This window comes from Benincasa hispida, chromosome 9 (assembly GCF_027475165.1).
Source record: "Benincasa hispida cultivar pf3 chromosome 9, pf3_genome.v1.1, whole genome shotgun sequence".
Taxonomy (NCBI): Eukaryota; Viridiplantae; Streptophyta; class Magnoliopsida; order Cucurbitales; family Cucurbitaceae; genus Benincasa; species Benincasa hispida.
In genome coordinates, this window is record NC_143486.1 from 19346563 (window position 1) to 19418651 (window position 72089).

Genomic DNA, 72089 nt, shown 5'->3' on the forward strand with positions numbered 1-72089 from the left:
TATCCTATACAAAGAGTTTATATAAGACTGGACCACGAAATGATTAGTCCCTTTACATAACCTGTTAATAATAAAGACTTACATTCCACTAGAATCCATAGGTGACATGACCTGAATCCTAAGTGAGTTGTGAACTCCTACTCATGAAGGTGGTCCTTTGATTTATATGGCTGAGAGTGGCTAGATTGCCAACTCAACGAGCCGACTATTTTAGGAATTCGTCTGATTAAGGAGCTGGGAACTTAGCTTCACAAGACAGAATTCATTCCTTCCCTGATGCAGGGGTAAGTAGATAAATTGCTCCCTTAAGGGCTGATTCTGGGTCTTCAACATAGTGGTCACACCCTCTCTTAGGAAGAGAGGACTCAGTCATAGTGGGACTATGACTTATTGTTCATTAGAGGAATCAGTGGTACTTAAGAAGTTAGATGTAACTACAGGGGAAAAAGGGTAAATTGACCCAACTGTACTTATGAGCGATTTGAAGGAAATCTAAACAGAGATCTTCATGAGCAGCGGAAGTGGATCGTTCCAAATCCTATTCAGAATGAACACAAACAGTTACAGTCTAACCGAAAACATACAGATTATGCATAAACAGAAATTACAGCATGCTACAAGAAAATACAAGAGATAGAGTATTCATACCTTTGAAGAACTATTCTTCAAGTATCCCTCAACTAGTTTTTAATACGTCCAAAGCAGCACACGAACGCAACGAACAAAGCACAGCCTCTACGAATGAATGAGCGTCGAACCCAATCGAGTCTAACTCAATCCACGAACGAATTTAGAACACCACCACAAGTGTTACCTTGGTATTCTCGGTGTTAGAATCTAGAAGTTGTGGGCTCTGTATGATCTTGGATTGAGGAAGATAGAAGGTATGCGATTGTGTAGACGATCGAGTAAGTGGGAGATATGAAGACTGTCTATCATATAGACGATGTATTCAATCGTTTAAAAGATGAAGCCTATCGTATAGACTTTTACTACTCGATCGTGTAGCAAGGATCAAATGAGCAACTATCGTAGAGTCAACTATTAGTTTGATCATGTATGTTGTCAACACTATCACTCGTAAAAATTCTTTTTACTTGATAGCTATTTTCGTGAGAATTTTTCGAATGAATCAACCCTTTAACTTTGGAAAATAATTTTCCTTTTTATCTCACGATTACCATAAAACTTCCAATAACCTCCCACTCAATTCAGTTATTAGAGAAAAGAATTAATTATCATATAATTAATATATTATAAATAAATATGATAACCAACTTATCATATTATATTTATAACCTATAGCTTTAATATTTCATCATATGAAACATATAAACCATAGTTCTTTTTCTATTTTATGGTATTTAATATAAATCACTCCAATTAATGTAACTAATACATCATATCAATTATATCACATATAATTGAATTTCCTCTTGTTAATTTGAACAATTCAAACTAACCCAAAATTTGATTCTCAACTTGTACCCATTGAGCTGCCAAGGAGACCTCATGGACTTGTAGCTTGAAGCTCCAATAGTACATAATAACTGACTAAAATTTTTAGTCACGAGATCCACCATCGGTTAATTGTTGGTCACTCCACTAAAGACCGACAGCTGCTCTCTTCTCACTACAGATATATTTTTGTGTCCATATAACCAATCAACAGTGTGATGACCCTTCACAAATTGCTCGTAAGTATAACTTAGCTAATTTATCATTTTGCCTCTGTAGTTACATCTAACTCCTTAAGTACCACTGATTTCTCTAATAAAAAATAAGTCATAGTCCTACTATGACTGAGTCCTCTCTTCAAAAGAGAGGGTGTGGCCACTATGTTCAAGACCTAGAATCAGCCCTTAAGGGAGAAATTTATCTACTTACCCCTACTTCGGGGAAGAAGTGAATTTCGTCTTATGTAGCTGAGTTTCTATCTCCCCAATCAGACGAATCCCCAAAAAGGTAGGCTTGTTGAGTTGGCAATCTGGCCACTCTCACCCATATTAATCAAAGGACCGCCCTCATAGGTAAGAGTTCCCAACTCACTCGGGATTAAGGTCATGTCACCTATGGTCATTTTAGTGAAATGTAAGTCTTAATTATCAACGACGTTATATAAAGAGATGAATCATCTCGTGGTTCAGTTTTATACAAACTCTTTGTATAGGACACCTCTGCTCGCATGTCTCCACATGAATTGTCAGAATCAGACCATTTGTAGCACTTTACAACACTTGTAAATATCTACAAAGTGGGTCGTATTCGTAATGTCACCAGGATGAGGTATCCCTCATTTATCCTTATACTACAGACCATTTAGGTTATTACTTAAGGCATGATCCACTTGTATGTCTCATATACATACTTACATTATATGAAATAACCACGGATTTTAGGTTATTGGATTTGAGTAAAAGCTTATAAAATAACACTTATTTTATTAATAACAATGTGTATAAAAAGTTTACAAACTACGAGACCACCGAGAGAATTAGGACATCAATCCCAACACGATTTGTGAAGAGTCATCGCACTGTTGATTGGTTATATGGACACATAAATATATCTGTAGTGCGAAAAGTACAGCTATCGGTCTTTAGTGGAGTGTCCGGCAGTTAACGGATGGTGGATATCGTGATTAAAGTATTTAGTCAATTATTCACGTACCGTTGGAGCTTTAAGCTAAAGGTCCATAAGGTCTCCTTGGTAGCTCAATGAATTCATATTGAGAATCAGATTTTGGGTTAGTTTGGAGTGTTCAAATTAACAAAAGGGAATTTGATTATATATGATATAATTAAATTGATTCAATTATATATGATATAGTTGATATGATGTATTTGATACATTATTAGATTGAAGGAATTAATATAAATACGATTTATATTAAATGCCATAAAATAGAAAAAGAACTATAGTTTATATGTTGCATATGATGCAATATTAACACTATAGGTTATAAATATAATATGATAAGTTAGTTATTGTATTTATTTATAATTTATTAATTATATGATAATTAATATTTATTTTTCTTAATAGTCGCCCTTAGTGGGTGGTTATGCATGGTTTTATGATAACTGTGAGATAAAAAGGAAAAATAGTTTTCCAAATCATTCGGACAAATCATCTCACAGAAATCACTATCGGTTTACTAATCAAGTGACTATGCGATAGCACCAAGTATACTAGACGATAGCTTGAGAGACTACACGATCGAGTATCAAATCTATACGATAGGCTTCTTCTTCTACATGATTGTTTGATCGCATTCTTCTTCTACACGATTTTTTGATCGCTACTCGATCGTTTAGTTCCTCCATCTCTCTATCCAAAATCATACAGAGCCCACAACTCTTGGATTTTCACAACAAGAATACCAAGGTAACCTTGTGGTAGTGTCAAGTTCTGTTCGAGGATTGAAGATCTTCCAGTTGATCGTTGCGTTCGTGCTGTTTGGACGTGTTGGTGACTAATCAAGAGAAATACATGAAGAAAGAGTTCTTCAAAGGTATTGTCACTCGATCCTTTGTATTTGATTTAAAAAGCATGATGTAATTCAGTCTTTAATACATAGTCTCTTCTGTATGATTGTAAATGTTTGAGTTCTTTCATAATAGAGTTTGGAACGATCTGTTTCCGCTCAATGGTCTTCTAGATTTAAAGTTTCTTTACATTGTTCGGTCCATAATTTGTTAACATCCTTAACAATTTTGTGTAAGTGTAATCCTTCATTTTAGGTTCTAGAGTCCCATCCTAATGAGCCAACCTTAGGGAAAATCCGATTAGAACAAGTAACTAAAGCAACCCTATCCATTTTTGGAGATCAAATAAAGCGTCATGCAAAACTGCCATCTTTTGAGGGGACACCCACGATACCTTGAGGCGATGCATGAAACATTATGCAACTTAATGAAAGAGACCGAGGGATATGTTGTCACACGTCCTACTCCCACTTATTATAAACACTCTCTCCATTCACCTTGGTATTGACATATCCAAACGCCACCAGTAGGAGGGCACCCATGGTGCCTCGAAGCCGAAAGTAGATCTTACGGTGTGAACTTTTAAGGAGAAACGTGTAGAGGTTAAAGTGAAGTATCATACACCCCATTTTCCTCCCACTGAGTGTTCTACCTAAGGTTCATTAACTTAGAAAATCCGGGTACTGATTTTATCTAAGTGATTGTTTAAGTTGCTCAAAAACAACTTTTGTCTTTGGTGATTAAACAACTTTGATTCAAGTCTTATTAAACTTTGTAACAAACTTTCATCAAATTCACATGCATGTAACAAATCTATCTAATTCACCTTTCCAGGTAGGTTCCCAGGTAGGGGTGCAACTTTTCCATCGACTTAAGTATCCCAGCCTAGCCAGAACTAGCCTTAGACAAAAGGTCCCTTATAGATATATTTATTACATATTTAATATTTTATTAGGAATTAATTTAATCCTACTAAACCGATTTAAAAGATTAAACTTAGATTTCTAATCTCATTAGAAATGTGGTCTTAGGTCTATCTCAATCAAATTTTTAAACACTTTTAAAAAATGATTAAATCCTAAGGTTTGCATTCAACTCTTTGTTATTGATTTTAATTCTAATTTTATTTATTATAACACTTATAAAAAATGAAATAATTAAAACCAATCATCACATGAATGACATGCATAAGTTAAGTATAACAATTATAATTTAACCTAAGGTAATGTCATGTTTCATGCAATGTTCATTCATTACTAATATATAACTTTTATATAACTAAGTAATGAATTATGCTATAGCATACAGTCCATACAATCATTCAACCTTATATTATAACATTTATAATATAAATGGATATGTTATAATGCATGCATACATATACTATAACTCTTATATTATATGATGCATGAGCATGCTTTATGTAATTTAAATCATGCATACTAATATATTATAACACTTATAATATAAAATGATGCATGAAAATAAATGCATAACCTATGGTGGGTTTTATAACTATATGACATACTTTATGGCATGTAAAATAAACATACATCTCATGTATATTTAAACTAAAGTTGATGGACTAGTATAGACAATCTCAAAAATCAAGAATTAGAGGCTAACTTATTATAAAATTGAGTCCACCGATTCAGAACAAGTGAACTGGGTCCTGAACTGCTCACCTCGAACCACTCCACCAAGAACCCTTGTAGCTGATCGTTTAACAAACTCTTGATCTTCGAGCAGTAAAGCGTCGAGTATAGACGATCATTTATATGCGATCGCATAGCTTTTGACTATGTGATGAGCATGAAAATCTATGTGATCGTGTAGTTAGCATGCGTGTGTCAAGTATCGCATACCATGCGATCGTGTAGCTAATGATTATGCGATGAGCATGATAGTCTACACGATCGTTTAGCATGCAAGCTTGCGTTAAGTATCATATATCGCGTGATCATTTACCCATCGAACGCCTATGCGATCATGCAGCCAACGTAATACAATCGTGTAGCAAACTCTACACAATCGCATAGCATTAGCCATGCGATCGTTCAGCAAATGCTACACGTTCGTGTAGTAAACTCTACACGATCAAATAACAAAATCTAAATGATCATTTAGCTCTATCTACACGATGCGACAACCTCCGTTTCTTCTTCTCCATCGAAATACACTGCAATCCTTCTTCTGAAGCCTCCCGAGCGATTCAAAACTTAAATAAATACAAACTCGATTGAAATTTATTGCCCAAATATGCATGGGCCCTTACAAATTAACTTTGTAAATAAACAGAAAGCCAAAAAACAGAGACTTCTATCCCGTAAACATCCATCAACAAACCATCCACGAACATTTATCATATAAACACAATGCAGATACTAAAACCCACCACTACTGTAAATGAATTCAATACAAAATGGAATTCGGAATCAGAACTGCAAGCTGGCTCTAATACCAATTGAAGGAACTCGTATTGAAGGAGATCCTTGAGCGGAAGCAAATCGTCCAAATTCCATAAATTATTGACAACTAAATTTACAGTAAACATACAAGATATGCATTCACAATAAATTATAACATGCTTGAAATAAGAAAAAGATTTAAGATACATTACCTTTGAAGACCTTTTCTCGTGTAATTTCCTCGAGCAGTCACAAGCCTCAAACTGAAACAACAACCTCTTGAAGACCTTCTTCAAGAATTTCTCGAACCAAACACAGACACAGCCACAACGAGTCTTTGGTATTCTCAGAGTGAGAACCCAGAAGTGGTGGGCTCTGACTATTTTGGTTATGAGGGATTGTTTGAGTTTGAAGGAAGAAGAAGATTGAAGCACATAGAACTATTTTGCAAAATCTCAATCGTTTAGCAATTCATAGTGTTCAGACGTAGAGGAAGAAGAGAAACTGTTTTCTTTTATTCCTTTTGCCACAAAATTAAATAACCACCCACTGAGGTAGTTGGAGAGAAAAGATGGAAGTTATTATTCAAAATAATAAAATAATATAAATAAATATGATAACTAACTTATCATATTATATTTATATTAAACTATAAGTTATATCAAATATAACATATAACATATAGTTTTAATATTGTATCATATACAATATAAACTATATTTTCTTTTCTCTATTTTATGACATTTAATATAAATCATATTTATATTAAATTTAACAACTATGAATCACATTCATAGAAAATATATTTGAATCTCATTCAAATATTTATTTCCTCCAATTAAACTATAATGTATCAAATATATTATAACAATTATATCATATATAATTGAATCAATTTAATTATATCATATATAATTAAATCCCGCTTATTAATTTAAACAATTCAAATTAACCCAAAAACTGATTCTCAACTAAATCCTTTTGAGCTACCAAGGGGATATTATGGACCTGTAGCTTGAAAAAAGACGAAAGCTACGGAAAGAAGGACAAGAGGTCGATCCGTCCGGGTTTCTATTCTCTTTCTAGTATGGTTCCTCTATAAGAACACTGAACGCCCCTGCTCGGACAGTAACTGATCAAAAAGCCTCTGCGTCAGATCGTCTTCCTAGCAAAATGACATTCCCTTACTGAACGGAAGGAATGGTTCCCCTACTCGCTTGCTCTTAGATATACGGTTTATGCCGGAAAGGTACAAAGTTGGACAGCTATCTTGAATAAAAGAGGGGAAGCGGTATTGATTGGATTGACGAATTAAGGACGTCAGTCATGCTATCCAACAGTACGTGAATAATTAATTAAACTCTTTAATTACATTATCCACTATCCATTAACTGTCGAACACTTCACTAAAGACCGACAGTTGTACTCTTTGCGCTTCAAATATATTTATGTATCCATTGGATATAACCAATTAACAGTACGGTGACCCTTCACAAATTGCTCGTAATTATAGTTGGGCTAAATTACTGTTTTGCCCTTGTAGTTACATCTAACTCTTTAAGTACCACTGATCCTTCTAATGAACATTACATCATAGTCCAACTATGACTAAACCTCTCTCGGGCCAAGAGAGGGTGTGGTGCCACATTGTTCAAGACCTGGAATCAATCCTTGAGAGAGCAATTTATCTACTTACCTCTACTTTAGGGAATGAGTGAATTTCATCTTGTGTAATTGTATTCCCAGCTACCCAATCAGACAAATCCCTAAAATGGTAGGCTTGTTGAGGCGATCTGGCCACTCTCACCCATACAAATCAAAGGACCACCCTCATAGACAGAAGTTCACAACTCACTTAGGATTAAGGTCATGTTACCTATGGTCATCCTGGTGAAATGAAAGTCTCTATTATGAACGGTATTATATAATGAGACTAAACATTTCGTGGTCCGGTCTTATACAAACTCTTTTGTATAGAATATCTCCACTCGCATGTCTAATACATGAATGATTAAGATCAGATCATTTATAGCATTTTACAACAATTGTAACACCTACAAAGTAGGTCATACTCATAGTGTCACAAGGATAAGTTACCTAGCATTATTCATATACTACAGACCATTTAGGTTATCACTTAAATATGATCCACCTGTATATTTCCACATACATGTTTAAGTTACAACGATAACCTTAGATGTTAGTTTATTGGTTTGTGGTTAATGCAACTAAAATATCACATATTTTATAGACAAAGTGAATAAACTATCATATATTTTATTAATCACATAAGAGTTTGTTCATACAATGTTTACAAACTATAGGACCCTACGAGATTTAGGGCATCAACCCCAATAGTAACAACTAAGTACCATCATACCTTAGGTACTACTGCCCAGATACCTTCACAATATCCTTCAATATCAGGTTAAAATCATCATAAAATTCATACTTTGAACTAAACATGATTTGGGTGCTTAAACAACATAAATCATATGTTTAAACATCTTTACTAGTAAGTATAAAACTTCCAACACATGCTTCTTGAAAATTAAGTATGGAAATACTTAAACCATGCTTTCATAAACTTCTTTAAACTAGCATGTGTTAATAGGCTTCATGAAATCTAGTTTGCTTGGAAATTATTTAACATTCTTTACACATAAACAAGCATGAGTCTAAACATTTAAGTAAAGCACGTGTTATTAAAACATTGGAAAGACATATAGTTTTGTCACTCACAACCTTGGGCATTCCTCATAGGGTTGATAAGTATTTCCTATTGGCGTTAACCCTGTGGAAATTATAATCATGTTTCGCCATTGCCTTTATTCCTTATTTGAGAATAACTCACCTAAATAAGCTTAACATTTAACTTATAGCATCCTTTTAAAGCTCAACGCATACCTTTTTATGCGTTCAACACTTAGAATTTTCTTGAGTTAAGTTTTTAAGTTATGTGGCCACAAGACCATCCATGCGCCCATCGCATGCCTCATGCGCTTGTCCAGCTGCATGCCAACACACCTCCAGTGCAACCACACGCAATGCCTCACACGTCTACTCGCACAACCCCGCTCGCGTTGCCACATAGCCTATCACCCATACAGCACCCTCTTGCGCTCACGGCTTCAGCATGCGTCGCACAGTCCAACGCATCTCAATGCATCCTTGCACCCAACCCAGTGCATCTCTTGCACACAACTTAGCTCTCCGCACGCACATTCACCTGCCTCACCGTCTGGCCTTCCAAGCTGTTTGTTTGCTCAACCTAAGCAGCTGCCTGCTTATTCAAACCAAAATTTCAGAATCACCTTTGAGCCCGAATAACTTATTTTTCAATCCTTTTCTTGGAAAATTTTCTTCGACAAACTTGTTTAAAAACATCTTTTGCTTACCTTAAAATTTGAGCTCTAAATTCCTCTGGGTTTGGTTGGAATCCTTCAATCTTTTCCATTGCCCCGGATTCATCAGAGAGTTTGACCTTCTAGAGATTTTCTTCAGATTCCAACTTGAATTCATATGAGATTCCGTCTGACATCCCTTGTGCTTCAACTACACTAAACACGCATTCGAATGACTCTAGAATCACCTCAATAGCACGATTATATTGCTCAAACCGAGTTCCTAAACGGAGGCCTACTTTTTTTACTAAACAATGCATGCCTCTTTTAAATCTTAGACTGCCAACTCCATCACTAAGTGGGATTAGTTTCCTTAATCTCGATAGCTGGCCCACTAGAGTGGGTGACTAAACTGTAGTCATTGTTTATCCAACGCAAGACTCACTATCAACTTACCATCGCATGGCACATCCATCGCACATCCCCTTAGCCAACGCATAGCCTCAAGATATCTTGCCCATCGCTTGGTCAAGTGTCATCGCCTGACTTCCTTGCTTGTGGCCTTTGTCCAAATATAGCGTAGACACATCTATGCGTCTAAGGCTATCGGCCAACGCATCGCAACTCTTTAGCGCTCAACCACCAGTCAGCGCATACCTTGGTGTCCTTTGCGTGCATCACCTAGGCTGATATTCATCGCTTGGCTCAGCCTGCCCATGCAACACGTCCGGCCACTGCATGCTGCCTCACCTTACCAACACATTGCCAATGCGCGCAATGCCTATGGCCAACACTTAGTCGTTTCTTCCTTGTATTGCGCCCAACAAGCACCCAATTAACCTCATTGGGACATAGCTTGATTAGCACATTGCCCATGCTTCAACACATGGCTTCACTCTCAGTCACACTTAGCCTCATGGCCAATGCCTTTCATGTGCCTAAATAACCTCATGAGCATGACTACCGTACATTAGGCCACATCCTTTAACGCATAGGCTATCAACGCATGGCACTTTCAGCCTCCACACTTAGCCAAACATCCTCACCTAATGTCTCCATGCCAAAGCTACCTGAGAGCTTTGTTTCTCCTTACTTAGAACTCTTCCTTCTTCTTTATCATCCTCAGCTTTTCTCTACAACATTACATTAACTTATACTTAAATTTAATTAACATACTAATTATCATACTTAAGAAGAAAAATAGAGTTCGGAGTTTACAGTCGAGAACTTTATATCAAAATTCCTAAAACTACTCACATCAAAATGTGATAGATAAATACACATAAAAGTTTGAGATGAATATATAATTTAAAATATATTCAATATCATGGTTAATGTTTGTTTGAAAATAGACGAGAGATTTCTATTAAATAATAAATAAATAAAAAAAAACAAAACAAAACAAAATAGAGATATAATTTTAATAGTCACTTTATACTAACAAATTACTAATCTACCTAATTCCAAATCATAATTCAAATTAAAAGTAACTCTAATTCAATTAACGTAATCTAATTGAAATAGGATAATTCTAACTATATCTAATTCAAACCAACAAACAATATGGTACCTTAGGCACAATAAAAACTTGAATTTGGGTAGTGTAAAATGAATGTTAAAAAGGAGGGAAAGTGGGAGGAACATGGGAGGAGGTCAAGTACATAGCTACATTATTAAATATTATATGATAAGATTAATGTTGCTAGGGTTTTGAAAATTTCGATTAGATTGAATGATAAGATTACGTCATGTATAGCAGTGCATGGGACGACATGTGTTTTAGTGTCGTTTTGTAATTGGATGCGTGAGTTGAGATGTCGGCCACCTTTGGTTTTCGCGTTTTGTTTGGTGCGATTGATTTAGGGTTTTTCACAATTTGGACCATGTGTGCAATATAATGCGTCTCGCATGATACATTTTTACATAATTGTTTCATGTTATTAATATTATCCCTAATTGCAATTTTTTTCGTTCCAAGTAATCTCTACTTAAAAACTAGGATAAATGACATGTACTCTCATTTTGTTCGATATTCCATCTCGTAATTGTTGTACAAAAAATACCTAACTACTCCTAGACTTTTTACTTAATGAGTATGCTATGTAAATTAGATCATGATTTGGTTCATGTTACATATTACATAGTCATCACTATTTCTATTATCTTTGCTTCATAGATGAATTACATGAAGTTAAGTATGTGTATTGACATAAAATACATAGGTTGATTAAGATTGGATTTTGGAGTTGATAGATATTAGAAGTAGTTGCAAACATAGCAACCAAGTCTATAATATTCATAGATATAGTACAATGCAAAAGAATTTGTAAATATAGTAAAATTTTAATTTTGTTTTCAAATTTATCAGAGATAAACCATATAGCTAGTAGGAGTCTATAAGTGATAAACCATATCATTGGTAGGAGTCTATCATTGATAGATTTTGTTATATATGCAATTATTTAAAAATGTTATTATTATACACTTAATTATTATCCCTAAAGGTGCTATCCAATACAATTACCCTAGATATTAGGTAGATCAGTTAGTATCAAATTTAAACATAATGTTGCTGAAAGAAAGTTAAGTTTTTAATTACAATGCCTCAAGAAAATGTGTCATGGTAGAAACAATTAACAAGCAAAAAAAAAAACAAATAGAAAAAACAATGCAAATTTATGTAGGTTAACTGACGATGTATTAACTATTTCTACAGATAGAAAGAAAAACTGATTTATTATTTAGGGGAGCAATATAGTATAATTTATATATACATATATGCAAGACCTTCCAACAAAAGGGAAAAATGAGCTAACTAAAGATTAAGGTTGAATAGACAAAGTCCAAAATGGATACTTTTCAAACTAGAATTAAACATATAAAAGTTTAGATGGCAAATCAAACTTACACTCTATTTTGTGTTTTGACTAAGAATCAAAGCTAAAAACATTACAAAAGTTGATGATTTAGTTAATTGTAATGATTATTCTTTTAGCATATGGAAAATTGAATCAGAAAAAAGAAAAGCTAAAATGAAATGAATAAGGTTGATTATTAACCTAATTTTGTTTGAGAACTAAGTTTGTACATACATGACTTTATTTTTTCTTACAATGGTAGTTATAATTGATCTTTTGTCACTTCACTTTCGTAATAGTCACCCCCACTCAAAGGATGTTACTATATATAGTGAATACTTTATGGAACTTGAAAATGAAGCAATAATATTATTGTAAGACGTTTGAAATAATTGCACGAAATTAGGTCACTTCAAGAAAGAAAGAAAGAAAGGAATTGTAGTAGCCATGGGCAAAATTAGAGGAGGAAGGGAGACAAGGAAGCAATGTCATGATGGTGTCAAATCCATCATTCCATTCACACATTGATTAGAATAATTTGTGCAGTGAGGACTCAAATTATTTGAGTGGGCTGCCTTGCTCTGGCCCATTACCACTAATACGAGGGTAACAAAAATTAATCACTCAACCAACTCCATCTACTATTTTCGTTCGCTATTTTTATGTAAACTTTCGTACATACATTTTAATAAATTATTGCTTTTTATTCGAAATTTTATTGAAATAATCAATCAAACCGAGTGAAATTGATATATACCTTCAAATTTGGATAAACAAGGTAGGTTTTGTTTAGTAACTATTTCGTTTTTTTGTTAAGAAAGTGTGTTTGTTGTCTCATAGTTTATTTAGATGGTTTTAATATTTTCTATATAAATATTTGAATTTTTAATCTTTTTTTTTTAGTTTTTAAAATTTAGCTTTGATGTTGATAACTCTTTTAAAATCTAGACAACAAAACATGTAAATCAATCAATGGAAGTAATGTTGATAGACTCAATTTCATAAATTAAAAATTAGAAATCAAATAGTTACCAAACGAGACTATATTATTTGAAGTTCCTAGTATTATCTTATGTTGGATTAAGATGGACAATGAATTTTTTTATTATTACTTTTACTTTTAATATTTTAATTAATATGGCATAGATATGCTTGTTATTTTAGAAAAAAAAAAAAAAAAAAAATCTTCAATTATTATCTAAAAGAAAAGGGGAAAAAAAGCATACAATTTTAATCTACAAAATAGAAATAAGCCCAATTTTAATTTGTAAGCAAAAATGCTCTGTTCAAAATAAAAGTTGAAATAAAATTAAGAAATATGATAGTTACAGATATAACAATCAGACTTAAAGTATTAGTAAATATAGCACAATATAAAAGAATTTGCAGATATAGCAAAATTTAGATCCAACTCTCAAAGTCTATATTATCAATGATAAATTATATTGCTAATAGGGGTTTATCATCGATCAAATCTATCAAGACTATCATTGAAGATTTTGCTATATTTGTAATTTTTTTAAAATATTGCTATACATTTAATTATTAGTTCTAAAAATGCTATTCATTGCAATTATTCTGAATGGAAAAAAAGACCCAATTGGGTCTAAAATTGAAAATCAAACTAACATGGAACTAAACCTATCAAAAACCGAATTAATGATTTTGTCCTTTAATGGACATTGACTTGATTTGATAAAATCGATCGGTTTGATTTAGTTCTAAGTTAGTAAAAAAAAAAAAAATATGAATGGATGGATGGAATGAGAGATTGTGATCAAATTCATAGAGCTGGATTTGTGTGTTTCAAATGCTTTCCAATGGTACGATCTTATATTATTCGGACATTTAAAGTACATCCAAATAGGTCCCCTCTTCTTTCTTTCGCCACTTTCAACTATTACCATTTATATATATCACTTATTTTCCAACCCTTGTCACTTCATATGACATCTCACTTTGTCTCCAAGGTTACCATCCACTTCCATTTAATAATACAATTGTAAGAATAATTTAAAGACTTGTTTCGAACGGAACAAAGTTATTTGTTTGATTCATTTTAGGTTTCACAACTAAACAACTCTCTAGATTAAATAACTTCATACTTGTCCTGAATGCCATCTAACAATTTTAAATTTGGTTAGTTTTAAAGAGCGATTTTGGTCAAATTACAAAAAAAATACCCTTTTTGTTTGTTTCATATTATTCTTCTAAAAGTTAAAGTATTATCATTAATCTATCATAAATGTTTCAGAACGTCCTACATCTAGAATAGAAATTTATTAGAATTTTGATGAAAATAGAGATATCTAGAATGAGACGTGATCCTAACGGTGTTTGGGTATTAATTTCATTTCAAATCATAGGACAAAATTTGGAGTACTTCTTGCGATGGTAAGGTGTTGCAAAATGCAAGCAATGATTTTGCAACAAATTATGTGAAGATATACAATATTTTGGTACCAAAGATTTCTCTGCCTGTTTTTACATAGGACAATCCAACCAAGTCATGCGGTGGATACATTAATTTCTTTTGCTAGCCTTCCCTTTTACGAACCATGATATGACTTGTGGGGGACACCCCACCCCTCACTTTCATCTCTTTTTTTATTCTTAAAATTACTCATCCGTCACGAGAAAATTGTTTAACATGATCGTCGTTATAATGTAGCTGTCAATTGTTTTATAATATTGGAAAGTATGATGGAGAAAATTGAACAATTTTTTGTTCATTTGTCAAATGAGTGTGATCGTCACATTCAATAATTTTATTTGAACAAACAAGCCAACTACGAATCATGAAACAACATCTTTAGATCAAAGTAAAACAAACTATACAGGGTAAGGAGCAAGCCAACTACCAATGCCTTTCTCGCAAGGGAATGCGCCAAGAAATTGTGACTTCGCCTCACATGGAAAAATTAAGAGACATCACCTAACTCAATGCGAGTGATTTGACCTTCTTGATACAAAAAGAAATCTTACTCTTTTCTATTCTATTAGTATTAGATTAGTATTAGTTAGTGATCTCGGCTCAGTGAGTCCTTTCTTCCGTGATTAACTGTTGGCACCAGTCCTCCATTTGATATCCCATTGAAAAGATGAACCACCTCCAGACTGTAAGACTTAACTCAAATATTACGCACATTAGTGGATCAAAGGTTGATCAGATCTTCACGTATAATCATAATTTTAAGAACCTTGATCTCAAAGTATCTAAGGATGAGACTTAAATGTAGTCAAACGAATATAGTCCAGATGATCTCCGAGCACCCAACCAACACTGCCAAATGAGCTAGTAATTCCTTATACTACTTTTTTTAATCGTTAATAACATATGTTCTCATATTGATCAATTTAACTTGACGATGTATCTAATAAGAGGAATCATTATACTCTTTAAATTGATTTTAAAGATTACTTTGCATTGTACCATTATGAAATAGAGAAAAAGAACAACAAAAAAAATTTATTTTGGCCCATTTAGTAATGATTTCATTTTTTTTTTTCAAAAATTAAACTATTTCCTCACATGGTTGGTATATTTCTTAAGCGCAAAAGTTGAATTCTTAGCAAAATTCAAAAAAAAAAAAACTAATTTTTAAAATATACTTAGTTTAGTTTCCAAATTTTAGCTTTGATTTTTAAAAATATAATTAAAAAGTAGATAAAAAAGCAAAAAATTCAGAGATGAAGGGATGTTTGTAGGTATAATTTTAAAAAATTAAAAATCAAAAATCAAATGATTACAAAATAAGACCTTTATTTTACCATAAATTGAGTTTCAATTAGGAATGATTAAAAGTAATAGTTTTCAAATTTTGACTTGGTTTTTCAAAACATCAATAATAAAAAGTTGAAAAGTTGAAATGATGTTTATATATAATTAATTTAAAAAAAAAAAAAAAACAAAACAAAACACAATGTCTTTTTATTATTATAATTTGACTATGAATTCAAATATATTATCTATAGAAAAGGATTAAAAAAAAAAAAAAAAAAAAAAAAGCATGGTTATTTAAAAAAAAAAATGAGAAAACAAGAAAAATTTTTAAAAAGTAAAAACCATAAACTAAAATAGTCATCAATCAAATAAATCCGAAAATAATGATTATCAAAGGGAGACATATGGTTAATCTTTAATTAAACAACATTGTAATTCAATATATTTCAACCTAGAATCTTTTTAAAAGAGACAATTATGCCTTTAACCATTAAAAAGATGAGTTATAATACTTAATGTTAGAAAGAAAGAGGACAGAAGAAAAGATTGCATATGATCCCTTTGAGGGAAAAAAAAATGGGACTATTTAATTTTAATTTAATTGTGTAAAGGTTGATATACCCCTAAGTTGGCCACAAATAAAATTGTTTTGTATATGTTTAAGGTCAATCTTATATTGCAAGGGCTGTCCCATTGGTCAGTTTCAACTTCATATCATTTCTTTCATTCTTTTCCTTTAATTTGTGACAAATATTACTGTTATTTCCTTTTCTTTTTCCTTCTTTTTCAGAATAATTTTGTACATTTTTTTTTTCTGTTCTTTTTAGAGATTATTTTAAATATTCTAGGGCATTTTTTGAGTTGTATTCCAGTACATGTTTTGATTCCAAATAATTGATGTAGTCGAAACAAATCAAATCAAACTGAAAGGATTCTGTTTGATATAGTTTTCTCTTTTTCATGGTTTAGTTTAGTTTTTTTTTTTTTTTTAATTAAAAAAAACTTTAAACTTTCTTATTTGTTTAAAAAGTTGGTCATATTCTTTTAAAAGTTGCATATTATCTTTAATCTTTCATAAAATATTATCTTTAATCTTTCATAAATGTTTCGAAATTATTTAGAATGTTTTGGACGAAAATTGAGACTTGAAACAAATGGTGTGGTGGTGATTTGGAATGAAAATTAAGATTCAAATGTTGTCACATGATTCTAGGTAACCTCATATTTGTCTGAAATCCTGATTTTCATCGAATTAAATTTTTATCAAATTTTTATTCCATGGTTAGTTTTAAAATATTTATGATTTATGAAATGTTAAAGGTGTTGAGAATCCCACATTGGAAAAACCAAGGGGACTCATTGCCAATTGGTTTTGAGATGGAGTCCTATACTCTCTAACATGGTATCAGAGCCCATAAAGCCCAAACAGGTGATGTAAGAAATTGTGATCCGATCAAGATTGGTGAACCCAAAAAGAGGCACCATCTTGAGGGAGCATGTTGAGAATCTCACATTGGAAAAACTAAGGGGACTCACACTCTTTATAGCCCCATACTATTTAACAAAAGGTAATATGTTAGGTGCAAACAAAGTTTTATTTTGATTAAGAAAATGAGAAATTTAAGATGTATAATTGAGAACAATTATCTCCATATGAGGCCATTTAGTGGTTAAATAACAAAGTTATGAGTATGAAAGATTATATATATATATATATATATATATATGAAAAATACTTAAGTGCAACTAGGTTGTACCCATCTATTATAGACTGTTACATCCAATAAAAAATTATCATATGGTAATTTTTTATTTTTAAAAAAAATAATTAAAAATAAATTTTTTGTATGTAGAGAAAGGGTGAATATGGAGATTAGATGCAGCCGGTTGCTCTATATATATATGGATGGTAACATAGATTTAAGATCGAGCAATGTTGCACAGGAATGTATGAAAAAGTTTAGGTAGGAAAAGTATTAGTAGGTTAAAAAGGACATATTTGTCACATCCATTTGTTTAAGAAAAATGAAACCATGGGTATGGTATGAAACCCTACTTTCTGACACAAACTTGTTTATGCAAGCTTTGTTCATATGGGAGGGTCTACCATGCATGTCGATCCCTTTTTAAAAAAAGAGAAAAAAAAAATGTGGATGCATATTCATGTGCTTAAGTTTTTATTATTATTGTTGTTGTTATTATTAAACTATAGTGTTTATGTACAACTATATGTGATAGAGAATTCGAACCTCTAATCTCTTAGTTGATAGATCATACTTTATGTTAGTTGAGTTATATCCATATTAGCTTAAACTATATATAGTGTTTTGTTGGCAATATTAAATCATCAATCAACTCAAAAACATAAGTAGATAGATTATGATAAATTTAATTACATCAATAATTTGACACTCTCCGTTATTTGTGGACTTAAAAATTTGTAACAGGTACAACGAGTGGGAATTGATATAAATTTTGGGAGAAGATGATATTATAGGAGTTCAAATTATCTTATGCTTTGATACTATATTAAAATTATTTATAAGAAATACACCATTTCTTTTAGGATATAGATAAATGAAAGAGAGACGACGATCTTGGATAACCAAAGATCAAAATCCCTCTATCAAGAGCTTTAATTTGCTAGTAAAACTATAAGAATCATAGGAATATTTACATATGATTTGATATAGAAAATGCAATATGCCTAACTTGTAGTTGTGGATTTGTATATGTTTCTATGAAGCCTTGTTGAGACACATAAAACGCTCATAAACCAAAAACAAGTTTCTCCACTTTGTAATTATTGGTTAAACAAAAATCATAGGTTTAGTTCATAAATTTTTAAGTTGTTCTAATTAAAGTCTTGTTCCAAAGTTTTAAAAGTTGTATCTATTATTATAGCCCTTGAGTTTGAAAAAGTCTTCATTAGTCCAAAACTTTCAATTTGTATCAAAGAAATTCTTTAAGTTTCAGTTTTGTGTCCTATTAACATATTCTACATTTTCTTTTATTATACACTAATAAAAAAAAACAGATTTTATCAGACCAAAAAAAAGTCAAATTTATGTTTAATGGTTTCATTAATTTTTTTTTAAAAAAATAAGTTGAATATGTTAATAAAGATTTATTAAACATAAAATTGAAAATGGGAGAACTTATGAGACATTTTACATTTTAGAGACCAATTAAATTCAAAGTTGAAAGTTGAGGTCTCATTTAATAATCATTTAATTTTTAGGTTTTGAAAATTAAGCTTATAAATATTGTATCCCGCCTATGATTTCTTTGTCCCATAATTTAAAATCAAGCAAAACTTTGAAATCTAAAAATAAAAATTAAAAAAAAAAAAAAAAAAAAAAAAAAAAAAAGGTAGTTTTTATTTATAAAATTTTGTCAAGAATTCAAATGTTTGATAAGGAAAAGATGAAAACCATAGTAAAATTGTAAGAAAATAAGCATGATTTTCAAATACTAAAGGGTTATCAAACAGGGTCTTATCTATTTATTAAACACCTTTTAAAATGAAAATACACATGAGATACAAACCTAAAAGTTTAAAAACTAAACGGATAATTTAACCAATTTTCTTAATATTTTTTGGTTATTTCAAAAAAGAAAAAAAAAAGGTGTTACATAACATTATGAAATACATTTTTTAAAAAATTGGGTAATCACAATTGATAGGACTTTTAGGACAAATAATTATGTGTATAGGAAAATTTTTAAAGGATTATAAATATAGCAAAAAAATTGAAAAGAAATATAGCAAAATCTATCTATGATAGACTCCATCGAGATAGACTCTTATTAGTGATAAACTCCTATTAACGATATAGTCTATCACTAAATATCCTAAAAACTAGTTTTAAATTTTATTATATTTATAAATTCTTTTGCATTATGTTATATCTACTAATATTTTAGACCTTTTACTATATTTGCAATTGTCCCTAAAAAATATGTGAAAGAGAGAGGAAAAGAAAGAAGAAAAACATTAGTAAACAATCCCATATATTGGCCTTCTACTTGCTCAAAATCTTGCAAGATGCTCTTGGGCTTCTTATTTAAGCCCATTTGCTTTCCTAAGAATTGGGAAAACAAACTCCTCCCTCAAACATGGATAAGGTTTTGGAAGTCAAAACTTACCATCCTTTTCTTTCTAGGCACATGTTCCAACATCCTAGTTTCTATTTATTGCTAATTATTTGGTGTGATCGTGATAATATAACGGTAAAGAAAACATCTTGAATTCACATCCAATGATTATTCAAGAATATCTCGATTTTTTAATCCACATTCACCAATTTATTATGAGACAGCCACATTGGAATGATCTCATTAAATAATTTATCCTATTCATATGCCTTTTAACTATGTATGGAATAAAGTGCCTCTTGAAAAGGTATCTCAAACTTTTATTTCATGGTAACAACTAACCACCTTGCTCCACTAGAATCAGTTCATCTTAAGAAACTCAAAATTTGCTTCATTGAGTTTTTGTGCAGCAGAAGTCAAAGTGGCATTACTCTTGCAGAAAGCAAACCTGATATATCTATTTTGATAGCTACAATCTTCCTCGATGCGCTTCTCTCTCGATGAATTCGTTTGAAAAAATCCACATCCTGGCACCGCCACCACTCCGGCTCGTTTTATCAGTTCCTCAACACAATCAACCTGCAAGTAATCAATCAAAAAACGAAGTCATTTCACTTAAATACAATGGCCAACCATACTTTATTTTCAGCAGATTTAGTTGCGATATGTACATCAGTAAGTGTGCAACTTTTGGGGAGTTCTGCAAATAAAAAAAACGAGCCTTGAGGTTCAAACTGAACTTGAAATCCGATATTGGCAAGCAACTTAAGGATAAAGTCTCTTTTTGATTCGTAGTCCTGCACGTCAAACAACATACTCCATGAATGAAACATAGAAAACAGAAGATGGTTTTTGAGATTTCAGTTCAATTGAATTGAGGTTTTAGTTATCAATTGCACAAAATAAAAGGAAAGTTCTTGGCTATGAAAATTATAACCTACTTGTCTTAGTGACTCGAAATATTCCGGAGGACTTCGCAATGCAATCAAGGCAGCTTCCTGAAAAGGGGCAGGAGCAGAGTCTGTAATTCTAACATGAATGTTTCTCATTGCAGAGGCAATAAAAGCAGGAGCAATTGCCCAACCAATCCTCCAACCTAAGTAATAGGAAACAACACAATGAAACGACAAACACGCGTTAGTTTAATGATAACTGGTCACATATTGTGCAAAAAAAAGTTTTCTGGTTCTCATGTTGACATGAAAACTAATAAATTCATTAAAAGCACAGATTTAAGTACGGATCTGATCTAGATGTAACCTGTAACAGAAAACGTTTTAGACAGGGAAGATGTGATGATTGTCCTCCCACACATTCCCGGAACTGAGGCAAGAGATACATGTTTTGCATCACCAAATGTTATATACTCGTAAACCTGTTGAGCGTCGTATTGGAAAAGAAAAGTGTATCAAGATGAGCAAGGGAAGTCTCCGACACAATTAGATATGGTAGTCAATGAACGTGAACAAGTCATAAAAGACAAGGTTGTCATACTTCATCTGTTATGGCTAGGCAATCATTGGCACAGCAAGCTCTCGCAATTGTATCAAGTTCAACTTTGGAGAAAACTTTTCCGGTTGGATTGTGCGGGCTTCATAAACAACGAATGCAAATTGTTAAACATCATATTAGATAATTCACCAAAAGTTCAGCAAGAAAAGACCAACCACTCCATTCATTTTTCATTTAATACAAACAGAAGTTTCTTGCTTAGTATCTTATTGTTGTTGAAGATTGTCATGATCGTCCATTCATCATTTATCTTATACAAGAAAAAGAAAAGATATCCTAAATAAAACCGTGCATTTTGACACAGGAACTTCACAAAAAAAATATTCTTCCGTGTTGAACTGAGTAACATCCTTTCAAAGAAAGAATCATAATTTTCTGTTCAGTTATGATTATGAAGAATGAGAATATATTTTACGATCAACATGATTATCTAGTCAAGAATATGAAATTCTTACCTGTTCAATACTATAGCTTTTGTTCTATCCGTAAAGGACTTCAAAAGTTTATTTGGGTCAAGAGTCCACTTAGGTGGGTCAAGTGCTACATATACCTGTTCATTTTGAATTCAAAATCAGGTGGGAAATCAGTTTGAGAAATCAGAGGAATCAATTTATGACATTTGTTAATGAGAAACAAGTTAGCTTACTGGAATTCCCCCAGCAATGGATAAAACACTTGCATATGTGTCGAACGATGGATCAAAAATTATAACTTCATCACCAGGGTTTATCACTATCAAATCAGAAGATATTAAGATGATAAAACAAATTATACGAACATATAGAACAGAAAAACAACCCATGTAGGCCTCGTTTGGTAACCATTTTGTTTTTGTTTTTAAAAATTAAGTCTATGGATACTACTTCCACCTCCAAATTTCTTCCTTTATTATCTACTTTTCACCAATGATTTAAAAAACCAAACCAAATTTTGAGAACTAAAAACAGTAGCTTTCAAAAAGTTGTTCTTGTTTTTTAAATTTGGCTAAGAATTCAACCATTGTAATTAAGAAAGATGCAAATCATGGTACGGAGTGTAGATGATATAGGCTTAATTTTCAAAAACAAAATGAACCAAACGGGGCTTTAATGTTTCAAAGCAATGGAAAGAATCAATGGGATAAGAACACGAAGACATGTACCAGAAAATACAGCAGCAGCAAATGCCTCAGTTTGACCACAACAAATAGCAATATCAGTAAGAGGGTTAACATCTAAGCCATGAGTTTTCTTTACTATCTTCGCCAGTTCGTCACATATCCCCTGCACGTGCCTTGTCTTTCAACACTACGTTTAGTACATTTAAGAAGTCAAATTGTATTAACATACTGTTTTTTTTTCTTTTCATAAAGAATGAAAATTTCATCCAGAAATAATGAAAGAATAGAAAGACATCCATAAAAACAAGTCCACAATAAAGAGGTCCCACAGAAGGACTCCAGTCAAGTACAGTAAGACCTAACGTTTAGTTACAAAAAGATTTAGTCATTGATACCTAGAGAGAAACGTAGAACCTAGAGATAAACAAAATACCAGGACCCCTCTTCCTACCTCGAAAGGTTCTATTGTTCTTTCCTCTCAAACACCCCAAAAGATTGCATAAACCCCCAGCTTGCCAAAGAAACATCCATTTATCTCAAAAGGGAGCGTTGAAAGAGGAACTCCTCGATGTAGAATTGCATCAAAGAACAGGTTCACTCTTTTGTAATCAACATGCATAATCTACTTAATGCACGGCAGGGGATGCCAGGAAAATCAACACCAAAGGAATCCCCAATCTGGAAATGCATCAATTGATATTAATTTTGTTAGAAACCTGAATGTAGTCTATTTAGACATTTGGAATAAAGAAACTAAATGGCTAGCCTGTTTAGATTGGCTTTCTAAATGCTTAAATATCTATTTCTAAGTGGAAAAGAAAATGTATTTAAGCCTTTAGTAAGTCAATTCAAACAACCCCAAGTCCTATTTGGATGTGCTTTTTACAAAACTGAAAGAACTTTTGCAGGAAGATATTTGGGAGTAATGTAAAAGCATTTTTGAAAATAGTCAAAAGCACTTGATGGATTCTTTTCCAATGAAAGCATTTTAGTTTAAAATACTGATTTTAAAATAACTTGCAAGCACACCTAACATAATAAAGAAGATTAGGTCCAAACTCATAGTCACAATCACCAAGCATTTCCAAGATGATTTAAGACAGACGGCAAATATTGAAATTAGAAATTCGACTAACAGCATCAAGGCCATCAGTGACCAAAGAATCCAAAAGAAAATGAAACGTTAAGGCAAGATATGAAGAAGTAAAGAGTAGAAGAATGAACCTGTACTGGTTGAAATCGGAGTTAATGGCGGAAACGGCGGCGTTTTTTAGGGTGAGAGGCGCGGGAAAATCTGGAAATCCTTCGGCAAGGTTGATGGCGTCGCATTGCTGAGCAAGAAGAGAGAGTTGTTGAATTGGTGAAGGGACGAATCTCTTAGCTACAGAGGATAGTTTCTTCTCTTCCTCCATGCCCAATCCTCTGCAAAATATCATTCATTAACGGATGAATTTTAACGCTTAAATTATTAACCCAATTTTTAATTTCTTCTATTTTCTCGACATAAAGAGTAAATGGGGACCAATCAAAGACGATAATTTTCACTCAATTTTCATAAGCATATAGTCTCGTTGGTAGATAACAAATTAATGTTGATACTCGATATTATACATGAAGCTATTGAACTAAAAATAATAATAAAAAAAAATAACCGAACATAATTATATTAATATATGAGTATAGATCTATAGTTCGAATCTTCCTATCTAATTGTACTAAAAAAAGAATTTAACTTAAAAGTTGAAACGATACAATATACTTTTACAACAAAGAAAATGTCACAAGATATAAAATTGAATCCTAATCTTTGACCTAATTGTACAATGTTTTGTTAAAATTTCTTAAGTGAAAAATTTAAGTTCATGAAATATTTTGTTAATACTAAAATTTAGGCACGAAATTGTTGCTTCCATTAAAATTTAAGTATCTAGAGTGTTTTTTTTAATTAATAAAAAAACTAATTGTCGATAAGAGCATGATATGTTAAGGAATTACTTATTCTAGAAAATTCAAAGAACTAAAAGAAAAAAGAAAATTGTTAGGTGCAAACCTCCACTTAATTATTTGCGATGTATTGTTCTAATATTAGGTTTAAATACAAGTTTATTCACTAAATTTTCGTGTTAGTGACTACTAGATATCTAAATTTTAAAAAATATCCAAGAAGTCCCTAAACTTTTAATATTATATCTAATAAGTCCTTAAACTTTAAATTTTACATTTAATAGATTATTGACCTTTTAACATTAAAGTTCATCAATCTATTGGGCAAAATATTAAAATTTAATTTCATGCCTAAACCATCCATCAACTTTAAAAGAATATTGAATATGATAGGAATCTGTTAGACATATAATTAAAATTATGCGGATTTATACAATAATTTTAAAATTTAAAATCTTTCAGTTACTAAATTGAAAATTGAAAGACTTCTTAGATACTTTTAAAAGTTCAAGGACTTATTAGACAAGAAAATGAAAATCTATGGACTAAAACAGTATTTTCACGTCATATTAATCAAAAGAGTTAATTAAATGCATTATAATGTTTTCTTATTTCAATAATGTGAGAATAAATATTCTAACATTTAAAGTCTTGTATGATAAATATTTCGCCTTTGAATTTTGTAAAATAAGCTTATAAAAACTACAAGTATTATTCGATTTGTTATCCACTTTTAATAGATGATTCCAAATTCAAATCAAGTTTAAGAATACAAATGTTTCCACAAGAAAAATAAGACCATTGTAAAGTAACTGTGAGAAAACGAATTAATTTAAAAAAAAAATCAATAACTATATTTATCAATCAAATTAACATGAATATAACTTAATTGATATAAAATATAAACTATCAACCAATACGTTAAAGATTTGAACCCTCCACCGAATATATTATTTTACTCAAAAAAAGAATCTTAAAATTTTAAAACAAATACATTAACATTTTAACTAGTTGAATTATGTTCACGTAAACTAGAAATGAGATTCATTAAAAAGGACTAAAATAACTATATGAAGATGCTACATTAGTTAGTGACCCATGATTTCATGAATTAGGAAATAAATTTCATCTCCATCCAATTGGTTCATTAGATGACACATTCCTAAACTCCATTATTTAACATCATAATTGAATTAAACTCTATTATTTAATATCATAACTTAAGAAACATGTTTGTGACAAATGGTGAGGAGTGAAGAAGAGACAAAAAGAGGCCCATAAGTTGAGGTCCAAATGAATAGAGAATTTGTCTGTGTTTGTTGGTTGTGAAGAAAATTAGACAGAATGTCAAAAAAAACTCACTAAAAACTGACCTTTTTGTTGTAAAATTAGTGCGCCCCAAATGGGATTGAGGCATACCTTTAATTAAACATTTTGGAGCAAATTCAGGCCATAACTCTGCCTTTGCCTCCCACTTTTTTCTTCTTTTTTTTTTTTCAATTACTAAAAATGTCTTAAATTTATTATCTATCACATTCTATATTCTAAATTGTACACTTATTATATTATTTACGATTTTAGACCTAAGATACCTTCTAACTCTATCGACACATCTACATATATATTATCTTAAATTTTTTTTGGTAATAAAAGTATTCTCTCTCTTTAATCGTGGACGTAGCGAACACATTATTAATGAACTATGTAAATCTTCATGTTGATCCTTACTATTTACACTTTCATGCTTTCTTTGTTGGTTGATTTCGTTTATGTACCAACATGTATTCTTTCCTCTATTTAAATGTCTATTTGAATTGACTTTGTTTCAAAAAGTGTTTCTAAATGAAGAAAAAAGAGTATTTTTTAAGCGTTTAAAAAATCAATCTAAACATACTCTAAATTTTATTATCATACCACATATTTAATAAGAGAAGAGAATTAAAACTAACCGTATCAATTTTGAACATAATTTAGTGAATAAGACATCTATTATCTTCTTCGTAGTTATGTTATTTGTATAAAAGAAAAGAAAAATATGGTATCGAGTGAAAAGTTCAGATATAACTAACCATGTTTATCTATCATTATTACTATTATTTAGGTGATCAACATATAAAGTTTTTTTAAAAGAGATTTTAGACAAATTCTAAAGATTATTAAGCTTTGTTATCAAAATTTTGCTAAAAGTTGCATAATTTGATGGACTACTTTTCAAATAAACACATGTATGTGTATAGTATCAATTATGAGAATGACACTTGAAATGAGATAAGGTACATTATTGACACTCAAAAGTACTTGTGAAAAAATAAATAAATAAACCCCTAAAAGGTAGAGGATCATTGATCAACAACTTCAAAAATATTTGTGAAATCTAGACAATAATAAACCCCTAAATTTGTAGAAGATCAAGAAAATTGTCATCCCCCTCCACCACTGTTTGGTTTATAAGTTGTAAAATTATATTCAATTTATCAACTTTAAAAGGATTTAATAAGTTCTAAAACTTTTAATTTTGTCAAACATAAGTACATAATATATTCATTTTTCTTAAAAAAATAACTAACCTATTAACTCCAAATTGAAATACATGTTTAGATGAACCTAAATCAAAGTTTACGAAGTTATTCAATACTATACAAAGTTTGAAAAAATATTAAATATAAAATTTAAAGATCAAATTGATAATTTTTTTCTTTTGAAAGATAACATATCTACAAAAATACACATTTAAATTTGTAAATTAACTCACTAAAAAACAATATGTTTATTATATATATTTTTTTTGTCCCTAAATTTTGGATCTTATTCTATTTTAGCCCCTAAATTTTTAAAATTTTTAATTGTAGTATCTAAACTTTTAAAAATGGCTTACGTTGTTCCTTGCTATTAAAATTTTGTTAACTGAGATAACTTGTATTTTTTTATGATTAGGCTGTCAAATAAGTTAGTGATGCTAAAAAATCTAAGCTTTCAATTTTGAATTAAGTGGTAAAGTGATTTTTTATGGAAGATCTCAAAAGTCATTTTATGTCCAAGATATTGGTTGTGTTCACTATTTCGGCACATTGGTTGTTACTATTTTACTTTATTTTCATCTTGTTCAATTCATGCTAGATGTTATTTTATTTTTAAACAGATTTCATCTTTAAAATGTTTAATCTTAACACTAGAGATCAAAATAAACACTTTTTAAAAATTTAGGAACTAAAATAAACATTTTTGAAAGTTTAAGGATCAAAATAGGATAAGTTTCAAAGTTAATTACCAAAGAGAGAAACTTTTTTTTTCTTTTTTATTTTTACAATGACACAACATTTATTATGTAATTTGATTATATTTGAAACTAAAAAGTGATTTATGAATATATGCTTATAAGGAAAGCACATTAAAGAAACCTACTTCCCAATTGTGGGTAGAAGCATTAAGGGTATAGCCGTCATTACACCTTCTGATCCTAGGCGTTCCCTGTCGTCCACCTCCTCACTTGATAAAAACCGGAAGGAATTAACCCAAAAATTCAAAACAGAGCTCTTAAGAAGATTCTCTTTCATTCTTTCTCTCAGGACTTTCTTCAAACACCTTCCGTTCTCACTGATGCTCAAAGCTTAAGCTGAAGTGATTGGTGATTTTGGTTTGGATCCGGTGATCATGGCGTTCCTCGTGAACCGTCCCGCCGATTTCTCTGCTTCGACCTTCACCCCATCTCTAATGGCAGCCGTTTCGAAACAGAGTCTGCTCAATAGGGAGCCGCAGAAACAGAGGGCCTGCGTCCATTGTTGCACCACCAGAACCCCTCTCTGGAGAGCCGGTCCGGCGGGGCCAAGGGTATAATTACTTATTCCCATCTCTTTTTCTAGTTATTTCTTCATCAAACTAACAGTTTCCATACTAAGGGAGCTAATACCAGAGCAATATCACAAGATTGCATTACACTCTCATCAAACACAAAACAAAATTCTATTTCTAGAGTTTTCTATTTTTTTTTTTAATTTATATTGCAATATATATTTTATCATTTTGCCCATGTGTTTTGTGTTTTGTCTATTGAAAATATGTAAAATGTTCTGAAATCTAATTTAAAATCCATTTGATAACTTTTTTTAAAAAAAAAAAAAAAAATGTTTAAGCTTATAAGCATGGTTCTCTTTTTAAATTTTTTTAATTTCTCGTCAGTTTTTTTACTATCTTTTAAAAAGTTAAATTTTGAAAAATAATTATTTTTTATAAAAAATATTTATAAAAATAGTAAAATTTTACCGTATTTACTATAGATATAGATAATAATCTATCATAGTCTATAACAGATGGACATTGACATTTTGTTATTATTTGTAAATATTTTGAACAGTTTTGTTATTTAAAATAATTTTTTATTTTTTAATTTAAAATTTGATTTAAGAACTTAAATCTTTCCTCTACCCATATTAAAAAAATTCAATTGAAAATATAAGAAGAAACAACTATAAATTTTTAAAATAAAAAATAAAAATAAAGGGATCGATCTCTCCATCCAAAATATAAGCCTACACACTATTTTTTAATATATATTTATATATATATGCCGATGATATGTCATTTTATTTCAAATATGTTTATTTTGACTATGTTCATACTTTTATTATTTTTATAGCTGATAACAATGCTCATACTTGACTAAAAATTTTGAGGTGGGATGATTATTTCATCGTACCATAAATGTAGCGTTCTTCTGTTTATTTTTTAAACTTTTTAATTTGTTAATTTGACATAGTTTAAGATTAAGATGTATATTTTCAACTTAAGAAGATTAGAAATTTTAATCTTTCCATTCATACAATAAATTAATAAAAAAAAAAAAATTCAAAGAAAATAATTAAAATAATAATTCTTTTAAATGACGAAACTATTAAAAAAAATTTAGACAAAATGTCGTTGAGTATTGGACATTAATATTTTATTATATTTTTAAATAAATTAACTCATTTTTCTATATTTAAAAACAACCTAATAAAAAAGTATTTTTAATTATAAATACTAGCAACCAGATGTCAAACACTAGGAATAATTGTGACAGATTGTTTCAAATGTAGCTGAAAAAGAGAAACTTCGAATATGGATTTATATTTAAGCATTATATATAACTTCATTTTGTTTTCAATCAATTGATTTATGTGTTGTTCTTTGTTTTCTGTTGACACAGTCGCTGTGCAATGCATGTGGGATTCGATACAGGAAGATGAAGAATAATAACGACAACAATAATAATAACAATAATAAGATCGGAAAAGGGAAGAAAGTGGGAGGAGGATCATTGAAGATGAGAGTGGTGAAGTTAGCGAGAAAGATAGTTGCAGAGCCAATCGGAGAAGAAGAACAGGCGGCCGCGATGCTTCTTATGGCTCTATCTTCCGCCTATGTCTGAAACATATGAATTTTGTAAAGAGTGGACTCTACGTTACCAGTCTCTCTTTATTTTGTATGGAAAGAGAGATTTCGAGGTGGAGAAAATAATTTTCGAAATATATATTATATTTTTTTAGTTCAAGTTGTTTTTATATCAATTCATCTCTCTATATATATTTTGTTGAATAATTACACTAGTAAATATAACAAAATTTATTGATAGTAAACTTTATTGTTTATAGATTTTTATTCTTGATAAATTTTATCACAGATAAAAATCTATCAATGATGAACTTTAATAGTTAAATTTAAATTTTGTTATATATCTGTAAATTTTATATATTATTCTATATCTATTTAAATCTAGTCTTTAATGAATTTATTAATCTGTTTTTGTTTGGTTAATTTAAGTACAATTTAGTTTGTTTGTGAAATATTCATCAACATAACTAAACATAGTTAACTTGTGTATATAGAATAGAGTGAGAGTTAGAGTTGTACATAGAGTGAGGGTGGGATGGGGATGGGGATGGGGATAGGGATGGCTTCTCCGTCTCTATTCCTGCATCTTACATATTTTTCTATTTTCGTGAAATTTTTTATTTGATTTTACAAAGATTGAAATAAAGATAGCCTACGAAAATTGTTTCCACAAGAAATCTATTTGATCTTTGTTAAAAAATTATTAAAATGATTTTCTTAAGAAAAAATTTCAATAATTGATTCTTTAATGAATTCTTTTTATGTATATTAAAGGTAAATTATTTATTTAACATTGTCCTATTCTAATTTTTAATCAATTATATTAATACATATAAAAGTCTTAGTAAGTTCATCCAAACACATAACTTTAAGTAATTAATTGTATAATGAATTTTATAGAATTTAAAAATAATTACTTATTTAATATTGTCTTATTCTAATTTTTAATTAATACATCATAATTAAAACCTTATATTATTAAATTCTTAATTTTCTTATTATCTAAACATAAAATTTTAATCATATTTATTTCAAATATTTTTCAGTTTCAAATTACAAGATTTAAAATAATTTCTTAAACATTTGAATCCAAATGGAGGGTTATAGATTTTCAAATTCACACTAACTAGTACAAAGCCATAAATATCGTGTATTGACTTTATCTCTTTTAAAAATATAAATTTAATCCATAAATTTTCAAGTTCTACAAATCTCTCCCTAGTCTCTCGCTCCCATTTCATGTTTTTATTAAATTAAAATTCGACTTACATTAGTAAATATCACCTAATTTATTTTCAATATATATATAAAAGAAAAAATTAAATCATTTTAATGAAAAATCGTGGGAAGTACTACATTTAAGTTTTTACTTTACAAAATTAGTACGTCTTTTGAAAAATTATTAGAATAATTTTTTTGATCCATTTCGTCTAAGATCAATCATCGAAATTTTTTGAAAAATTATTAGAATAATTTTTTTGATCCATTTCGTCTAAGATCAATCATCGAAATTTTGTTAACAAAACAATTTTTTTAATTTCGATTACGCATCGAGGTTTATTAAATTTTTTAAATGTTATGTAATCTTCTGAAATGTTTCTAAAATTAAAAAAAAAAATCACAGTATCAAATATTACACAATTGCGAGAAATTTGAAAAGATAATTGGTAAATTATTTAGATAATCGATAAATCTATTTAGAAATTCATGTAATTATGTGGATCTCGGTGTTAATCTCGCGCATAATAATGTCGAGATTCCATATATTTAGACTCGATGAAATTCAGCGTAATTAACATCAAATTTTATATATTTAAATTACTAAGTAGTAGAATCTCGAACAATATTAATACCAAGATTTAATATATATCCAAAATCTTATACAATTTTTCACAAGATTTGATCTTTCGCAAAATTTAAAAATGTCAATTCAATCATCTTAAATCAATTTGGAAAATCTATTTTCAAGGCCTGTGCCCTTGGGGTGGAGGTGAGTTATAAGATGTTCTTAGTAGAATCTCGAACAGTATTAATACCAAGATTCAATATATATCCAAAATCTTATACAATTTTTCACAATATTTGATCTTTCGCAAAATTTAAAAATGTCAATTCAATCATCTTAAATCAATTTGAAAAATCTATTTTCAAGGCCTGAGCCCTTGGGGTGGAGGTGAGTTATAAGATGTTTATAGGAATGATAGTAATTCTATTTTTACAATTTTTTTTGTCCACTCTTCTATGGTAACCCACCGCCGGTCTCATTGTATCAAATTCTGTTCTGCGATATTTGAGAATCACCGTCAAGGATGTTGACACTGACGCGACGGGGGACTCAACCGTCTTCCGAAAAGGGATGTCGCTATCTTGAATAGACAATTATCTCACTTCTTTTAGAAGCACATATTTCTCCAGGAGGACGATTGGGGCGTGGAGCAAAGCTCATTTTCGGGTAAAGCGGCGCATAAAAAAGCCCGGACTGGACTGAGCGAGAGGGGACGTTCCCTGTGTCTTTGTTTCTATTGCATTCTATCGTATCAAATTATGTTCTACTCGAATAGTTATCTGATAAAGGAAGGCAGTGCGAGTTCCGATCGTATTTTGGATTTGAATATGAATTCGTTTTTACTTTCTTTAGAAAATTCCATTCAGAATTCTGAAAATTCATATAATTATAAAAATATAAATTATGTCAAATATTTGAAAAATACAAAATAATTTGATGTAATATTTAGTAAAGATAATTGAATTTGGAGAAAATTTGAAAATATACGAGATTTGATTTAGTATAAGATTTCATACAAAATTGATGAAATGTATTACAACAATCGATAAGTGGTAAAAAAAAAATGTACTTTTAACTAAATGTCGAAAGCTGATTTCGTTAGAAAAATTATTCTAACGAATTTCTAAAGAGTGCTTGTTTTTTTAATATGAAAACTTAAAAAAATTATTTAGGATAATTGTCCCATTTTAATCCTTTAAAATAGGAAAACAAAAAGTGAATAACCTGTTTTTGAAAAATGGAAGTATGGGAGTTCCTGGGTTCTCTGAAGATAATTCCCCATTGTTCTAGGTGCATCTCCGAAGACACGACAAGACATAATAATATTATAAATAAATAAATTAGAATAACCCAGAACTTACCACTCAAAATACACGTGGACCCTGCGTTGTCAACCTGATGGCCACGTGTCATATTATCTTCTCATCTCTAGAAACTTGTTTATTTTTCTTTTTAATGACCTTGCCGAAAACAAAAATGTGGGAGTGAACAATGCAATCGAGATTGACGGCGATCGCACCGAAATCGAACTGGGCTCTCTCTCTGGCCCAATTTCAACGCCTCCGACGAAGTGCTCTGACGACACGTCGTACTGCTGACCCGTCCGTTCACGCCAACGACGACAATGACCCTGCGGTTTTATCCGGGGAACCCGAGGTATATTTCTTCTCTCTTATCGTATCATCATTTATCTGAGCTCTACGATTTCTTCTCTCTCTTATACTATCAAAATCATTCTGCTATTGTCAAAACTTCTCTTTAAAAAATTGACGTAAATCAATTTTGATAATAAGAAAATTGTATTTAAAAACGTAAAATTAATTTAATAATTAATTTTTAGTGATTTAACACTATGTTGGAAACATTGTAAAAATGTTTACAATGGCTTTGGAAGCGCTATTTTTAATTTCGATTATGATCCTGATTTTGTAGGAATCACAGGATAATTTAGAGCCAGATAATACAAAAGCCAATTACGAAAGGAAGGACCCTAAATTAGGAGATTCAAATGGGCCATTTGGGCAACCGAAGGCCCAACACGCTTCCTCCCCTCGGTTAGAAACCAAGGTAGTGGGCCAGGCCTCGAAGCCCATTACTCAACAAAAGAGACCCCAAAGTACGGTGACCGACGAGGTGAGCTGCATCGGCGTCTACGGCGGGCCGTTGGAGAAGGGGAAAGAAAACAGAACGACTGAAATGAAAGAACAGGAGGAAGACAATAGAGATTATTACAAGCACCACAAGGCGTCTCCATTGGCGGAGATCGAGTTTGCTGATACGCGTAAGCCGATAACCAGAGCCACGGACGGGACGGCGTACGACGGGGACGGGAAGGATGTGATTGGGTGGTTGCCGGAGCAGCTGGACACGGTGGATGATTCGCTGCGGAGAGCGACGGAGATTTGGAAACAAAATGCAATGCGTGGAGATCCCGATGCTCCACAGTCGAGGATTCTCAGGGCTTTGCGTGGTGAACAATTTTAAGTAAAGGCTTTTTGACATATGCATGTAAATTTTAATGTAGTTAATTTTACTAAGTTTATGGGTAAGTTTTAGCAAAAGATAATACTATAGTAGGGTTTATTTATATATTAGTAAATCTTGTGATTTTAGTTTCATTTATTTTCTTTAAAAGGGAGTGATTTTTGAAAGAAAACCCTCTAAATAAGAGTACTTGTATGGTGACCCTACCGAGAATTGATCCTGCACTATTTAAAAGAAGGGTTTTTGGGAATAGCTGGCTTGGCTTTTTAATATTCACCTGGTTCTGATTCTCAGTCGATGTGGGACAAGTTGATTCCTCCACGGCCGCACCATTGCTTCAACGTGGCCTCAAAATAAATAATAATAGTTTAAAATTTTGCGCCGCTTCTTAAATGTCTTCATCAACGGAAATTACCGAAATAATCTCACATCAGATCACAAATTGCGTGCACAAAGGGTAAAAAAAAATCCTGAAATTAGGAGTTATATATGGGAGGCTAATTCAATTATTTTGATAATCCTCGCTTGTAGCGACATTGTAGCCTATGGGGAGCCAATGTCCTAATTTCTTGTTTTAATTTAACTTTGACTTCAAAATGCCATAAATTTTGTTCCCCCCCCCCCTTTTTTACTTGTCTATTATTATTGTTTCACGTCTTTTCATAATGAATAAATGGTTCCGTAGAAGCTAAATCACTTGCTAACTGCCTGGTGCACTCGCCCATACACATGCTCTCCCTCTTAATTTCAAGTTTAGAGGTTGTATAAGTTTAAACATTAACCTCTCAATAGACACAAAAAAGTGAAGACTAAACTTGTTATATTTGATTAGGGTACATGCAATTTGGTGGTTATACTAAACCAAACTTGAACCAAACAAATTTTTATCGAAACTTATATAATCCGATCTTTTTCTTTTACCAAATTAAATTCAATAGTTTATTTTCAGTTTTTTTTTCCTAATGCAAGTTGAAACTGTCAAACCGATCAGTTTCAGCTCAAATCGACTAAAAATTATAGTTGATTTAAGCGAATTTTGGGACTTTTCGAATTTTTATGGGGCTACTAATATTAATTTAAGATTAGTGAGGGGGAAGATCAATTAGTCTAAACGCATAAATAATTAACGAAAAACTTAAAATTGGGGAGACCTAAAATGACCACTCCCACCCAAATTCTGTACCTTTATATTTCAATTTCTTCTACCATATGATCGTGTAGCTTCCAATTCACATCAATGGCCAATCTCGTCTCCATTTCCCTCACTTTCTTCCTCTTTTCACTCTCCAAATTTTCCCTTCTCTGTTTCGCCACCGCCGTGGCCAAGGATCAGGTTGGCTGCTCCATGTGCTCAAGCTGTGACAACCCATGCCAACTCCCGCCGCCGCCCCTTGTTGACTGCCCTCCCCCGCCCCCTCCGCCTCCATCTCCGCCACCGCCACTCCCCACTTCCCAATGCCCTCCGCCTCCCTCGTCTCCCTCGTGTGATACATGCGTCTACCATTCTCCACCACCGCCGTCCTCCGTCCAGCCCTACCCTCCAGCCGACGGTGGCCAATTTCCCGGCATTGCTCCGCCGCCGCCGAACCCAATTTTACCGTATTTTCCTTACTATTATTACACTCCCCCCTCTGCTTCTGCCAAATCCGTTCCATTTTTATGGAAATTTTTGCCTCTGCCTTTCTTAATCATTCTTTTCCTCTAAAAAAAATGAATTCTCCATTGTTGACAGAGGATTGAGAAATGGGTTTGATTTCTTGTTCCTCTGCAATTTTTCTGCCATTGAAGAAAGGTGAAAGAGGAAGAAGGGGAGATCAGAAGAAGAAGAAGAAGAAGAAGTAAGGCGTAGTTAAATCGAAAAAATTACTTGTAGACTGATTATGCATTTACAAATTAAGACGTATTAATGATTCTTTATTTTAATTTCTTTGAATATTTTCTTGGGAGTTTAGATATCTTAACTGAAATAGCAATATATTGGAAGGAAGGAAAAATCTAATGTAATCATAAACTACTATGTTTTACATTGGTTTTGAGATGTCTCAAGTTTATTTAATAATATTGAATGATTTTTTTTCATTAACTATATAAACGAAAGTTGTTCCTAGAATAACCATAGTATGGAGATCTAAACCTACGACTTCGAGAGAGGAAATGATTCATATTCTCAACATGTCTTGGAATAGGCTTTTTGTTTTAATCTATATGTTTAGTCATTTCAATTCATCTTTTTATCGAAGTATAATTTTTTTAGTACAACAAATATAAATAAAATATAAAGTATGGGGATTTGAAACTCTAAGATACATATCAATTGTCAACTATTTACTAGAAAGTTGACTTATGCATTTAGTTCCTTTTAAATGTTTACATGTATAATAATCTAAGCTATAAATTAGGAAATGATGCAAATGATATAAAATGCAACCCGACAAAACTTCAACATATAAATAGTGAAAAGAGAGTTAAATAGAATGAAATAAAGGTTACACACGATATTACAGTTTTTTTAAAAATATCATAGACAAATACATAAAAGTAAAAAACTAAAACAGAACATAGAGTTCGATAATGTAATTCAGTGTAATACCACCTACATTGGAGGGTGATGTGTCCGTGGAAAGATACTTTTACTAATATGAAGTCAAGCAGTTACAATGTTGTACTTATATATAAATTTACGACAAATACAATGACACACAAAACGTTCGAATCAGTAAATGATCATTTAAACTCCCCTTGAGTGTGAGACTCCCTTTCAATGAAACTTAGGCTCCCTTAAGTATGAGTACATTAGTAAAGAATCATCTAGGCTCCCCGTAAGTGTGAGACTCTTTCTCAAATGTAATCTTTCTACCTTTTTGTGAATGCATCTTCACTTGAATAAGTTAGGCTTCCCTTAAATTAGAGAAATCCTTTTCAAGTAATAATGAAATAGGTTTTTCCTAAGATAGAGAATCTTTGTCAAGTGTTAAAGTCTTATGTTCTCCCTAAGATCAATATAATCTTACTTTAGAATATTGAATGATTTTTTTCTACCCACAACTCTCGTAATTATTGCATGCAAGTTGCATACGATATATATATATTTTCTCCCATCGATCATTGTCAAAAAGATGAAGTATTGAAGCTTACAAATTTTCTTTTTACTCAAACAATGACATGAATCCACTTCTTTAAAAAGTAGTTTCTCAAATTAGTACTATCATATAGGTGTTTGAGTAGGATGTGATTAGAATGGAATGGATTTCTTTGAGTAGAAGGGAAGTGTTTGTTAGAGAAAAAGAAAAGAAGTTGGGGGAGAGGGTGGAAGAAATAGGAGAATATAAAGCAATTAATGCCATGACTTTGGCACCAACACTTGAGCATTTTGGATCATTATATCCCATGTGCCTTTAGTGGTTGGTAGCTTTCTTTTAGGATAAGGGTATTCCAAAATTCCAAAATTCCAAAATGCCCACTTGAGTTGGAATTTTTTTGGTCTTTAACTATTTGGCTTTTCACATGCCATTTTCATCCTTTTTTTTTTTTTTTTTTTTTTTTCTTTTTTTTGGAGCTCTGTATTACTTTATAAATTATTGAATGAATCCTTCCTCCTCTCCCATTCACAACTCAACAAAACACAAAGAATAATATTGATTAATTTCATTGGTTAATTATTTAGTTTTTTTTAAAAAATTAATTTTGTAAACACCTCTTCCATCTATTAGGTTTAAAAAATCAAAGTTAAATTTTAAAAATTAGAAAACCAGTTTTCAAAAACTACTTTTTGTTTTTTTAAATTTGGCTAAAATTTCAAATATTTACCCAAAAAATATGAAAATCTTGACTAAGAAAATGCGAGAAAATAAGCACAATTTTTTTTTTTAAGAAGCCAAAGCTCCGTTAGATAATCGTTTATTTTTCGTTTAGTTATTAAAAATCAAATCTATTTCCTCTCAAATTCTTGTCATGGTTTCTATCTTTTTTAAGTATGAACTCTTAGTCAAATTCAAAAAATAAGACACGTTTTCTAAAACTACTTTTTGTTAATTTCCAAAATTTGGCTTGATTTTTTAGAAAATATTGGTAAAAAGTAAATAACAAAGTAACAACGCAAGAAATTTGTAGGTGGAAGAGGTGTTTATGGGCTTAATTTTTAAAAACTAAAAATTTAAAATCAAATGGTTATCAAACGGGGTCTAAGTTATTATCAAATGAACCTCAATTATTTGTTTAATGTTTAATGTTCATATATATTATCTTCTCTTCCATATGATTTTCTGAAAATAAGAAAGAAGTTGTTTACTATGTGATAACTATGATAGCTACACTGTTACAACATTCCACACAACAATTACTAGAAATAATTAAGAGAAAAATAAATACAGGAGACTGGTAACCTAGTTCCGTGTAAACTACCTACGTTTGGAGGACAGTATACCTAGGAAAGATAACTTATCAATAACAAGCAATTACAACGTAGTACTTATTTGTAATGATAACACAATTACAGTGACTCCCAGACATCTTTATCACTCAACCGTACACCTAGGCTCCCCTTAGGTTTAAGACTCCCTCTCATGGAAACTTAGCTCCCCCTAAGTAGTAGTGTCAATGAAGAATGTCTTAAGCTCCTCCTAAGATAGAGACTCTTTCTCTGCAAGACTCGAGCTTCCTTCAAGTTGTGAGACTCATTCTCACTTTGGATCATATCTTTCCTTCTAAGAATAAAGTCCCCTTTGCTCGAACGACTTAGGCTCCCACTAAACTTTGAGAAACCCTTTCTCAGATGAATCACGATACACAAGTAGTAAGTAGATCGCAGTATATCTCCAAGTGATGCAACTCTCTTCTTCTTACAAACATGAACAATACAATTACAAAACTATAACATGATGTTGCTCTAATAAAGACAAAACAATCGATCATAACCAGAGGACTAATTGTCCTTTAAATATGCCCAACAGAAACAAGGAAGAGCAACCTTAACTTCCAGAACAGTCGCACACTGAAAAAGGAAAGAGATCGGCAAATAATGTTAGAAGAAAAATCTCGATAAGAAAACAATTTTGCCAAATCTGCGTTTTCGAGAAACATCCCTTTATTAGAATACTACCAATACAAAGTTAATTCATATAACATCTATGACATTTATATAAATATTGTCAACCACATAATATCTAACCTTTTGGATTCTTATTCCCATTATCTTGCCACTTTTGGGACGGGGTTTTTTCCCAATAATGGAAGAAAAAAGTGCACTATAACATAACCAATAAAATTGTTCCTTTTCACTTTAAAGTTAGAAAATATACCTTTTTTAAAAAATGAAATAGTATATGATATGTCTATACTTTTCTTTTTCTATGTAATGGAGGAATCTAGATCTTAAACAAGATTTGAAGAAGATTACTGATTGATTAATTGTTTACTTTTAGTTTTATTTAATCATGATTATTGAATAATTAAAACTAAAAACATTAATTAAGAAGTCAACTTTAGTTTTGTCTCACAAAAGAAAAGATATATTATAAATTTGATAACACATAACATGAAACAGAGTATCGAGTAGAGTTTTGATTGGAATATTCTAAGATGAGAGGTGTACTTAATTAAATAGAGTTTTTTATTACCAAAAATCCAATATATTTTTTCATCATTTACAAAAATCAATTCAATAATACTTTTACAATCTTAATAATCCAACGAATAAATGTTTTTTTTTAAATAATTTTTCCAATTGTATCAATTCCACTCAAAATTTTCAATTTCATCACGATAAACTAAAAAATGTGTTCTAATGTCAAAGTTGCGTTATGAGTGCAAGGTGTGTGTGAAAAGGCGAGGTTGTGTTGCGTTGGTGAAGGAAGCATTGGCGCATAGGCAAGGCGCGCAACGCATATGCATGTGAGTGAGGTTTAGCGCAAGGGGTGAGCGCTTGTTGCTACATCGCCTAACCATTTGACCTAAGGTATTTCTTAATTATGCCATGCATTGAGGGAAAGATTGATACTCACAGTTAAATGCTAAGCTTGTTCTTATGTGTTAGGCTCATTAGGAAACTATTAGTATTAACCAAAAGTGTTTATCATTTTTACAGGACACACGCCAATAGGGAAGGCTTACCAACCATAAGAACGACACCCCGAGTGACAAGACTAAGTGCTTCCAAATGCTTTAGTAAACGCATATTTTATTAAAAGACTAGTTTCATACTTGCTTTCATTTCTAAGTACGATTAAGATAGTTTTCCAAGCAAACTAGCTTCCAAAGAGTTTCAACGCATGCTTAGTTTAAAGGTGTTTATGAAAGCATGATTTAAGTACTTCTACTCTTTATGTTTATGAATATGTTAGTAATTTTCATGATATATGATGAAGATGTTTTAAGCATACAATTTAAGTTACTTATGCAAGTATGCTTTATTTCAAAGAATGAGTTTTATGATGATTATGATGGACTCGATACTGAAGGACTTTGAGAAGTTATCTGGGCCCTAGTACCTAAGGTATGACGGTACTTAGTTATTACCACGTGTACGTAGGTAGAGTTGACGTTGGTTGTGTTGAGATTGTTGGGTTTTATGTCCTAAAACTCATGGTTTGTAAACATTAGAACTTATTATGAGACTTCAATAAAGTTGTTGTTGAATATATTGTTTTTTAGAAATCCAATAAACTTAATTCCCTTGACTATTATATGAATACTTGAACTTTATGTGGAGACATACAAGTGGATCAGGTTCGAGTAAATAGTCAAAATGATCTATAGTATATGAATAAGATTGGGTATCTTATTCTGGTAATACTATTGGATGCGGCCTACTCTGTAGTTGTTACAAAGTGTTGTAAAGTGCTACATACGAAGTGATCCTAATTCGTGCATGTCGAGACATGAGAAGTGAGGGTGTCTTGTGCAAGATCGAACCACGAAACCTGTCACTCTTACTTTATAACATTGTTTACTGTTTAAGATTGACTATTTCAAAGCGATGACCTAGGTAACTTAACCTTAATCCTAAACTAACTATGAACTCCTGTTTGTTTGGGATTATCCTTTGATCTGCAAATGGTGAGAGTAGACCAATTGCCTATGCTCAATAAGCTTACCATTTTGGGGATAAGACTGGATGAATAGTTGGGAACATAAGGTGCAAGAGGGAATTCACTCCTACCCGATTAGGGTTAGTAAAGAGGTTGTTCCCTTCAAATGCTGATTCTGGGTCTTGAACAATAGGCCTCACCCTCTCATTGGCCTAAGAGGGATTTGATTTGTTGATTAGATTACAAATTAATTGTTCATTAGGGGATCAGTGGAATTTAAGGAACAAGAGGTAATTACGGGGGTAAAACAGAGATTCGACCCAGCTGTTATTACGAGCAACCTGTGAAGGGTTAATTTACTAATCATGGTTATATCGAGTGGATATAATATATCTACAGTGAAAGGAGTTCAACTATGGACTTTAGTGGAATCACCCATTAGTTAACGAATGGGGGTTAAATCGGTCTAATGAGTTTAGCCGATTAATCTTGGATCGTTGGAGCCCATGATCTGTAGGTCCATGAGGTCCCCTTACTAGCTCGTAAATGGGTAAGCTTTAGGGTAACTTGAGAAATTAATTTGAAACGTTCAAATTAAACGGAACAAGAGAATAAATATTTAAATATGATTTAAATATATGAAGATGATTATTGTGCAAAATTTATTTAATATTTGATATTAAATTAATTTATGAAATTAATTTAAGAAAATCAATTTTTGAATTAAAAATGATGTAAAAGTCATTTTGTGTGTTAAAAGAAAATGGAAATTCGTTTTCATGTTTGCACAAAATGGAAAATGGGTATTCTCCATTACCATCATCTTTATGCTCACACAAAATGCATTATCTTCTCTACTTTGATTCTCCAAGCATGAGCTACAAGCCATGCACTCCGTCACTTTGCATGTTCATCTAAATATATAAAGAAGATTGGAGTTGTTGGAGAAAAAAAAAAAAAGAATGAGAATACAGAATTTGAGAGAAAAATATCGGTAAAGAAGAAATTGTCTTCTTCAATTTGCTATTGTGAGCTTTCCTTGTTTCTTCACACCTTCAAGCTATTCTTGAGTCCCACAACTTTGCCTAAAGCTCTAAGAGCATTGTAGGGAAGGCTTTGAGGTGGTTCACGTTGATATCAAGTGAAGACAGCAGCTGAACAGACGTTTTCTTGGAAAGTTCATTATGTTCTGAAAACTCATTTTTTATGAAGAGCATGCTTTAGTTTTTGCCAAAATTAGTGAATTAGAATGCTTATGAATCTTTGATACTTCCACTGCATGTTGTTTAACTCTTACAAAGATTACTCCGCACCAGCTAAGGTTTGACATTGAGGGATTGAGCAAAAGGGTTCTCTCTCAACTAAAGATTATGTTATTTAATGTGTTCCAGCAGTTATATGTTTAAAAGTTTTAAGTATGAGTTTGCTTGGTAGTTTTCAGTACATATGTTTTAAATGGTCACTCATTAGGCTAGTAGCTCATTCTTTTCAAATGTTTTCTTTTCCCTCAGGTAGTGATCATCTACCTAGAAGTTAGCTGTCCTACTGCTCTATCACTCAAGGACTCAAGTTAAAGCTTAAAGACATAAGTGAAGTTTAGGTGTTTATCTTAGAAATGTTTGTACGTATGTATTGTTCATGTTTAGGGACTTGTAAGGAGTTTTGGGACCCACTAGGTTTTGGTATCTATAATTATGTTTTGTATGCAGTGTGTGTGTTGAACCTTGGTTATACATGTTATTTTATTAAGCCATGTTAAGAGTTGTATATAGTAATATCTTGTATCCAGGGTTGTTAAAGCAGGTTAAGGAAGTTTAGATGGGTAGTAAGTGCCATAAAAGCAATGGTAACTACTGTAATCACATTCTCTTCTTGATTAAGAGGATAATCTGGGAGGGGGTGTGACATATGTTTAACCTAATTTTACAGTATGTTGAGATTCTAGATCTCCCTTATTATATTCTATAATTTTGTCAGTGTATTGGTATTTCAATCTCTCAATTAATTTCGAGTTAGGTCTTAATTATTCTGCTGCATTAGGGTTTTATCCCTACAATACCAAAATAATCAAAGGTTCAAAAATTTTCCATGGTTAAAATGTGTGATTGTTGATTTAACATTGATAGCTATTAGATATATTACGTGATACACTTGAAATGTTGATTGATGTTAGATATATTGTCGATACATTTATATCTTACTTCAAGTATTTACTGATTGATGTCTGATATACTCATTTCCTATATTTGATTTATTGTCGATACACTTGGAATACCATATATATAAAATGAAATACACATACTTATTTCAAAATAAATTACTGATTGAATGTTGATGGATGTTAGACATACTGCGAATAATATTAAAATGTTGATTGATGTTAGATATATTGTTGATACACTCATATCTTACTTTAAGTGTTTAATGAATAACGTCTGATACATTCATGTTTTACATTTGATATATCATTGATGCACTTATAATATAAGTTACTGATTGAATGTTTATTATTAGACATACTGCTAAGATGCACTTGAAATATTGAAAGGTGGTAGATATACTGTTTATACACTCATGTCTTACTTCTGGTATTGACTAATTGTTGTCGGATATACTAATGTCTTAAATTATTTGATATTCAATATATTGTTCATGATATCTAATAGTATATTGATGGACTAGCTAGAGATTTAATATGCTTGTTGATTGATATATGACAACACTAATGATTACTAGAAAATTTTAATAGGTTTGCTGATTGATATCTGATACACTAACTATTCAACTAAAAAATTTAATAAGTTTACTCATTGATATTGGTTAGATTGCTGATGTAATATACAATTTTAATTTAGTGTTATATACTAAAAGATCCAATAGGTTATTATTGATGAACTTCTAATATGCCATGAACTTCATCTTTGTAAATTAAATCGACGTTGTCCACCATCTCATTGACCATTCTAAAAAGCAATTATTGGAAACTTATCATAACTACAAAACACAGGGAATATAAACAATAAATCAGTGGTAACTCAAATTGCTGCAAACAAAAAACACAATAATTACACAAATAAATAAATAAATAAAGTACAACTAATGTAAAATAATTTTCGTATATTCGTGAACTACTATTGATTGATGTACTCTAAATTTTATATATGATACTTGAAACACTATTAAGATAAAAATTAAAATCAGAAAATATATCGATGGTTTAAAAACTAAATCAAAGAAAGCACACCAAATTGTTAAGAAAACAAACTTTTTAACTAAAAGAAAACACAAAAATCCCCTAAATAAAAAGAAAACCAAACAAAAATGGAAGAAAAATAGGAAGAAAATGGAAAAATTGTAATACACAAAAACAAGAAAGAAAAAATGATGATTGAGTCAGACAAAGGAAGATTGAAAAAGTGAAAATATACACATGAGAGAAAAAATACTGAAAGATGAGATATTATGAAAAAACATATAGAAGTGAAAATGACGTTGGAGGATTATTATTATTTTCTTATATATATTTGTAAATCTAAAAACCTGTTGCTAAAATTACAAATATACTAATTCGTTTGCTGCCCTATACAATTTTCTTTTTTTAACTGAAAATGAATTCTATATTTCTAAACATTTTAATTAAAAATATATAATGCATTTTAAAATTTAAAATTTAAAATTTAAAATCGGGTTTCAATAGAAATATAAAAATATTATTTTCAAAATTGACATAATTAAAATCACATAATTAGAAAATAATTTTCAAAACAAAATTCAAATGTTCTATCAAATACATATTTATTTAACTAACTTGAACAACTTTTAGATGGGCTACCAAACCACTCATTTAGAGTAAAAATTACAACATGTTTTTTAAGGTTAAAAAAAAAAAAAAAGTAACGGACCCAGTTCAAAGTCTTAGCCAACCATAACCTGCCACGTGTTAGAAAGTACCACAAAAAGCATATACCTCTTCCATTTGACGATTCCTCAGTGAATTGGAATTCTACCCTTGACCCACCTTACTTGGAGGTCGTCAAAGTGAAGAAGCATAAAGAAGGGGCCGAGCGAGGTCAGGGCGCCGGAGGGGAAGACGACGGCGGCGGTGGGTGGGAAAATGAAGAGGCTGAGTCAGGGTGAGAGAACGTACGGCTGAAGGTTTTGGGAAGGGAAGGAAAAAAATGAAATGTTATTGTTTTGTGTGTTGAATATGGGATATTATGTGTTTTGTTGCGGTAAGTCTCGAGGAAATTGAAGAAATTCATCACGAGGTAAATTTGATTATCTAGAGAGAGAAGACGAACCCATGTGTGGAGCGGATGTTAATAAGCATGATGTTTGTCCATTGGGTGTCTCACTGGAAAACGACAACATCATTGAGAAACGACAACATCGATGTTAATATAGTAAACGTATTGCATCTGAATGTGACAATAGAAGAGGTTGAGACATGTGTAAATAAGAATATGATGATAGAAGAGGACGAAGCTAGGAATGAAGAACAACCAACCCAAGTTGTTTTAGGGAATGGTCCTTCTGTTGTGAATAAATAAACAACCAACTCGGATTCTGTCAAATGATTTTGGCTATTTTGTTAGGAGTGTACCTCGCCAAAATCCGTGAAATGTACCATCCAGTAATAATGCCAGAACGAAAGACTTAACCATGCAACCACAATCGTCCATAGGGTTAGTGGATATCATTAAAGTAGGTCAAATTTTCTTCAACAAGAATGATGTGAAGATGATGTTAGCAATGTTGGCCATTAAGAACAACTTTGAGCTGCGGGTTAAAAAAAAAAAAAAAAAAAAAACTGTATAGTGTTCAGTGTTTACACCCAACTTGTAAGTGGACCATTCGAGCAATTAAAATGGACGGATGTGATATTTTCAAGATCACAAAATGCACGTCCAATCACACATACTCGATTGAAGTATTGAATCATGATCATAGGCAAGCTAGCACATTTGTTATCGGTCATTTAATCAAGAACAAGTTCGACGTTGGTCTGGGGCAAACCATACCATATTATTGAGGATATGTGACATCAATCAAATCAATATTAGTTATGACAAGGCATGACGTGCAAGAGAAACTGCTTTTACTCTTGCAAGGTGGACGCCAGAGAAATCATATGCTATTTTACATGCATATGGTGAAGCTTTGAAGATAGAAAATCTTAGAACTGTATTTGAGATCGAGCTTGATGAATCAAAATATTTCCAATACATGTTCATGGCACTAGGTGCGAGTTTAAGAGGTTTTAAGAGTTGTCGACCCGTGATCATTGTAAATGATACTTATTTAAAGGATAAATACAAGAGAACAATGCTAGTTGGTGTTGCAATGAACGATAATAACCAACTGTGCCTATTGACATATGCAATTGTTGATAGTGAGAATGACCGAGCCTTGAAGTGGCTCATGACGAACTTTAAAACAACAATTAAAGAATGCGTTAACCTCGTATTCGACTCAGACCATAGACAGAGTATAGCTAATGTCGTTGATGTTGTATTCCTCAATTCTTACCATGGAATTTATACCTTCCATTAGAAAAGGAACGTGGAGAAATACTTCAAGGACGAGTCCGTTAGACAATTGTTTCACGATACTTGCAAAGCATATCGAGAATCTGAGTTCAACACCATTGGGTCCAAATAGTGAACTACAACAACAATTCCCTTTCTAGATATTTGGAGGATGCTGATATTTAGCGATGGGCATGGTGTTACCTATCTGGGAACTGATATGATAACATGACCATCAATAGTGTCGAGTGCTTCAATGCTATTACCAAAGAAGCAAGAGAGTTGCTGATAACTTCGTTGCTAAAATACATAAGACTTTAAGGTTGGTTTCATGAGCAGTGAACAATGTGGTCTAATAGTACATCGACACATTCAAAGAATATAGAGGAAATAATGGGTTTAGAGTGAGACAAAGCTAGACGATACTAATGTAGTTACATACAATTTCAGTGTTTGGAGATTCCGTATTGCCAATTGGCCTAGCTAATTGTTATAGATTCCATGTCAAGGACGGTAGATTAGATGGTATCGTTAGTCTTAACACTTGAAATGTAGTTGCATACAATTTCAATGTTTGGAGATTCAGTATTTCCATGCTATTGTAGAAGTTAGAGAGCGCAAGATCAATCTGTTTATTCTATGCAACAGATTTTATAGTGTTGATTGTCTAGTACTAGCATACATGGAGTCAATAAAACCATTTGGTCATGTTTTCGAATGGAAAAAGCCACCAGGGTATACCGAGGTAAATGATGCCCTAAATCTCGTAAGGTCCTGTAGTTTGTAAACACTTGTATGAACAAATGTTTTGTGATTTATAATATGAGATATTTTATTCACTTCAGTCTATGAAATATGAGATATTTTAGTTGCATTAACCACAAACCAATAAACTAAGATCCATGATTATCATTGTAACTTAAGCATGTATATGGAGACATATAAGTAGATCGTGCTTTAAGTGATAACCTAAATGGTTTATAGTATATGGATAACGGAGGGATATCTTATCCTTGTGACACTACGGATACGACCTGCTTTGTGTGTGTTACAAATGTTGTAAAGTGCTACAAATGATCTGATCCTGATTATTCATGTAGAGACATGCGAGCGGGGGTATCCTATACAAAGGAGTTTGTATAAGACCGGACCATGAAATGTTTGGTCTCGTTATATAACGACATTCATAATTGAGACTTTCATTTCACTAAGATGACCATAGGTAACATGATTTTAAAAATCCTGAGTAGGTTATGAACTCCTGCCTATAAAGATGGTCCTTTGATTTGCATGGGTGCGAGTGGCCAGATCGCCGACTCAAACCTACCACTTTGAGGATTTGTCTCATTAGGGAGCTGGGAACTCAGCTACACAAGACGAAATTCACTCCTTCCTCGAAGTAGGGCAAGTAAATAAATTGCTCCCTTAAGGGCTGATTCTGGGGCTTGAACAATGTGGCGCCACACCTTCTCTTGGCTTGAAAAGGGTTTAGTCATAGTAGGATTATGATCAATTGTTCATTAGAGGAATCAGTAGTACTTAAGGAATTAGATGTAACTACAGGGCAAAACGGTAATTGGCCTAGCTGTACTTACGACCGATTTGTGAAGGGTCATCGTATTGTTGATTGGTTATATCCAATGGACATAGAAATATATCTGTAGTGCGAAGAGTGCAGTTGTCGGTCTTTAGTGGAGTATTCGACAGTTAACGGATGGTGGATATCGTGATTAAAGAGTTTAGTCAGTTATTCACGTACCATTGGAGTTTCAAGCTACAGGTCCATAAGGTCCTTTTGGTAGCTCAATGGATTCATGTTAAGAATCAGTTTTTAGGTTAGTTTGAAGTGTTCAAATTAACAAGAGGGAATTTGCTTATATGTGATATAATTAAATTGATTCAATTATATATGATATAATTGATTTAATGTATTTGATATATTATTATTTGAATAGAGGAATTAATATAAATATGATTTATATTAAATGCTGGTGACGAAAATTAGTGAACGCTTATGCGTTCATACTCATGCATCGGTGGTCATGCGTTGGAAAGAAAAATACGTGTTGATCTCAACTGCAATGACAATGCGTTCCTGTCACAAGTTTTCTTGCGCTCGCGCCAAGTATAACGCAAATGCAAGTTTCTCGAGTGATCCGAGGTCAAACTCAGGGACTTGTAGCTAAATGTATGCGGTGTTGTGTTTGCGGCGGATGAATAAAAGAATGATGGGGGTTATAAGCTATAAAATATTCCTACTCCTAACTAACAGACTAAGCGGTAAGAATATGACTGAGAGGTAGAGACACGACAACTGTTGATGCATAGTAAAACGTATGGAAAAATAGATGAAAAGGTGAGGATGTCTTTACTGCAACACTGAGCTTGACCACAAGGGCAACCCCAGCCAGCACAAAGCTATGCGATTATGCTATACACACTTGTGCCTAATTCTAGGACGCATGCGATGTATATGCGATAGTGTCGAAAAGCCTATTTCTAAGCCTTCATAACCCGCTCACGTGCTCTCACAGATAAGTGAGATGACCACATACCACCATATCCTACTTCTAGACGCATGCAATATCCTAACCGTAGGGTGCATACGCTGTGTAATAGCAAACGAAGCTTATTACTAAGTTTCTCATTCTTGCTTATGCGATCCAGTCCGCTCTCCCGAGACTTAGATTGGTTTTTAGACTACTCTCCCAAGTATGTCTAAATGAGGAATGATGCACTCATAAGACAAGGTAATCGCATAAACCTGGTTGACGTAAGATTATTCCTATTCCTAGTAAACACTTGCTTACATTGCTTAATGCGACCAACCACTTACCTTCTCCGGCAGTTAGTTGTTGCTGACTTTACTCGTAGACAAGCATTGCGTCCGCTTATAGACAAGTGTTGTTACAGCTTTACACTAAGCAAATAAGGTTTTCTCACAACACTCACGCAATGCACACCTCCCGGTGGTTTGCTACATGCTTCATATTCCTATGTCGCATGATTAAGTATGTGATACTCTAACAATCTTACTCAATGATGCAATGAAAGTTAAGGATACTAAGTAAATGAAGATGGAGATGGAATTGAAGGAAATATAGAAATGCATTTATCACAAAATGTATGAATTCCTTAAGCCAAAATGTAATACAATACAATATAAGGAAAGAAGAGAAATGGAAAGGCTAGCTGGAAGCAATGTCTTGCTTCTAGTAGAGGTATGTCAAGGCTGCCGGTGGTGCCATGGAAGGGTGGTGGAGCAGACTCTTTCCTCTGACTCCGGCGAAGGCTCCGGTCGTCACTCAGAATGGATGAAGAAGATGAAGAACTCTCAAGCTTTCTTCTCACGCTTTCTTTTAGATTACAAGGATCCGCCTTAAGGCAGGGAGCCTCAGGCAAAAAACCTTGGATCCTTTGAAATTCTGCTCATCAGTTTCTATTTATAGAGCTTAATCGCCGACAACATTAATGGACCTGCTCTGATTCTGACATTCGCGGCGCGATGATCCTTTTCTGAATCTCTACTGCTAACAGCGTGGTAGGTGAAATGTCAACATCATCTTGATTCTCCCGAGGTATGCATTCATGCTTGCATTTCACAAACCTTGCGTTCATCTCTCTACTATGGTTATCATTATGTAGCCGCATTCTCCTTGCGATAATCGCATTCACTCGATGGCCGCAACTTCTCTGCGATGACCGCATTCGCTTGACGACCGCAACTTCTATGCGATGGACGTATGCGGTTGATGGCCGCAACATCCATGCATCGAACGTATGCGTTCGCCTTTGCAATGGAGAGATTTCTCGCATGCGGTCGTCTTTGCGATAGCCCGACTTCTGCGTATGCGCCCGCTTCCTGTGTTAGCTACAAAGATAGACAATTAAATGCATAATAACGCATAATAGTGGGTTAGCTGAGATTCTTGATGTCGATAGACACAAACTCGTTTTCTCATGAATTCCTAACATATTCGCCACATATTTACTTAACAACCCTCATAATTCTAAATAAAAGGCCTAAGATGACGTGCATTTCTGCCCGTCATCAAATTCTATAAAAGAGAAAAAGAACTATGGTTTATAAGTTGCATATGATGTAATATTAAAACTATAGATTATAAATATAATATGATGAATTAGTTATTATATTTATTTATAATTAATTAATTATGAGATAATTGATTTTCGTTTTCTCCAATAATCATCTTAGTGGGTGGTTTTAGATGGTTTATGGCAACCGGTGGGATAAAAGTTGAAAAATAGTTTTTCATTTTCATTCCTACGCAACACATGCTTCACGATCAAGTAATCAGATTACTTGTTGAGAGAAAAGACGATAGAGTATCAAGTTTCACTATACGATAATTACTCGCTTACTTCGCCATCAAGTATCAAGTCTATACGATAGACTTCTTCCTTCTGTCACATACTCGATCATCTGCTTCCTCCATCCCTCTATCCATATTCATACAAAACCCACACCTCCTGAATTCTTACACCGAGAATACCAAAGTAATCGAGTGGTGGTATCCAGTCCTGATCGAGGATCGAAGACCAAGTTGTACTCGCTAGTGATCGAGGATCTTTCAGTTGCTCGTTGTGTTTGGTTATTGGACGCTTTGGAGATTGATCGAGGAAATACTAGAAGAAAGGGTTCTTCAAGGGTATTCTACTCCGATCCCTTTGTATTTAATCTTCGAAGCATGTTGTAATTTATTCTTTGATGTATAACTGTTCTATTTGATTGTAAATGTTTATTTTCTTTCACAGTGGAGTTTGGAACGATCCGCTTTCGCTCACTAGTTCTCTAATTTTAGAGTTTCTTTTGTTGGGATTGGTGTTCTAATTCTTCTAGAGTCTCGTGGTTTGTAAACTGTACATATTGTTATGAATAAAATAAGAGTTAAGCATGTATATGAGATATACAAATGGATCATGCCTTAGTGATAACCTAAAAAGGTCTGTAGTATATAGATTAAGGTGGGATACCTGATCCTGGTGACACTACGGATACGACCCACTTTGTAAAGGTTTGCAAATGTTGTGAACTACTACAGATGGTAGATCCTGACCATTCATGTGGCGACATGCAAGCGAGGATGTCCTATACGAAGAGTTTGTATAAGACCAGACCACGAGATGACTAGTCTCTTTATATAACGTCGTTGATACTTGAGAGTTACATCTCACCTAAATGACCATAGGTGACATGACCTCAATCCCGAGTGTTTTGGGAATTCCTGCCTTTGAGGGCAGTCTTTTGATTAGTATGGTTGAGAGTGGCCAGATTGCCAACTCAACATGCCTACCTTTTTAGGGAATTTTCTTATTTGGAAGCTGGGAACTCAATTATACAAGTGAATTCACTCCTTCCCCGAAGCAGGGGTAAGTAGATAGATTGCTCCCTTAAGGGCTGATTCCGGATCTTGAACATAGTGGCCACAATTTCTCTTTGAAAGAGAGGACTCGGTCATACTAGAACTATGACTTATGTTCATTAGAGGGTTCAGTGGTACTGAAGGAATTAGATGTAACTAGAGGGGCGGATATTGGCCCAACTATACTTACGAGCGATCTGTGAAAGGTTATCACACTATTGATTGGTTAATATGGACACAAAATATATCTGTAGTAAGAAGAATTCAGCTTTCAATCTTTAGTAGAGTGCTCGGTAGTTAACGGATGGTGGATCCCGTGACTAAAGAGTTTAGTCAGTTATTCACGTACCGTTGAAGCTTTAAGCTATAGGTCCATAAGATCCCCTTTGTAGCTCAATGAATTCAAGTTGAGAATTAGTTCTTGGTATTGATTTGAAATGTTCAAATTGATGAGATGAAATATTAAAACTATAGGTTATAAATATAATATGGTAAGTTGATTATCATATATGTTTATAATAATATTAATTATTGGATAATTCTATCTTTTTCTCTAATAACCAATTGAGTGGGAGGTTATTGGTGGTTTTATAGTAGCCGAAAGAGAGACTAAACGATTGTAGAGTGACACTATACGATAGTTCATGCAGCTGGTTGTAGCTAAATGATTGTGGAGCATTTGCTATACGATCGCAGAGCATTTACTAGACGATTGAGCATTGTCTATATGATAAACTCTTCTCATCTCCCACTTGCTCAATCTGTAACTCCCCAGGCCCAAGATTCAAAATCCGGATTCGGCCTCTAATGGCCCCGACATTCCCCCCCTTGCCTTGAATGCTTTCCCTTCCTCCGTTGCCTTGAATGCATTTTTAGAAGTGAAAGTTGTCCTCATAAACCAATACGGGTCCTTTCAGCATGTTTTGTCCTCACTCACATACATTCTAGGAAAATTCCTAGGAGGTCACCCAACATAATAAGATTGCTCCAAGCTAAGCACGCTCAACTTTGGAGTTCTTATGATTGAGCCACCGAAAAAGAAGGTACACCTTGTTGGTATAGGTAGTAACTTTCAATTCTTTTTAGCCTTTCTTAGCCACACTTTCATGTCCTCGGGATCCCTCCCATTCGGATGTGATATCGGTTCATTCATGTACCCTTCCTGAACTCGGGTCGTTACACAATCGTTGACACTATTGTTAATCCTCCAATCTCTTCCTCTAACCAAGTCCACATAGAGTTCACACTTTTGGATTCTCACACTGAGAATACCAAGGTAGCCATTGTGGTGGTATCTTACTCAACTCGACTGAGGTCGAGGTTTTGGAAGTTGTTCGTTGGGTTCGTTATCTTAAAGATCGTTGAGTTCGTGTTCGTTATGATCGTGTTGTGTTGCGGTCGCTGTGTTCGAGCATTCGTGTGTTACAGTCTTGGAGATTGAACGAGCATTCGTGATAAAGGGAGTTTGAAGATGAGTCTTCAAAGATATGTATATGTAGTCCCTTTATCTTATTGTAAAGCATGCTGTAATTTCATATTCATACGATAATTGTTAATGTTAAATTTCGAATGTAATTTTTAACGATCATTCCGTTGCTCATGGAAATCCTCATGTCAGATTTCCTTCACCATCAATAAATACCCCCACTGAAAAGAGCGGTACCACTGAAAAGAGTGGTATCGATTGATAAACGAAAGGTAAACAGGATATCGTCTGCTGGAGAACATGTCACATTAAAGAAATGTGGATGATGTGACCAACTTAGACATAGTAGATAAAAGGGAAATGAACCAGTTGATATATCCAAACGCGCCAAATTGGCAAGGACCGAGACTCAAAGGGCCTAGACACAATCGATGTCAAATAATGTATAGCATTCTGATAAATACTTTATAATTTATTATTTTGCATTATAGATTATACATTATATAAAGTAAAGATATTTCGATAAATACTCAATACTCGATTCAATTTACACGTTACTCACTGCTCGATGCATGTTACTCGATATGCGATTACTCACAATACTCAATAAACAATACTCGATCCACATTACATGTTACTCGATACACGATTACTCAGGAATACTCGATAAACATTAACTAAACCATACATGTTAAACCATACTCGATGCAAGTTACTCAATACTTGATGTTCGATATAGGTTACTCGATACACGACACCTAAAATCATGTATACTCGATACACATACAGTTGCTTAATATGGAAATATACACACACTTTCTTGAAACTTTATACTATGGAAATATACAATTTGCTCATATAAAAGTAACAGGTCATTCATTCACAAATATTGTCAAAATTTACATAGAAAGACCTAATTAAAAAATTGATCAGCCTATAACTCGACACCATACTACAACCTAAAATCATGCATTTTATCTTGCCGTAAACTCTCCAGGCTAGACCTGGTCATCAAGTATTCGAAGAACTTGAGACAAAATATCCCACAATCTAGTGTATCTGACTCCTGTAGGAAGCTTGTATTAACATGGCTCAACCTCCAAGGACTGTGTGCAAGGTCGGGCTTTGCAGCATGTAAGTTACAACAATATGATAACTTAAACAACCCAACAAGCAGAGTTTAAGATTTTTACTTAAGATCCATAAATTATTTAAAAAATTAATAAAACAAATATAAAATAAAAAAACTAAAAATAAAAAAAATAAGAATGATTGAAATATGAAAATCAAATACATATAAATAAAATAATAAACTTAAAAAGGGGAAAAAAATTACAAAACTTACCTCACGAACTAGGAGAAGAAGTTAGAGAAGAAAGAATGATTTGAAATATTAAAACCTAATGCATATAAATAAAATAACAAGCTTAAAAAGAAGAAGAAAAATAAATTTTAAAAAAATTACCTCACAAACTAGGAGAAGAAGTTGAAAAAAAAGCCAAGAAGAATTTGAAGAAGAAATTAAAACAAAAAGAGAAATTTAAAAATGAAGTTGAATAGTTAATGTAGATGACTTCCTTCTTAATTTTCAATTGTATTTGGTAGGGATTAGTGTGTAATTATTGTTTTCTTTGAAAAGGGCATTAAGGAAGAAAAATCTGGAAAAAAAATGTAAGGAGTGGGCAATGAGGCTTGTACCTGGGTTCGAATAAGGTTGGAAAACAAATTGACTAATGAACTAGTTAATGGTATTAATACCTATTGGGAATGACCTATGTACACTTTAGGCCCAAAGCCCACAAAAGCACATGGGAGTAGCTGTTGGGGTTGATGCCCTAAAGTCTCGTGTCCTGTAGTTTGTAAACAGTTTGTACAAACGCTTGTTTTGTATAATATATGATATTTACTTCACATCTTGATTTTGCTCAGTTGTATGTTTTATTTGCTTTACCACAAACCAATAAACATAAAATCCTTGGTTATCTGTATGTAACTTAAACATGTATGTGGTGACATACAAGTGGATCATATTTTGAGTGATAACCAAAATGGTCTGTAGTATATGGATATAGGAGAGAAACCTTATCCTGGTAACACTACGGATGCGGCCCGCTTTGTGGAATGGTCACAAGTGTTGTGACTTGTCACAGATGGTCTGATCTTGATCATTCGTGTAGGGAACATGCGAGTAGGGGCGTTCTATACAAAGAGTTTGTATAAAACCTGACCATGAAGTGTTAACATCTCATTATATAACACCGTTCATGACAGAGACTTCATTTCACTAGGATGACCATAGGTAACATAACCTCAATCCTAAGTGAGTTGGGAACTCCTGCCATTGAGGGTGGTCCTTTGATTTGTATGGTGCGAGTGGCCAAGTCACCAATTCGAACCTACCATTTCGGGGACTCGTCTGTTTTAGGAGCTGGGAACTCAGCTACACAAGATGGAATTCACTCCTTCCTCGAGGCAGGAGCAAGTAGATAGATAGCTTTCTCTCCCACTTGCTTATCGTCTACATAATCAACCCATTCCTCTGACCTCTACCAAATTCAACAAAGACCACGCTTTAGGTTCTCACTCCGAGAATACCAAGGGCTCCAAGTGGTGGTGTCGTCCCCGCTCCTGGTTGCTCGTGCTTGTTCATATTGCTGCCGTTCATGTAGACGATCGTGCTACTGTAGCCGACTGTTTTGCTGGGCAATAGAGAACGTAAAGGTTCTTCCGCTGCATTGAGTTCGAAATTGAAGAGAGTCTTCAACTGGCATGTGAACTCAATCCCTTGTATTTTATTTATCAAAGCATGTCGTTAATTAGTGTAAATTACATAACTATCTGTTAGAATGTATGTGTTGTATCACAAGGAAATCAGAAAGATCCGAACGCGCTCATGGATGCTCTTCGTTAAGAGTTCCTTCAGTAGCACCATTCACTTGTCCTACATTTGAGAATTAAGGAGTGGTAGATGGTATAAATAGACGATTACTTCTAGGGACTTATAAAAGTGTGTTGGTAGTGGACGTATAACTCTTTCACCACACATGCGTTGCCACCTTCATCCGTCCGATCGAATGGGCTGGTTCAGGTAATCGCGCTCGCTGAAAGAAAAAGAAAATAGTTTTATTATTTTTTTTTAACTTTTTACAAAATCTTAAATGTTAATTTTTTTAAAAAATAAAAACATTTAGGGTTTATAATGATGTAATTATTTTCCAGATCTAAATTTATTATTTTCCAAGTGTTGAGTTAAAGATGGAGAGAGAAAGTTGTTAATTAAAAAAAAAAGGAGGAGCAATGGTTGTTTAAAAGTATTAGTGGGGCCTGTAAATATTTAATATAAAAAAAATGATGGTGACACATGTCACATATGGAGAGGGGAGGTGTGGACTCCTTCTATACCATCGAGGACTACATTTTTTCAGTTTAGTTTATGACCGTTGACCTTCTTCTTATTCTACAATTGCTTTACAGAACCAGAGTTTCCGCATCTAGAAAAACCCGTTCTTTGCATCCCTGCTTTAGCTTTCTCTTCTTCTTTGATCTTCTCCTCTGATTCTGAGCAAACATTTCTCTCGCTATGATTCCAATCCTTTGTCCGATGAGTGCACGTTTGAAGGGTGACATTGTGTTAACCTTGTGGAGCAATCGACAAGAACAATTTGTACCATGGTCGTGACGAATTTGCTTTCAAGGCAGTGTGACACAACAACCAGATTCTAGATTTTTTGACATCTTATACTTTGAAAGCAAATTTTTAATCTATGTCGATGAAATTAAGAAAATTTCTCCCAGATCTATCCAAGTTGGAGCTGCTCGACGAAGCCAATTATCACCACTAGTCCCAGAAGCTACTCATCTTCTTTGAGCAGTTGGAGGTGGACTGCGTTCTCACCGTGGACAACTCTTATTGAATCTTTAAATGTCAAAGACATATTAAAAAAATAAAAGGAAACAAATAGCAAAGACATCGCAGATGAAGGGTCAATTTAAGGCCGTTGGTGGACGAATAGAGAAATCTAAAGTAATATGTTATGTCTATAGGAAACTGGACATAAATCCTACCAGTGCATCCAACAAAAGGGAAGGCCAGATCAAAATTATGTTGCTGCTAAACCAGTCTCACAACCCAATGATGTCGAAAACGATACCATTGTTGTGGTGATCGTGGAGGCAAATCTGGTGGAGAACAAGTCTGATTGGATTTATGACACGGGTGCATCAAGGAATTTATGCTCAAATTGGGATCTTTTCCATGATTTTCAGGATATCGATAATGGCGAATGTGTTTTTCATGGGAAATTTCATGACTGCTTTGGGAAAAGGAAGATTTTATTGAAACTTACTTCTAGAAAAACTCTTTATCCCTTAGTGATGTACTATATGTTCCTTCTTTGCATAAGAATTTGGTGTCGGCAAGTTTGTTGAACAAAACATGACGTAGGATTGTGTTTGAAGCTAACAAGGTTATCATTACAAAAAATGGTGACTTTATTGGTAAGGGATATGCGTCCAAATCTGGGTTAATCCTAGCAATACCATATCTGTACAAATAGGATAGTCCATTTATACAGAATGGTAAAGGGGTCCCTCGTCTGAACCTTTGAGTTGAGTCCAATATTGAAATTACTCCTTCTAGAAAAGTCAGGTCGATCGCCTTGGCTAAAAAAGAATGAATCTAAGTCAATGCAAGGGGTAGGGAGCAGAATGTAAAAGTAGAACTTTAAAAGAAATTATAAATGCTATGTTACTAAGTTCTGGATTATTTGATAACATGTGTGGGGAATCTGTGCTTTCTGCCTATTTTATTTTTAATAGGGTTCCTCACAAAAAAACTAGATAAAACTTTATACGAGTTATGGAAGGGTATCCACCTAACCTGAATTACTTAAAAGTGTGCGGGTGCTTAGCTAAGGTAGCCCATCCAGAATTCAAGAAACCCACGATAGGTTCTAAAACTTTTGATTGCGTTTTCATTGATTATGCAAATAATAGTGTTGTATATAGGTTTATTTGTTTAAGTGATAACTCACTGTATGAATATAGAGATGTATATTTCAGCATGTTTTTCCCATGATTAAAACTGGTGATAAATCAAAAGATAATTCATTCAGTGATAAAACTACCAGTACTTCAAGCATCGATCAAATATCTGAACTCCCTCTTTCTAGCCTTAATAACACATTTGAATTAAAGCCTAGAAGAAGTAAAAGACAAAGGGTTAGTAAGAATTTTGGACTTGATTTTCTAACTATCTTTCTAGTTAATTCATATAAAATAGACAATCAATTTGCTTGTATGTATTTAATAGATAAGGATCCAAAAACTTATCAAAAAGCTTTGAGCTCAATAGATTCTAGTTTTTGGAAAAAGGCAATCAAGAGTGAATTAGATTCTTTAGTTTGAATCAAACATGGGAATTAGTGGAACTACCTAAAGGAAATAAAGTCATTAGGTGTAAATGGATCTTTAAGAAGAAAATTAGACCAGATGGTACAATAGATATGTTTTATTGGGGTTGGTGTCCTAAATCTCGTAGGATCCTATAGTTTGTAATTGTATTATACAAACATCTTATTTATTTAATAAAATATGTGATGTTTTATTTGACATTTAGTTACATTAATCCATAAACCAATAAACTAACACCCAAGGTTATCTTGTAGTTTGAACATGTATGTAAAGACATATGGGTGGATCATGTTTAAGTGATAACCTAAACGGTCTGTAGTAGATAGATAAAGTTGGATACCTTATCTTGGTGACACTACGAGTATGACTCGCTTCGTAGATGTTAACATTATTGTAAAGTGCTACAAATGATTTGATCCTGATCATTCATGTAGAGACATTTGAATGGGGGTATTCTATAAAAAGGAGTTTATATAAGTCTGGACCACGAAATGTTTAGTCTCATTATATAACACCATTCATAATAGAGACTTACATTTCACCAGGATGACCATAGGTAACATGAACTGAATCTTGAGTGAGTTGTGTACTCCTGCCTATAAAGGCGGTCCTTTGATTTGTATGGGTGAGAGTGGCCAGATCGCCGACTCAACAAGCCTACCATTTCGGAGATTCATCTTATTTGAAAGCTGGGAACACAGCTATACAAGAAGAAATTCAATCCTTCCTCAATGTCGGGGTATGTAGATAAATTACTTTCTTAAAGGTTGATTCCAGGGTTTGAACAATGTGGCGCCACACTCTCTCCTGACCGTCATAGTTGGACTATGATTTATTGTTCATTAGAGGGATCAGTGGTACAAGTAGTTAAGTAAGACTCGCACCTCACTTTTCCCTTTTATACTATGTTTATCGTTAAGTTAAGAAAAATGTTGGGTTAAGCATCTAAGTTAGATTGGATTTGTACATCTCGAAGTAAAAGATGAATTTTGGCAAACAGGAGAAAAACGGTTAAGTAAGGGAGCCTAGCTTTCATTACATATCATATGGGGTTTATGAGGGGAATTTTTGGCTTAGTGTTGAAGGAACTGAAGGATGCTTGAACATCGAGTAAGCACCAGGTGAGCATCGAGTATAAGTTAATGAGAAGAAGGCGAGCGTCGAGTATAAGTGAGCGATAAGGAGGCGAGCGTCGAGTATGAGTAATCGAGAAGGGTTAAGCATCGAGTAGATGCTGCTGAGTATCGAGTATATGTGAGTGAGGAAGAAGGTGAGTGTCGAGGATGAGTGAGGAAGGCTCGTGTGTCGAGTTCGAGCATCGAATAAGGAGCGCATGTCGAGCGAGCTCCCAGCGTCGAGTTCTCCATTGAGTAGCGAGTCCTCCCATCGAGTATTTAACAGAGAATCCTAAAAATGTCTGTCAAGTAAGGACCTCTCCCCATCGAGTTTCCTCAACGAGAAACGAGTTGCTCAAAACACTCAAATTTAAACGCTCAATTTTAGACTCATCTTTTAGTTACTTGGACAAATGGCTTCATCTCGACGTTTGATCTCCATTAATGGGTGAGGTGGCTTAAGGAGATTTCAGGTGAAGGGCTGGACAGTAGTACAAAAAGAAGGAGAAATTCTAAGGCTTGTTTTGGGAGGATTTGCTTGAGAAAATTTAATGAACTTGGTACCATTGGAAAACTCTACGAGTCTAGTTTCTGAAATCGAGCCTTTGGATGGGAGATCTAGCTGGAAAGAGGGTCGGAGAAGGAAGAAAAAGTCAAAGGTGCATTTTTTGGGCATTCCGAGCACTCGATGAAGAAACGTAGATCTAGACCAAGCCACATGAAATTTCAAGATGAAAATTTAAGGTAACATTGTTATCACCCTTATGAGTAAGTTTGTAGAAGAAAATTTTGCAAGTTAAGGCCTAGAATTTGAGTTACATATTTTAGAAGCTAAACTTAGAAAGTGTTGAACAAGCAGGCACCTTTGCGAGCTAGGGTCACTGGGAAAGATTTAAAGCTCTAGATCAAACCACAGAGAGTTTTATGTTGAAACTTTGAGGTAACATTTTCAACACGATTCCGAGCATGTTTGAAGAGAGATTTTTCTTAAAATGAGTTATGGATTTTGAGCTATTGACATTAGAAACTAAATCTGGAAATTGTTGGGCAAATAGGCAACTACTTGCTTAACGTGATTTTGGCACCCTAAAGACCCTACTAAGCGTTGGGTGTGGGCGTCAGAAAGAAGGGGACCTGCTGAAGTTTATGCCCTTTTAAATTCGTCTAGGTACCCGATGCCCTAAGGTAGGTTAAGAATAATTGAAAGCAAATTGTGTAAATGTGAGCTTATATCTGAAAGAGAGTCTAAAAAGGGAAACCATGACTAGTAACTAAAGTATTTTGGTGTGTTCACAAGGTTGACATTAGTGGGAGAAGCTCATCATCTTAAAGGGATTTCCCAAAGGCTGTGAGTGACTCTAATGCTTACAAATATTATGAAAGATTTAACAAGTCATGCTTTATGAAAAATCACTTATTGGTAGTCAACCTTAAACGTTTACCTAGCTATTTAGCTTATTGATGTTTACGAATGATTGGTAGATTAATAGCTTATAGAGTATAGATAGTTATGGTTCGGGCACGATGTTCTAAGTAATTAGTGTCTAGTGCTTATGAGGTATGTTGCCCTAGACAGAATCTAAATGGTTAGCGTAGACTACTAAAGGAAAGTTGGGCCTATAAGACAAGCCAAGTGAGAGGTCTAAGTGAAGGACTTCTAGTAAAGTATGTTTAGATCAATACCTCGAAGTGGTAATTGAAATTAGAGACAATTGATGATAGAATCCTAACTACGTACACGTAAGGTCAGTATGACTAGGAAGAGGATGGATAGAGGATCCAGATCCCAAGAGATGAAGTCAAGTTTCAGTAAATGAAGAATGCTATGCGTTGAGCTAGCTTCGTGTTAGCAAGGACTATGAGAAGGGATGGACTATGTCATTCATGGATAATTGTTGATAAGTTCATAGGTTCAAAGAAAATAAGCTACGTGAGGTTGCTTAGCATTTTCCTCAAGTATGTGTTTGGTTGATCGCATACCAAGGTGACATGATAGCCTTATTGCATAAAGGTATCCTATGTGAAACATACATTCTAAGGACTGTAGCTAAGTTTCCACAAATGCTAAGTGTAAGGCTACGTTCTGGATGGTTTATAAATGATGGATGTTAAGCATGATATGTATTTAGTTAGTTGGACACTGAAAGCATGGAAGGTGTTTGATGACATACAGAAATGCATGACATCTTAGGCCTTCTATTTAGAATTATGAAGGTTGTTAGGCAGAATATGCATCGACCATGATAAGGAATTCACAAGAATATGAGCTTGCGTCGATCAGCATGTCGAATCTCAGCTAACCCATTATTTTGCGTTAATTATGCGTTTAATGTTCTATTTTTGTAGCCAATGTAGGAAATGAACGTAAACGCAGAAACCAGACCATTGCATAGATGACCGCATTCGGAGAAGCACTCCATCGCAAGGCAAACTGGTCAAAGGTGTGTGTAAATTATGAGCTTCCCTTTGGTCATGCTGATCGACGCAAGCTCATAATTTACACACACCTTTGACCAGCTTGTCTTGCGATGGAGTGCTTCTCCGAATGCAGTCGTCTATGCGATAGTCCAGTTTTCGCGTTTACATTCATTTCTTGCATTGGCTACAAAAATAGAATATTGAACGCATAATTAATGCAAAATAATGGGTTAGTTGAGATTTGACATGCTAATCAACGCAAGCTCATATTCTTGTGAATTTCTTATCATGATCGACGCATATTCTGCCTAACAACCTTAATAATTCTAAGTAGAAAGCCTAAGATATCATGCACTTCTGCATGTCATCAGTGTCCAGGAAGTATCTAAGGTGTTGACGATACTTAATGACGCCACGTGCATATAGAAGGTTCGAAAGAAGAGGCTGAAGTATAGGTCTCTTAGGCCATAAGTGAGAGGTCGATGTGTGGGTTTCCTAGGCCATGTTTTAGTAACAGAGGCCGAAGTATGGGTCTCTTGGAGTGATACAGACATTGGGGTTTGAACGATGAATGCTCGTTCTCAATTAAGGTTAAGGAAGTATCCATAGAACGTTATCATGCTTATGCTTTAAGTGTTATGGAGCTGTTCGATGAGCTACAGTTAATGGTTTAAGTAATGGTCATGAGTGACACATTTCGACTAAGGTAATAGTGGTAGTTGGGTCGGAGGGTTCCTCCCCTAACCAGGTTGAGGTTCAATAAGGTTATGTACAAGAGTAGACCATAGGAGTCGCTCTCTTGTAAAGATATTTAATGTGGAAGATAAGGCAGGCGTTTCCTAGAGTTGAGGCTTATGAAACCTTGTTATGGTTAAACTCTAGTAGGAAAAGTGTTATGTAATTACTTGCTTGGCTAATTTCTCATTCTTAGCAACGCTTTTCATTTCATGATCTCCTTGTTAGACATGATTGATGTATATGCCATTTATGTTCAACGGTTAGTCACTCATTGGGCTTCTAGCTCACTTTGTTTAAATATTTTCTCCACAGGTAACGGTCACTCCCCAGAAGACAACTTTGCTACTGCTCTGCCACTCAAGACCAAAATGTTAGAAGTTATGTGAGGATTTTGTAATAAGTAGTACACATGTATCATGTCTTGTAGGGACTAGTTGAGTTTGGTGGGCTTTCTGCTTATGTAAAGTGTATAAGTTGTATCATTGAAGAGTAATGTATAACTCGTTTAATGATTGTCATTTGTTCTCATGGCTTGATATTTGAGCATACATATATAGATGTGCATTTCAAGGTTCTAAGTCATGTTAAGCAAGTCAATAGGCAGTAAACACTAGCAAGAGAGTTGGTAACTGCTACAGTCACACCTCCTTGCAAGTTTAAAGGGTAATTTAGGAGGGGGTGTGACAAGTTAAATGTAACTACAGAGGCAAAACGGTAATTTTGGCCTAACTGTACTTACGAGCAATTTGTGAAGGGTTATCGTACTGTAGACTGGTTATATCCAATGGACATAAAAATATATCTATAGTGTGAAGAGTGCAGCTGTCGATCTTTAGTGGAGTATTTGACAGTTAATAGATGGTAAATAATATAATTAAAGGAGTTTAATTAATAATTCATGTACAGTTAAAGCTTCAAGCTACAAGTGTAGGAAGTTCTCTCTGTAGCTACACGGGAATTAATGAAAATCGATTTTTGGATTAATTCGAATTGTTCAAATTAATTATATATGATATAATTAATTTAATCTAATTATATAAGATATAATTACTATAATTTATTTGATACATTATAATATAAAGTTTATTTTAGAGAAATAAATATTTGAATATGATTCAAATATTAATTAAAATATTAATTATGTGAATTGGATTCATATAATTAAATTTAATATCAATGGAATTACATTCATTTATATTAAATATCGTTGTTGAGAGAATTGAACTATAGGTTATATTATATTAGATACAATATTAAACTACAGATTATATGTTATATTTGATATAACATATAGTTTAATATATATTATATGATAACCTTTAATATATATTATATGATAAAGTGGTTATCATATAAATATATATTAAAGTTTTTATTAAAATTAATTTTTTTTTATTAATTTTAATTTTAAAAACCAATTTTGGGACTCCCTTCCCTCATTTTCTCTAAAAAAACGTGATAGTGAGGTTGTGGGTTATCTTCATCCTCTCATTATGTTATTCCACAGAAACACAAAACAGAGAAAACACAGAATTGTTCTAAGATCTCTGAACAATCTTCCTCCTCCCCTCTTCTCTCAAATCCCTCTTCCAAAGTAGCTAGAGCCCACTCCTCCTGGATTCTCATCCAGAGAATACAGAGGAATTCTATCAGTGGTGTTCCATTTGGTTCGAGGGTTTCACAATTGAAGACAGTTCTTCAAAGGTAAGGGTTTGTAAACCCAATTTTGTAGTTCTGCAATTTCTTCCAAGCCTGTTATATTTTAATTAGATGCATAATTTATATGTTTCTTTTCTATAAAATTGATGTTCTATAAATTTGGATTTTGGGTCCGATCCCGTTTCTTTTCAAGGACCTTCAATGGTTCCTTCAAGTTTAAGGCTAGACTAGTGTTGTGGGATACATAGAAAAACAAGGCATGGACTATTTTGATATTTATTCACCTGTGACTAAAATTGTCACTATTAGAGCTTTCATAGCCTATGATGCAATACATGGTCTTCTAATACATCAAATGGATGTGAAGATAACCTTACTAAGGACTTGGAAGAGGAAATGTATATGCCTAACTTATAGGCTTTATTGTTGCTGGTCAAGAAATTAAGATTTGTGAACTTACAAAATCTCTTTATGATATGAAACAAGCTCCTAAATAATGGTATGAAAATTTTAACAATAATTTAGTAAACAATGGTTTTAAGTACTTATATTTACTCAAAGTCATTTGGAGATGACTATGTAATTATCTGTTTGTATGTTGACGATATGTTTATCTTTGATACAAACATAGATATAATTAATGAAATAAAGTTATTTTTATCCTCACAATTTGAAATAAGAGATTTAGGTGAGGCTGACATGATACTTGGTATTAAGATAAGAAAAAATGGAAATGGTTTCTTTTTATGTTAATTACATTATATTGAAAAGTTGTTAAAGAGATTTGACAGTTTTAATGTTACACCTATAAGAACACCCTATGATCCTAGCATGAGTCTTAAGAAGAATAAGGGTGAAAGTGTCTCTTAGCCTGAATATGCAAAATTATTGACAATGTTATGTTTTTAGTGAACTATACTAGGCCCGATATTGCATATGTTGTGAGTAGACTCAGTAGATACACTCATAATCCTAATAAGGATCATTGGACAGCACTTTGTCGTTTACTAAGGTATCTCAGATGTACAGTAGATTTTTTTTTTCTACATTTCAATAATTTTCCTGTAGTATTAGAAGGATATTGTGATGCAAACTTGGTAATAGATAACAACAAAGTAAATTCCACTAGTGGATACGTATTTATACCGAGTGGATGAGCTATTTCATGGAAATCAGCTAAACAAACTTATATAGCACGATCCATCATGGAATCAAAGTTTATAGCACTTGAACTACTTGGACAAGAAGTAGATTGGCTAAGAAGTCTATCACGAGACATGCCGGGAGGGGGGGGGGGGTGCACTTCTATACCAATATCTTTGCATTGTGATTCACAGGCTGTCATAGGTATTGCCAATAACAGTATATATAATGGCAAAAGAAGGCATATTCGTCAGATATAGAGCTGCGAAACAACTGTTGAAGGAAGAAATTATCTCCATAGAGTATGTAATACTGAGAGAAATTTAGCAGATCATCTCATCGAAGGCCTAACAAGGAGAGTAATCCTAGAGTCTTCAATTAGTATGGGACTCAAATCCTTAGTGTGATCCATAGCCCTTTATTTTGGGTGGTCTATTGCGATAGACTTGATGGATAATTTGCGAGTGATCCATAGCCCTTCATGTTGGGTGGTCTATTGTGATAGATTTGATGGATAATCGTAAGATATTGATGCTTAAGTTTACTATCTTTCTATTGCTTAGAATCATCTTCTTTTTTCTACATTTTTAATGTGCCTGTAGGTCATTCATGTGGAACTATTGGGAATGACCCACATGCATTTTAGGTCCAAGGCCAATAAAGACACATGGGAATAACACCTTTCACTTGTTCCACATTGAAGAATTAAGGAGTGGATAGATGGTATAAAGAAGATCACTTCTAGAGACTTGTGAAAATGTGTTGGTGGTGGAAGTATAACATTTTCACCATACGTGCACCATTGTCGCCACCACCTTTTGGTCAGACGGGCGAGCGAGGTTTGGGTTTGGGTAACTGCGTTTACGCGGAAAAAAAAAGAGAAGAAAATAAAATAGTTTTCTTTTTTTTTTTTAACTTTTTACAAAATCTTAAACGTTAATTTGTTTAAAAATAAAAATATTTAGGGTTTTTAATAATGCAATTATTTTTCAAATTTGAATTTATTATTTTCCAAACATTTATTACTATTGACCTTCTTCTTCTTCTACAATTGCTTTACAAGACCGAAGTTCCTAAATCTGAAAAAAATAGTTCTTTGCATCCCTGCTTTAGCTTTTTCTTCTTCTTCGATATTCTCCTTCAATTCTAAGTAAACACTTCTCTCGCTGTGATTCCAACCCTCCGTCGACTTTGCTTTTAAAGCAGTGGTTTTCACAGTACAACAATTAGCTTTCAGATCTATCAATGTCTAATAATACTTTGTTAGTTACATATATCTATGTCTATATATATATAAAGTTGAGGAGGGGCTCGAGCCCCTTAGACCTATATTAAATCTCTCGGTGAAGAAGATCCATATTTTAGGAGGGCATCCAAAATTCTCTAGATGACAGAGCATCTTATAATACCGCACAACAAACACAGTAATCTAAATATCAACTCTATAAAAATCTTAAATACCTACAGAACAAACAATCCCTTTAAGATATTTAAGTAGTGAGAACTCAAAATAATATTGATTTTATGTGTGTGACTTTCTCCCTCTCAATTCACATGATTCAACTTTTGCAAAAATTAGTTCTCTCTCTCTTCTTAAATGGACTCACTAATATGTATAAAGCTCATTTGGCCTTGAATTTCCATTGAGCAAATACAATAAGCATTCTCTTGAAAGTTGGGTGTTTCTCTTTGTTGTTTATCCCGAGCTACTAAATTATAGTACAATATAGAAGCAAATAGCTTTTGTTGAACTATTTGATTGAGAGATTTGTAGTAAGAGTTCATCATAGTAAAACATACAATTGCATTGACTTAATATGCTCCCAAACTATTATAAACTTCCAGTGTCGTTTTCTATTTTTAGAAAGGAGAGGAAGAAGAAAAAAGATAAAGCAAATGTTTTTTATTTAAAAAATATTTTTTAAAAAGTCTAAAAAGACTATATTTTATAATTTAAAAAATGCCATGGCTCCTTAAGTATGTAAACGAAAATTTTGACAAAATAACCTAGCAAAATTTTAGAGTAAAATTGATGAATTCGAAAGTTGAGAAATTTTCAAATACAATCTAACCTAAAATAAAATCTATTTAAAAATAAAATAAAATAAATCTAGGATTTGTTCAAAACGATGGGCTTAATGTGAATTACAACCTGACTTTTCTACACAACCTTTTGCCCTCTTTAACCCAAAAACCTACATGGTCTCTCCTATTTTTACTCAATTCAAAACTTTTTTTTTCAAGGACACAATGTAAGTCAGGTGCACCCGAATTTTTTAATTAGATTGACACATTTTTAACACTCATTATATCCCAACTCCATACTTAGTTCAAAACTAACTACAAACAAAAAATTGAAGAGACCGTAGAAATAGTAATTGAACCCTTTTTTTTAGATTAGATATATCCTTTAGTATCTAATTCTTTATTTGTCTGTTCGTTTATTTATTCTAAAGGTTAAAAAGTTTCCATTTAGGTTAAAAACTTCTAAATTGCACTCTTATTGAAGAACAATGTGAACAATAGTTTATAAGAAACTTGTATCACATAATATTTAGTAAATTGGAAAATTATTCTAGAAAAAAAATTAGGACAAATTTAATTCATCCTCCAACATTTTAATAAGTACGAAGGATATATTTAGAAATGATTGTGAAATTATAAAAATCGATTTTTCCATATTTAAAGGTACTAAATTTGGTAGTTTCATATTAAATGATTAAATGCATATTTTAGATATATTTAGAAATGATTGTGAAATTATAAAAATCGATTTTTCCATATTTAAAGGTACTAAATTTGGTAGTTTCATATTAAATGATTAAATGCATATTTTAATTTACGTAAAAGGTTTTATACCATTTTAGAAAAAAATCTGAAACTAGTATTTTAAAATTTTTAATCTATAATAATGATGAGAATATCAACTATATTGTTACAAATTGAGACAATTAATAAATTTGGTCACTTATATTTGTGTGTATCCGTCTTTTTGTCAAAGCCAAAAGTGAAAGGTTGGAAAGAGACGTGATTTATGGGGACGTGATTCATGCATGTTAAAAGCTAAACCAAATTTATGTGTTTGACATGAAACTCGAGGGAGGAGACTTTTTTTAAACCATATAATAAAATAGTGACCACAAATCTATAAATCTTTTAAATCAAGAATAGTGACAGACCTTGCTATATCATAAACAAAATTAAATGTAACGGATGTGGATATATATAGTGTTGACTAGTGAAATTCGTTTCATATTTGATCATACCTACCATTAATGAAAAATATACATGTTGATGAATGATTTTTATAAATTTTAAAATTTTATCCAATGTTGAGAATTAATAAAACTTTCCCTTCTTCTTCTTCCTTTTTTCCAAGAAATTAAAAAAAAAAAAATACTTTATGTACAATTTTACAAAGCCTATATATGTAAGATGCAATGTCACGATTTTACCAGCCTATATGTTATACATGTTTTGTTATGCTCACAATGATGTGAAGTCATTCACTTAGGCTTAAATTTAGGCTCTCATTAAACCAAAAAACTTCTTATAAATGTGAAACTTCTTTGATTCATATCCAATCATTTTTAGATTGGTACAAAATTTAATGGAAAGTTTAAGATTAGAATTGATAGAAAAACTTATTTTAATTTACAATCTTTTGAGTCTTCAATCTTAAATAAAAGGATACGTGTTAGTTATCGTTTGAATTACAATTAATGGTTAGAATGTATATTTTCCTTTAAAATTAAGATAGCTATGGCAATTAAAATGGTGAACTAAATGCTATTTAATTTAATATCCAACAAAAACTTTTTGCCTCAATTATGATTGCATTAATTTTCTACCTTCTAATTAAACTTGCGTGTAAATGGTTCCATCTACAATAATAGTTTGAGTTCAGTCTATTATAATTGGAAAAGTAAATTCAAAATATTTATTACCAAATAATAAAGTTATTGAAGAAAGCAAAATTATTCCCGTCATTTTACATTACAAATAATTGTAGGAGTGAAAATTTTAAGATGGTACGTGTTTCTACTTTGAAATTTGTTCAATTTAAGTTTGTATATTTTTAAAATTCCTAAATTTAGTAGTTATTAATTATTTTTACAACAACTAAAGGATGAGAGATCAAATCTCTAATTTTTTGGAAAGGAGGCGATACTAATTATGATAGAACTAAGTTCACTTTGACTAATAGCTATTGCTTATTTATTATTGCCGATATTGAAAAAAAATTATTATTTAATAGGCGTTTTCACTCTAAATTTTGAAAATATGAATGATATATTGTATTTTGTTACATGAAAATTAAGACTATTATTTAGTCAATTTCAAATAAAAGTTAAATTTAAGGGATTAAATTTAAGATTTATCTAAAGTGTATGGACTAAAATTAACAAGCTTTAAAGAAAAAAAATAATATTTTAACAAAATTTAAATGTTGGATTAGATAATCAGCAAAGGTTAATTTGGAGAAATTATTTGATATAATTAGTAAAATGTGACAAAAGTATGATTGGGGAATTATATAAATTATATAAGAATGCTTGAAATCTTGTAAACCTCAGGAATATAATTGTTATTAGGTATAAAAATTAAACAAGCTTCAATGAATGCTCATGCTCACGTTTTAATGTTATTTGATTAATTTTTCATGAAAAACATGTGTAATGGACAAGATATTAGACCAATAATTCTGCAACGTTATAAGTGTTTATTTAACATTTATCAAACTCTCTTGAGATGTATTTAATTAATGATGTGAAATCTTCGTTAGTTGAATTTCTATGACGATAAATAGATGTCATTATATGATATTTGTTGACTTAAAACATTGCTATGATTAAGATATTCTTGACAATAAAAAATGATACCATTAAAATTTTTTGTGATAATAATAAAATGTCAATATAAATATTTTATCGATGGTTCCTCATTGTCCTTAATATTCCTATGTTTGATAGAAATCTTAATAACATATTTAAAAGTGAAAATTTGTCATTGCCGGTGGGTGATTGTTGTTGACAGTAGCACAAAATCACTAAAAATTAATTAAGAGGGTTTTGTGAAGTGTCATTGTGAACTGTCATTGATACTCTTTCTAAGGCAATTCGATAGTAGAAAAAAAGAGTCACAGAAGGAATTTGCAAAAAATTTTAGATACCATGAATTCCTTCCTTTGTTGGAATGAACACCATTGAACCATTTAATTCCTAGGTTTTAAATGATTTTATTATAAAATATAGGCCATAAGCCTATCAAATATAATTTTGCCCTCTTGAAATTGACTTCAACTTGCCTAACGTATAAATTTTAGTGAGTTGAATTAGACTTAAATTAATTAAAGCATACATATCAATAAGGTTAAAAGTTCAAATCTTGCCAACCGAATGTGAAAATAATATCACATTAGACTAAAGAGGGTTTTTTAGTACTCATGCCCAGATTTATATTACTCTAATGTCGAATGGCCCAAATTTTGAAAACAATAAATACTAACCTTTTCTTGTACATCTCGTACCACTCAGATCGTCGTGACCACTTTCTCTGTCCCTCTCGCCTGCGCTCCTTCCACAATCCTCACGTTCTTGTTTTTTTTTTCTCCTCTTTAAACACTGTAAGTACAGAAAATCTTTAGGTTTCTCTTTCAAATCCTCACGTCGTGATAAATGGTTGGAAGGTTGCTCGAAGCACGAGAGTTCGTTAGAGTGAGGGATGAATGACTAGTTGATGGCTTGAAGCATGAGCAGAGCGTTCATTGAAGCGGGTAATGAATACACAATTAGATGGAAGCCACAAGTGCGTGCGAGAGAGAAAGGGAAGAAGGCAGGATGAGTGCGAGAGGGAGAATGGAGAACAAGCGAAAGGGACATAGAAAGTAATGAGCGTGATCTATAGTGGTATGTAATGTAAGCAAAATGTTAGTATTCATTGTTTTCAAAATTCGAGTCACTTGATATATATTAATGCAATGTTAAAAAATAAAAAGAATTAAAAAAACCTCAGCTAAAGAAGCTTAAGAATTAAATGCTTTTGCTTTAATTTCATCATAAACTTGACATATAAAAGCACATAAAATCCAATGGTGAGGATCTCACATGTAGGCACACCTTCATATTC

The 72089-nt window shown here is 32.7% G+C and overlaps 4 protein-coding genes across 5 annotated transcripts in view; 3 read left to right on the forward strand and 1 right to left on the reverse strand.

Annotated features, from left to right (window-relative positions):
• Nucleotides 1-20069: 20069 nt before the first annotated feature.
• On the reverse strand, nucleotides 20070-24130 carry LOC120085273 (uncharacterized). Its single transcript, XM_039041182.2, has 9 exons — nucleotides 23756-24130; nucleotides 22574-22704; nucleotides 22079-22164; nucleotides 21888-21982; nucleotides 21415-21511; nucleotides 21181-21295; nucleotides 20862-21016; nucleotides 20592-20717; nucleotides 20070-20499 (listed from the first exon to the last, which is right to left on the reverse strand). The coding sequence occupies exons 1-9, from the start codon at nucleotides 23965-23967 to the stop codon at nucleotides 20281-20283; spliced, it is 1236 nt and encodes a 411-aa protein (XP_038897110.1). The 5' UTR covers nucleotides 23968-24130; the 3' UTR covers nucleotides 20070-20280.
• A 3627-nt stretch (nucleotides 24131-27757) lies between these two features.
• LOC120087136 (GATA transcription factor 15-like) lies at nucleotides 27758-30010 on the forward strand. Its single transcript, XM_039044030.2, has 2 exons — nucleotides 27758-28303; nucleotides 29658-30010. Exons 1-2 carry the CDS (start codon nucleotides 28127-28129, stop codon nucleotides 29877-29879), a joined length of 399 nt encoding a protein of 132 aa, XP_038899958.1. The 5' UTR covers nucleotides 27758-28126; the 3' UTR covers nucleotides 29880-30010.
• A 3046-nt stretch (nucleotides 30011-33056) lies between these two features.
• LOC120086662 (GATA transcription factor-like protein) lies at nucleotides 33057-34246 on the forward strand. The gene is made up of 2 exons (XM_039043405.2): nucleotides 33057-33284; nucleotides 33561-34246. Exons 1-2 carry the CDS (start codon nucleotides 33120-33122, stop codon nucleotides 34110-34112), a joined length of 717 nt encoding a protein of 238 aa, XP_038899333.1. The 5' UTR covers nucleotides 33057-33119; the 3' UTR covers nucleotides 34113-34246.
• Nucleotides 34247-71957: 37711 nt separating this feature from the next.
• Nucleotides 71958-72089, forward strand: part of LOC120085238 (uncharacterized) — a 1071-nt gene continuing 939 nt past the window's right edge. The window contains exon 1 of one of the 2 annotated variants that reach the window (XM_039041136.2): nucleotides 71958-72089. This exon is cut by the window's right edge and continues 43 nt beyond it. In XM_039041136.2, coding sequence (XP_038897064.1) covers nucleotides 72052-72089 — 38 coding nt within the window. In that variant the 5' untranslated portion in view covers nucleotides 71958-72051. The other variant, XM_039041137.2, reaches the window with a different exon arrangement.

Excerpts from the sequence above, each read along its gene's own strand:
- LOC120085273 (XM_039041182.2), bottom strand. The coding sequence starts at position 23,967 with ATGATATTTTGCAGAGGATTGGGCATGGAGGAAGAGAAGAAACTATCC. Across the intron at positions 22,705-23,755 it reads TCCGATTTCAACCAGTACAG|GCACGTGCAGGGGATATGTG; the intron begins GTTCATTCTTCT and ends TTGAAAGACAAG. Across the intron at positions 21,296-21,414 it reads GCCTAGCCATAACAGATGAA|GTTTACGAGTATATAACATT; the intron begins GTATGACAACCT and ends GACGCTCAACAG.
- LOC120087136 (XM_039044030.2), top strand. The coding sequence starts at position 28,127 with ATGGCGTTCCTCGTGAACCGTCCCGCCGATTTCTCTGCTTCGACCTTC. Across the intron at positions 28,304-29,657 it reads CCGGTCCGGCGGGGCCAAGG|TCGCTGTGCAATGCATGTGG; the intron begins GTATAATTACTT and ends CTGTTGACACAG.
- LOC120086662 (XM_039043405.2), top strand. The coding sequence starts at position 33,120 with ATGCAATCGAGATTGACGGCGATCGCACCGAAATCGAACTGGGCTCTC. Across the intron at positions 33,285-33,560 it reads TTTTATCCGGGGAACCCGAG|GAATCACAGGATAATTTAGA; the intron begins GTATATTTCTTC and ends CTGATTTTGTAG.